Source organism: Muscardinus avellanarius (assembly GCF_963383645.1).
Source record: "Muscardinus avellanarius genome assembly, chromosome: 6".
Taxonomy (NCBI): domain Eukaryota; kingdom Metazoa; phylum Chordata; class Mammalia; order Rodentia; family Gliridae; genus Muscardinus; species Muscardinus avellanarius.
The window spans coordinates 70,569,472-70,630,419 of record NC_137791.1 but is presented as its reverse complement, the minus strand read 5'-3'; the positions used below and the strand labels follow the sequence as shown (position 1 = coordinate 70,630,419).

At 42.6% G+C, this 60,948-nt stretch overlaps 1 protein-coding gene across 1 annotated transcript; it reads right to left on the bottom strand.

Moving 5' to 3' along the window:
* Positions 1-3,002: 3,002 nt before the first annotated feature.
* On the bottom strand, positions 3,003-11,366 carry PLAC8 (placenta associated 8; the record flags this gene model as incomplete). Its single annotated transcript, XM_080697048.1, has 3 exons — positions 3,003-3,107; positions 8,351-8,475; positions 11,255-11,366. The coding sequence occupies 3 exons, from the start codon at positions 11,364-11,366 to the stop codon at positions 3,003-3,005; spliced, it is 342 nt and encodes a 113-aa protein (XP_080553174.1).
* Between the last annotated feature and the right edge of the window lie 49,582 nt (positions 11,367-60,948).

Here is a 60,948-nt window from a genome sequence, read left to right as displayed (position 1 = left end):
CGGCTGATTTTAGTTGCTTCGATAAGAGCGCTTCACCTAAGAGGGATACAAAAAAAGAATAGTTTTGCACGTTCTCAATCTATATTCTTATTTTTAACAAATTTAACTGCAGGATCATTTTAGATTTTCAGAAAAGCTGCAAAGAGAGTACAGATAGCTCCCATATATCCATTATCCTCCCCATCCCCCCTTTAACATCATACATTACTATGGTAGACTTCTCACAACTAAAGAACCAAAAGTAATACATTATTATCAGTCAAACCATATTCAGGTTTTTACCGAATAGTCTTTTATTATGTTCCAGAATCTCATCCAGAACACCATATTGCATTTAATTGTCATATTTCCTTAGGCTTATTTATTTATTTATTTATTTATTTGCAGCACTGGGGATGGAACCCAGGGACAGTCTGCCTCTGAGCTACACCCGCAGTCCTATTTTTTATTCTTTATTTTGAAACAGGATCTCACTGAGTTACAAAGAGCCACACTAAGTAGCTGGGGCTCTCTGGGAACCATGATCTTCCTGTCTCAGCCTCCAAAATGCTGGGATTACAAGCTTGTGCCACCATGCCTGGCTCATCCTTAGGCTCCTTTAAACTGACAGTTTCTGCTGGGAATTGTGCCACATGCCAGTAATCCCAGTATTTGGGAGGCTGAGACAGGAGTGAGGTAAGATAGAAGAAATACAATTTTAGGTAGAAAGGATACAGGTTGGGAAAGAAAGGAAAATATAATTTTAAAATCTAAAACACTTCATACTCTTTAGTTTCATTTTAACAGAGCTCCTTTAGTCTTAAAAAAAAGCCAGGCCCATATTTTTAAATCATAATGGGCTGGCTCCACCTTGACAATTAGGTCCCTGAGAGAGCTTCACCTTTTGTCATAGTTTTGTTTGCCTCATGGAAAAGATACCAGAAAAAAGTCACGCTTTTTTTTTAATTAAAGAGCTTCCTCCAGTCCCCAGAAGACCTAGCTCAAGGGAATCTCCACCTATTGTTACCCTAAAGCTTCACAGAGAAAAGGCCACCATCACAAGTTGCTCCACTTCCTGCCACAGTGCCCCTGGCCACCCCCCTCTAGTAGGCCTTATTAAGAAAAAAAGGGATAAATTAAAGCCGGGCGTGGTGGTGCACGCTTGTAATCCCAGCATTCAGGAGGCTGAGACGGGAGGATGGCACAGGTTCGAAGCCAGCCGCGCTGGCTTAAGAGACCCTGTTTCCAAATAAAAATATAAAATAGGTCTGGGAGTGTAGCCCAAAGGTAGAAGACCCCTGGGTTCCATCCCCAGTACCACCAAAAAAAAAAAAAAAAAAAAAAAATTGTGTGATTATGTATATGTTTTTAGCTGTTCCATCAATAAATACACATGTCTATCTATGTAGGCATTTATCAAAGCCAGTTTTGCTAAGGAGGCCATACAGATACCAGCCTAGTATAAATGCCCTAAGAGACATCTGGAGCCTCCTCGCAAGGCCCTGTGTTGCTGGGCTAGCCTTACCTCACGGGCTCTGCTGCTTTAACAGAACTAATCTGTTTGACTTCACCTCACTACATAGATGCTTTATTCCACAATCAATCTAAATGTTATAGAATCTGTAGTTTCCATTTCTTCTACTATTTTATAACTTTACCAGTTTGTTTTGTCAAGTTATTTGTCATTGGCTGGAATGCATTTTTACTTTTTTGTACTTCATTGTACTCTGGCATTTTACAAGTGTTAAGTGCTTCGTTAATAGACTAATATAAGCAGGTGTGGTGTCATACACCTGTAATCAGTACTTGGGAGGCTGATAAAGGAGAATCACAGGTTCCAGGCCAGCTTCAGCAACTCAGTGAGACCTTGCCAACAAATAAGCTGGGCATGGCAGTGTATGCTTATAATTATAGTACTTTGGAGGCTAAGACAGGAGGATTGCAGGTTTGCAGCTAGCCTCAGCAACTTAGTAAGACTTTGTTTCAAAATAAAAAATAAAACCAGGCCTGGTGGCCCACGTTTGTAATCCCAGGGTTTGGGAAGCTGAGTTAGGAGGATCGCACAGGTTCGAAGCCAGCCTCAGCTACTTGGTGAGGCTCTCAGCAACTTAGTGAGGCCCTGTTTCCAAATAAAGTATAAAATAGGTCTGGGAGTATAGCCCGGAGGGAGTAAAGCCCCTGGGTTCCACGCCCAGTACCACAATAAATAAATAAATAAATAAATAAATAAATAAATAAATAAATAAATAAAATAAGACTGGGGGTGTAGCATTGTAGTAGAATGCCCCTGGGTTCAATCCTTATTAACTAACACACAAACTACATATCTATCTATCTATCTATCTATTTCTGAGAAATTTAGAAAATTCCCCATCCCTTTATTCACTTAAATATGGTTCAAAATATAGAACTATCTTCTTCATAAGAAGATCAGAATTAATCTTTTATTATGACTGCATTTTGGGCTGGGCATAGTGGCACATGCCTGTTATCCTAGTACTTGAGAGGCTGGAACAGGAGGATCACAGGTTCAAGACTAGCCTCAGCAACTTAGTGAGACTGTTTTTTGGGGATTTTTTTGGTGGTACTAGGGGTGGAACCCAGAGGCTTTCTACCTCCGGGCTATACTCCCAGACCTTTTTTTAAAATATCTTATTTGGAAACAGGGTCTCGCTAAGTTGCTGAGGCTGGCTTCAAACCCGTGCGATCCTCCTGTCTCAGCCTCCCAAGTGCGGGGATTATAAGCGTGCGCCACCACGCCCAGCGAGACTCTGTTTTGAAAGAAAAAGTAAAGAAGGCTGGGGTGTAATTCTGAGGCATAATGCTCCTCAGTTTGATCCTGAGTCCCCCCAAAATGCCCTGAATTTTGAGAAACTTAAAGAATTGTTATTATTGAATTATTTATTATTATTATTATTATTATTATTCCAAATAATGAACAATCTACAAAGCCCTTAATCCTGTTTCTAGAAGCCCACAGACTGGGGGGTGGGGATGTCTATGGTGACTCACCACCAGCTCTTTTAGAAAGCATTCATGGCTCTCCTCTTGTTGATGTCTCTCTTGATTTGGCAAAGAGAGCAAACCGGACAGCAGGCGGTCACCAGGTAGTCGTCACAGATAGATCCCTGGGGGAAAACGCACAAGAGATGGAGTGTGAAAGATGTCTGTCTACAATGGACACTCGTGAATGTCCGGCATCTTGAAGAGCGGCAGAAAACACTGATCTTCAGAAATGTTCATTGATATTTCCAGATAACTCATCACTCTTTACAAACTAAAATGTACTTTATATCTTAAAATTCAGAGACTATAAGAAGATACCAGTCCAAACTGTAAGGACATTTTACCACAGCACAGAAATCTAAATAATTCTCAATAATGGGGTAGCCAAATTGTTTTCCAATTGGTATTAATTGAGGTGTGTGTGTGTGTGTGTGTGTGTGTGTGTGTGTGTGTGCGCACGCGCATGTTTTGTGTGTGGTTTGATTTTATTTTTAAATTTTTCTTCTTTTGAACCAGGCATGGTGGCACACGCTTGTAATCCTAGTACTTGGGAAGCTAAAAAAGGAGGATCACAATTTCAGCGCCAGCCTCAAATTTAGTGAGGCTTTCAGCAACTTAGTGAGACCCTGTTTCCATATAAAAAGTAAAATAGGTCTGGGGTGTAGTCTATTTCAATACCAAACGTACAATTTTTTCTTCTTCTTTTGTACAACAGATCTTTCCTGGTTCCTTCTGTTCCCTTTCAGATGTTTCATAACTTATTTTGATCTGAGTAGTGATTCCTCTTAAAATTTTATTCATATCAAACAAGACATTTTTTTTTTCCTAATTTTTTGGTACTGGGGATTGAACCCAGGAGCATTCTATCTCTGAGCTATACCTTCAGTCCTACTTTTTTTTTTGAAACAGAGTCTCTCTAGGTTGCTAGGGTCTTGAACCTTTGATCTTCCTGTTTCAGCCTCCCAAGTACTGGGATTACAGGTGTGTGCCACCATATTCTTCCTAGGTATGCTCTTGAAAATACTTTAATTTTTTTCCTTTCAGTTTCACAAATATCATTAAAACCAGCCAAAGTTATGGTTTCAGATGGTTATTAATTTTTCAAGCCTCTAAGGAGCATTTAAAAATTCATTATGTAATATGTAATGGGCCTTAAAAACTTAACAACCTCCTTATTAAAAATAATAATAGAGCAGAACATGGTGGAACACACTTGTAATCCCAGTACTTGGGAGGCTGAAACAGGAAGATTCAGATTCAAAGATTGAATCTTTGGGGATTGCAGATTCAAAGATAGCCTCAGTAATTTAGCAAGACTCTCAGCAACCTAGTGAGATCTTGTTTCAAAATAAAAATAAAAAAAATAGGGCTGGGGGTGTAGCTTAGAGGAAGAATGCCCCTATATGCAATCCCCAGTACCAAAATAAAAAAAAAAAAAGAGCTTCTCTAACCTCAAACTGTATTTGTCTATATCTATTAGTTTATTGTGGTGGTATTAAAGATTGAACTCAGGGGCATTCTATCTCTGAGCTACATCCCCAGCCCTATTTTACTTTCTTATTTTGAAACAGAGTCTAAGTTTTTGAGGGCCTCTCTAAGGTAGTGAGGCTGGCCCAGGAACTGTGGTCCTCCTGCCTCAGCCTCCCAAGTACAGGGATTGCAGGAGTGGCACACCATACCTGATCTAATTATATCCATCTTTATTTTTTTTATTTTTTATTTTTTTGGTGGTACTGAGGGTGGAACCCAGGGGCCTTATACCTCCAGGCTATACTCCCAGACCTATTTTATATTTTATTTGGAAACAGTCTCACTAAGTTATTGAGAGCCTCACTAAGTAGCTGAGGCTGGCTTCGAACCTGCGCAATCCTCCTGTCTCAGTCTCCCAAGCGCGGGGATTACAAGCGTGCGCCACCCCGCCCGGCTTATATCCATCTTTAAGGTATATTTATGAGTTATAGTAATAGAAAATAATCTGAAAGAGGATGCACATCAAATTTTAGTAGTGTGTACTACTAAAAAAAGTACCCTTTTCATTTCTGTGTTTGAATTTACTACAAAATAAATAAATAAAAATGAATGAATTAATAAATAACCTATGGGATACTAGAGATTGAACCCAGGGTCATTCTACTTCCAAGCTACACCTTCAACCATATTTATTGTTATTATTTTTAAATTTTATAACAGGTAGTTTGTGAAGAGTCTCTACATTGCTGAGACTGGTCTTGAACCTGCAATCCTTTTGTCTCAGCCTTCCAGATACTGGGATTACAGGTGTGCAACAACATACCTGATTTAATAATACTTTTAAATGAAAAAATAAAATAATTTCAATGGAAAAATAATTTCTTTTTTTTTTTTGGTGGTACTGGGGTTCCTGGAAGCCCTTCTACCTCCGGGCTACACTCCCAGACCTATTTTTACATTTTATATTTGGAAACAGGGTTTCCTAAGCCAGCACGCGTGGCTGGCTTCGAACCTGCGCGATCCTCTTGTCTCTGCCTCCCAAGTGCGGGGATTACAAGCGTGCGCCACCACGCCCGGCTGGAAAAATAATTTCTAAAATAATCCTGAATATATTTTTACCACATCAATTGCTGTTTTAGTCCAAATATTATTTATTGGAAAAGAGAAAGAGTTTCTCCTTACTGTGTTTCTGCAACTATACGAGTAATACGATACAAATTTGAGAGAATCACATTCACAAATTAAGTTCTGCTACTTTCAGTGTTTAGAAATTAAAATGACATCTCTTTTTAGTCACAGCAATAAAGTTGAGTTGGAGCCAAGCAAGTGGGAAGTTTCTTAGGCTTCTCTGGGAGGTTTTGATTTTTTTTTTTTTTTTTTCGGTACTGGTGGTTGAACTCAGAGGCATCTACCTCTGAGTTATATCCCCAACCCTATTTTTTATTATTTATTTTGAAACAGAGTCTCACTAAGTTGCACAAGGCCTCACTAAGTTGCTGAGGCTGGCTGAGAACCTGTGATGTTTCTGTCTCAGCTTCCCAAGTACTGGGATTACAAATGTGTGCCACCATGCCTGGCTTGGAGGGGGGACGTTTTGCTGTGGTGTGCAGGGATGGGTGCGGTTTTATTTATAGGTTTAGATGTGTGCACTTTTATATACAGTATGCTGGCTCATCCCCACCTGTCCTCAGATTTATTCACTCCCTTTCTCCTCCCTACAGTGGACTCCAGGCCACTGATTCGTTGGCTGTGGCATCCAGTCCTTTCCCAGAGGTGGAGGCTGTGTCCTCCCAGACTGTAATTGCTGCCTGCTGCCCCTCACCTATGGCTCCAAATCCAAGCTCACCACATTCCTGTGTCCTCCCCTTGCCCCTCAGGCCAGTGCTGGCAAGGTTTCCCACTCTTGCTAGTTCCACGCACCTCCATGGCTCTTGTCAGATCTTCTGACCCTGCTTTTTAATGTTCTTTACTCCTCCTCCTCCTCCTCCTCCTCCTCCTCCTCCTCCTCCTCCTCCTCCTCCTCCTCCTCCTCCTTGTCCTTTTTGGTGGTACTGGGGATGGAACCCAGGGGTCTTCTACCTCCGGGCTACACTCCCAGACCTATTTTATATTTTTTATTTGGAAACAGCGTCTCTTAAGCCAGCTGAGGCTGACTTCGAACCTGCACAATCCTCCTGTCTCAGCCTCTCAAGCGCGGGGATTATAAGCGTGTGCCACCACGCCTGGCTGCTGCTGCTTCTTCTTCTTCTTCTTCTTCTTCTTCTTCTTCTTCTTCTTCTTCTTCTTCTTCTTCTTTTTCTTCTTCTTCTTCTTCTTCTTCTTATTATTATTATTATTGTTATTATTATTATTATTATTATTATTAATGCATTGTAGTCATACATCTTAATGGGGTACAAGATGGTAGAGGCATACATGCTCACATCACTCATTTAGCCCTTCCCCAATTCCCACCCCATTTCTTCTCCACTCCTTCCTTCTTTATTTGTTCCCAGGATGGTTAATTTTATGTGTCAACTTGGCTACACCACAGTACCCAGATATTTGGTTCAACATTATTTGAGATGTTTCTTGAATTTATGCTTTAGAGGAGATTGACATTTAAATGTTAGAGTAGACCCTCCACAGTGTGGGTAGGCTACATCCAATCAACTGACAACCTTAATAGAAAAAGAAAGAGCAAAGGAAGGCCCTCTTCTACCCCAGAACACATCCTTTTAGTGGGCTTGAAGTGCGGCTCTGCCCTGGGTCTCTAGCCTGCGAGCCTTCTCTGTAAGTTCTGGACTTGCCAGCCTCCATAACCTCATGACCCAATTTCTGAAATTAACCTCTCCCTTATTTGTGAGAAATATGTTATAGCTCATATATCTTATATATCTCTCTTATAAAGAGATAAATATGCCTTATAAGGTATATTTTATCTTATATCTCATATATTATATACCTTTATTTCCCTCCATATATACTTATATGGAAAGAGATATATATTATAGATATATATCATATCTATTATATATCTTATATGTCTCTATCTCTTTCCATATATACATACATATAGGGAGGCATATACACATAGACACACATATGTATATATACATATATAACATATATATGAATATATAGAGAGATGAGCATATACACACATGTGTATGTATATGTACATGTCTCTGGAGATTCATTATAGTGGTTGTTTCTCTGAGGAGCCCTGACTGATACACCCTCTACTACATAAAATGAAGTAGGTATCATGGAACTTGACTTCAAGGACAGTTCAAATTGGACTTTGACACTCTCTGCTGCCAGGGCATATCTGTGGGTAAATGATGACATCCCTTAACACTTTTAAAGTCCTATCTTTAAAATGTTGTGGATCTACTCACTTTACAGGGATGTTGTAGAGATTCGGTGATACACTATGCAATGCACTTGGAGTATTGTAGGGTTTAAATGATCCTCTTACCTTGTATATACAATGCAGATATGAGTTACTTGTTTCTAAAGTTTTCAGCATAAACCTAAGATTAGGCCCCCAGAACCAAAGGACCTGTTGCTACAACTGAATACAGGGCTGCACTCGCTTGGGAACTCTTACCAATCAAATTCAGATGGTAGAAACCATCAAATGGCCGGGCGTGGTGGCGCATGCTTGTAATCCCTGCGCTTGGGAGGCAGATACAGGAGGATCATGCAGGTTCGAAGCCAGCCTCGCTGGCTTAAGAAGCTCTGTTTCCAAATAAAAATATAAAATAGGTCTGGGAGTGTAGCCCGGAGGTAGAAGGGTTTCCAGGAACCCCAGTACCACCAAAAAAAAAACCATCAAATGGCCTCCATGTTTACAACAGTGACTCTGAATGTGGTTGAATATCTGAACAATAAGGGATCTTAAGAGACTCACCGGGATGCCGTATCGAGTTCGGTAGAGAGTCCTCATTGCCACGGTTGTTCCACACAGGCAGCATTCATTCATGTCAGCTGCAACTTGACACCCGAGGCACAGGTAACAAAATGTGCCGCAGAGACCTGTACGTGTGGAAGCAGGAGCCCAGGTTACTCCACTCAGCCTCTGCCGCCCTGGGCGTGAGCTCCTCCCATGCACATAAGGCCACATCATGGGGCCTGGGGATGAAAGCCAGGGCCATTCTACCTCTGAGCTATACCCACCCACCAATTTTAAGCTTTATTTTTCAAACAGGGTCTCACTAAATGGCTGACTGTCTTACTACATTGCTGAAGCTGGCCTCAAACCACCCATTTTCCTGATTCACAAGTGGTGATCACTGGTGTGTGCCACCATGCTTTTTTTTTTTTTGGTGGTACTGGGGGTGGAACTCAGAGGCTTTCTACCTCCGGACTATTCTCCCAGACCTATTTTTATATTTTTATTTGGAAACAGGTTCTCACTAAGTTGCTGAGAGCCTCACTAAGTAGCTGAGGCTGGCTTCAAACCTGTGCGATATTCCTGTCTCAGCCTCTCAAGCCCGGGGATTATAAGCATTCACCACCACGCCTGGCGGACGTCATTCTTTTTATAATGGTGCCTTGGGCCATTTAGTCATTGATTCGCTAAAACGTAGGCATGTTCTGGACTTTATCCTCAGAATCAACAATGTCCTTGATTGAGTCAGTAGGTAAATAATAGGAGAAGATTTCCAGCAGAAACCGGCTAAAATGCCAAGGGGTCACCCATAGGCCACAAGGCCCTGAGTAGGAAATGATGCTTGAGCTGAATATTGAAGGGGAATTTTAAAGCTGGACAAATGAAACAAGGTTTTTGTTGAGGTAACCTGGCAAAGGCTAGGGTTCATTCAGTATGGCTGGAGCCCTGAGATGGGGTGGGGATGAACTTGGGGAGCAAGGCAGGTTGGGGACCAGGTGACAAAAAGCTATAAGTGTTCAGATTTTGCTGTGAAAGCCATGAACTATCAACGAAATAATTTAAGAGGGGGGGAATGATTTGGTCCAATCCACACTTAAGAATATCTGGCGGGGCGTGGTGATACATGCCTATTAGTAACTGGGAGAATGAGAGGGAAGATGGAAGGTTGGAGACCAGCTTCAGCAACGTAGTGAGACTACCAGCAACCTAATGAGGCCCTGTTTCTTCAACAACAACAGTGCCACGGAGCAACTTGTATATTCATTTATTGGGGTAATAATACTTGGGGTGGGAGAAGCAAATGTTCCTTAGGGAATGGCACTACTATAGTCTCAATGATCATCTGGACTTGCAGGTGCTGAACGAGTGCCTGAAACATGTAAGTCATCAGTCCCAATTATCTAGAAGGACAGCAAGAGCAAACAAACCCAGCAGGCCCAATTCCTAGGCAATCTTTCCTTTTTATGCTTCTCCATGTAATAATTAACTTGGTTCAGTTTAAAGTTCAATTACACTGATAAGTTAAAGGCTAATGTGTTTTCTTTCCTTGTCTAAGAATACTGTGGAGACTGGAGACAGGTGAATAGGCCTGAGAGCAGATGTTCCATAGATGGGTCTGGCTCTTGGTTGGTGTTGAGAACACAGCATCTTGGGCCGCTCTGCCTCCCATCTCACTCCCAAACAGCCTTTCCTCCAAGTTTACTTAGCACTTGTAAAAGAAAACAAAGCCAAGCTGGAGATATTTTTCCCAATGACAAGTTACTTGCCTTCAGAATTTGTCATTGTAAGGCATGTAAGAATACTAAATGTATAAACTAAAATAGTTCTTCTCTGAGCATCTCCTGAAACTGTGAAAGAAAATGATCCCCTATGTCCTGGAGATAATATAACTAGAGAATAGTGAATTTAATTTATATGTTATCAAGAATAGTTTTTTTTTCTTCTTTTTGGTGGTACTAGGGATTGGACTCAGGGGTATTTTACTTCTGAGCTTGTAGCTGAATGCCCCCCACTCCTATTTAAAAATATATATTTTTTGGTGGTACTGGGGGTGGATCCCAGGGGCATTCTACCTCTGGGCTACACTCCCAGACCTATTTTATACTTTATTTGGAAACAGGGTCTCACTAAGTTGCTGAGAGCCTCACTAAGTAGCTGAGGCTTGCTTTGAACCTGTGCAATGCTCCTGTGTCAGCCTCCCAAGTGCAGGGATTACAAGCGTGCGCCACCACGACTGGATCCTATTTTTTAAAATTTTGAAATGGGTTCACTAGGTTGCTGAGGCTGGTCTTAAGCCTGTGATCGTCCCGATTCAGCCTCCCAAGTACTGGGATTACAAGTGTGCATCACCATGCTTGAAAGAACATTCCTTGTTAACATTAAGTTAAGCTTGGTGTACTGGCACATACCTGGAATCCCAGTACTTGGGAGGCTGAGATAAGAGAATCACAGGTTTGAGACCAGTCTCAGCAATTTAGTTGGGCTCTCAGCAACTCAGCAAAATCCTATTTCCAAATAAAAAATAAAATAGGTCTGGGGGCATAGCTCAGAGGTAGAATATTCCTGGGTTCAAACCCTAGTACTACCACACACACACACAAAATCAAAATCAAATTAGATTTGAAATGTTTCTTCCATTAATGTACAATCTATTTATAATTATTAAGCCAGACCTGTTCATTTTGAGCCAGGAAGCTCTTTCACTGTTACTTTGCCTCTAGGAGTTATTTTAGAGGTAATATCCTTCTCCAACCAGCTGGGGAAGAATGAACTTCTAATCAGTACAGAGCCTTTTCTATTAAACATACTATTGCCTGACAGAGTGCCTCTAATAAGTCAGGGGCTTTACTGCACCATAAAGGAGGAAATGGGGAAGGACCTGGACCTTGGTGACTGACATCTGTCAGTGACAAGGGTACTTACAGACTCCGCAGTCACTGAAGCAATCGCATAGGCTCGTCTGCCAGTTGGAGTTTTGGGGTGCTCGAACAAATCCAGGTTGAGTCACAACGACCACTGGGGCCTGGGGTTGCATCGTCAACGCTGGCTCTTAAAAGCTCTGACCTGCAAAGGCAGATGTTGGCATTAGTAGACTTGCTGCTGTTAGGCTGTCCTTGGAGGCCTTCTGCTTCGCTGGCTACTGAGGCAATTTAGATGAAGTTGCTTGTTGATCTTTGAGGAACATGAAAGTGATCTCCATCCCTGAGGACAGATGCCCTGGGGAAAGGAATTCACTGAACCAGTAAGGTGAACAGGTGCTTCTCAGGGAATAAAGGGTGAATCTACGGTTGTTCATGTACTATTTCTAGCCAGGTAGCTGGTATCCATGCGACAGGGAAACACATGACTGACCTGTGAAAATGGATGGAAGGGGTGAATTGTGGATAGGTTTTCTCTAAAATTACCTCACCTGAACATATATGAACATTCATATGGAACATATATGTTCCCTCTTGTTTTGGCCAGCCTTCTTTCCCGCTTTCTTTCTTTGTGTGGGGCTGAGGATTGAACTCAGAGGAATTCTGTCTTTGAGCTACACTCCAGCCCTATTTATTTATTTATTTATTTATTTATTTATTTATTTTTGCAGCATTGGGATTGAACCCAGGGGCATTCTACCTCTGAGCTATACCCCAGTCATATTTTTGATTTTTTATTTTGAAACGGGATCTCACTAAGTTGCAGAGGGCCTCACTCAGTAGCTGAGGCTGTCCGCGAACTCACGATCCTCCTGTCTCAACCTCCCAAATGCTGGGATTACAAGCGTGCGCCACCACGCCGGGCCATTATGTGTTGTTTTGAAACAGGATCTTGCTAGGTTGCTGAGAGCCTCACTACATTGCTAAGACTGGCCTTGAATCTACGATCCTTCTGTCTCAGCATCCCAAGTACTAGGATTACAGGTATGTGCCACCATGCCCCACCTTGGGCTCATTTCTGATTAGCTCTCGTCTCCAATCTTCCTACATCCAGGGTGGCTCATCATTTCCAGTTTCCTGGGAGTCTGTAGCCCTTTGTCAGTGCCGACTTAACAGATCCTTGCCACATGGTAGGGACCAATTCTGAGTGGCTGTCTCAGCTAAATTTTCTTGTTCTTTTTTCTTTTTGGTGCTGGGGATGGAACCCAGGGCCTCAAGCATGCTAGGAAAACTGTCAGCCACTGAATTATATCCTATACCCCCAACCCTAGCAAAGTTTTAAAAATTAATTAATTAATTACTTTTGGGGGGAATCTAGCAAAGTTTTATAAACTGTATTTTATCAGGTCACTTCTAATTTCTCTCCCTCCCAAGAGACTGTGTGAGGTCATAGGACTTAACTTAGATTTGAAGTGAGAATATCTTTGCTCGAGTCCTGGTTTCTAAAACTATGTGATCTTACTAATCATTTAATCATTTCCATTTATTCATCCATGAAACAGAAATGGTTTCTGACCTTACCACTGCACACACACATTGTGGATGAATCTAATGAATAATAAAGAATGGAGCAAACATATTAAAAAGGGAGTCATAATGTACCAAAATACAGCAGAGAGATTTCTTTTGATGTTTTCCACAGACACCTGTTGGCTGTATCACCTAGTATTCATTAAGATTCTACATTACATCAGACATGAAACTAGACCCACAGTATCTATTTAGTCTTCAAAACATCCTACAAGTAGAAAATTATTGTCTATATTGAGTTGGTAAGGAAGTGGGAGGGCTGAGAGTTTAACCCTTCTGACTCACTCCGCGGTCCTCTTGCTCTGTCTGCCTTTCAGTGCCAGAGCCCGGCTCTCTCCTGGACCTTAGCTCAGTGTGGTGTGGCTGCTGGCTCGCGGCGGCCTCCTGGAGAACAGGCAGCTTCTCTTCATAGTTTCTTCGGTTTTAAGCGTAATGGTAGGCTCACAGTAGGTACTTTTAGTTGCCTTGTTAAATGAAGCCCTTATAACATGTGACTCCCTTGCAGTGGACTAGGTACTGGGATTCAGTGCACTTCCATTATAGAATTCAGCCCATATTTTTAAAAGCACAAAAGAAAAACCACTAAGATTTAAAAATAGAAGCCAGGCTTGGTGGTGCATACCTGAAATTCTAGCACTTGGGAGGCTGAGACAGGAGGAGCGTAGTTTAGAGGACAGCCTCAGGAATGTAACAAGACTCTCAGCAACCCAGAGAGACCCTGTTTCAAAATAAAAAATTAGAGCCAGGCGTGGTGGCGCACGCTTGCAATCCTAGCATTTGGGAGGCTGAGACAGGAGGATCGCCGTTCACAGCCAGCCTCAGCTACTACTTAGTGAGGCCCTTTGCAACTCCGTGAGACCCTGTTTCAAAAGAAAGAAAGAATAAAAAATAGGACTGGGGGTGTAGCTTGGAGATAGAATGCCCCCCCCCCCGGTTCCATCCCCAGTACTGCAAAAACAAACAAACAAACAAACAAACCCAAAACAAAACAAAAAAACAAAAAACAAAACAAAAAGGGCTGGGTATAGTTCAGAGGTAGAATGTCCCTGTGTTTAATCTTCAGCAACCCCTCAAAATAATAAATACAAATATAGTGCTTCTAGATACTTCTAGGAATGTGATTATATAATTTAATCTCTATACTATTTTCCACATAGAGAAACAATTTCAAAAACTGGCAAATTGTCTACATTCTAGTTCTTGAATTCGCTGCCTTGTTTCTAGTTCTCCTTGCTATGGAACACCTGCTAGTTTGGTGGTTCTTTAGAACAAGACAAGAGACTAGAATATAAAACTAAGAATAGTCTTAAAAGCCGGGCACCGTCTCTGATATTTCTACATAAGCCACACGTGAGTCTAGCTGAGACGCCTCAAGCGTGTCTAAATCTGCCCAGGCTTCAGCACGGCTAACTACAAATGCAGCGCTTTGGTCTCATAGACTGTTGCCTGCATCCTAGCTCATGGCCACATGCAAAGGACACTTAGTTATTTTCAAAGAGGATAAAACTGGTTTAGCAGGAAAAAAAAAAAAGAAGAGGCTCAAAGATTTTTAAAATATTTGTATCCAGCCAGGCATGGTGGCACACTCTTGTAATTCCCGGGCTTGGGAGGCGGAGATAGGGGGATCGCCAGGTTTGAAGCCAGCTGTGCTGGTTTAAGAGACCCTGTTTCCAAATTCAAAAAAAAAAAAAAAAATATATATATATATATATATATATATATATATATATGAATTATATATGAATTTCTCTTCCCATTACTGAGTGTAGTATCAAGACATCATTTTGTTTGTTTGTTTTTGTTTTTCCTGGTGCTGGGGATTGAACCCAGGGATCCTCTACCACTGACCGCCCAGCCCTTTGATTCTTTTTTTTTCTTCACTTTGAGACAGGGATTGCTAATTTGCTGAGGCTGGCCTTGAACTTGAGATCCTTCTGAGTTACTAGGATTACAGGTTTGCCGTCAAGCCTGGCAAACATCATGCATTTTTTTAAGATTTAAAAGGGCTTAGCTGGGTGTGGTGGTGCACGCTTGTAATCCTAGTGCTTGGGAGGCTGAGACAGGAGGATGGTGCAGGTTTGAAGCCAGCCTCAGCTACTTAGTGAGGCTCTCAGCAACTTAATGAGACCTTGTTTCCAAATAAAACACAAAAGTGTAGTGTAGTCCAAAGGTAGAAAGCCTCTGGGTTCCATCCCCAGCACCACACACACAAAAAAAGGGCATAAATACAAAAGAAGGTGCAAAACGAGAGAAATTTGAAAGCCAAAGGTTAGAAGAATGGTGAAGAGGCATGAGCAGATAATTCACAAAAAAAGAAATGAAAATGACACTTAAATATATAAAAAGACACTCAAACGCACTCAAAATTAAAGAAATGCAAATCCAACACTTACTTCTCAGGCAAAAATTAAAATGATGGGGCATAAAAACGTACTTCAGAAAAAATTTTAGAATATGGTTCCTGCCATATTAAAGAGATTTTGTAGACAGCTGTGGTGGTACATGTTTGTAATCCCAGTACCTGGGAGGCTGAAATAGGAGGATCACAGATTTGAAGCCAGCCTCACAGCTTAGTGAGGGTCTCAGTAACTTAGTGAGACTCTGTTTCCAAATAAAAAGTAAAATAGGGCTGGGGGTGTGGCTCAGAGGTAGGAGGCTCCTGGGTTCCACCTTCAGTACCACACATAAAAAAAGATTTTATTTACAAGATAGTATTATGAACATTTCTTTTTTTTTTGGTGGTGGTGGTACTGGGGTTCCTGGAAGCCTTTCTTTTTTTTTTTTTTTTTGGTGGTACTGGGATTCCTGGAAGCCCTTCTACCTCCGGGCTACACTCCCAGACCTATTTTTACATTTTCATTTTTGGAAACAGGGTCTCCTAAGCCAGCGCGCGCGGCTGGCTTCGAACCTGCGCGATCCTCCTGTCTCCGCTTCCCAAGCGCGGGGATTACAAGCGTGCGCCACCACGCCCGGCTCCTGGAAGCCTTTCTACCTCCGGGCTACACTCCCAGAACTATTTTATATTTTTGGAACAGGGTCTCTTACGCCTGTAGAGCGGCTGGCTTCGAACCTGCACGATCTTCCTGTCTCCGCCTCCCAAGCACGGGTATTACAAGCGTGCGCCACCACGCCCGGCATGAACATTTTTTTTAATACAGAAAAGTTGAAATAATTTTGCTATAAACTTACCTAAGTATATCTATTACTTAGATTCTGCCTGTGAAATTAAAAAGACTGTTTTTTTGTTTTTTTGTTTTTTTTTTGGTGCTGTGGATTGAACCCAGGGGGATTCTGCCTTTGAATTACACCCTCAGCCCTATTTGCTAAGGGGTCTTGCTAAGTTGCTGAGGCTGGCTATAAACCTGAGATCCTCTTGTGTCAGCCTCCCAAATACTCAGATTACAGGCATGCACACTCAGCAAAGGCCTGCTTCTTAACAGGTGGTTATCATGTTGGACTTGAGCAAAAGAACTGTAGTGTTAATGAGGTTAATATGAATAATGTTTATAGATTGTACTTTATGTTGAACCTAAATTATACATCTCTATGCTTTCTTATTAAGAATTTTTTATTTAAAGTGTGGATTTACTACAGGCAAAGATTTTTTTTTTTTTTTTGAGGGAAGGAGGATACTGGAAATACCGGAGCATTTTACCTCTGAGCTACTTCCTTATTCTTTTTTATTTTTTATTTTAAAACAGGGTTTCACTTAAGTTGCTGAGGCTGGACTTGAATATATGATCCTCCTGTTTCAGCCTCCCAAGCACTAGGTAGGATACAGGTGTGCACACCTTCCTTCCCCATTCCTGTTAGACACAATGTTTATTGTTTCTATGTAGAATAAAACACAAAATAAAGTTGAATTCCTAAATTTTGCTAACAAAAATAATGATAAAAAGTAAATTTTAAATCTAGTTCAAAGATTATAAATGATCAAAATTAACATGAGTTAAGTTATAAAGACTGTGAACCATATGGTATCATTCCAGTTTCGTCCTAGGTCATATGTTTTCAGAATTGTCTGATAACAGGAAAATTTTTGGTAAATTATGAGTCAGTTAAGCAACTGGGAATGCAATGATTGAAAAATTTCCACAGTTCAGGGCTTGAGGGTATAGCTCAGTGGCAGAACACTTGCCCAACGTCAGTTCAATCCCTAGCAAGGCAGAAGAAAGAAAAGGAAGAAAGCTTCCAGAAAAACATCCATGGTTTCTGATATTAACAAAATATATAAAACCTATACATAAAGTGATATTTCAGTAAGTGAGAGCTTTTTGGTTTCTTAGTGGGTTTTATTTTGTTTCCTTTTGTTACATTTTAAGTGAACAATATATACTTTTAGGCCTACTTTGTAAAGAAGAAAAGGAAGAAAGAAAGAAAGAAAAAAAATCCCTCCAAAGAAATAAGGGGATATAAGAAAACACACCTGTTTGGGCACTGAGAATTACAGGATAAGCCAGAAACTAGTAACAGTTGTTATGTTCATATGTTATGTGAAAATAATATATGTTCATAACCTATGTTATGTTCAGAGGAAATGAATAAAATGGAAATATGCTGGGATTGGTGGCATATTACAGGTATAATCACAGGTTCAAGACTAGCCTTGGCTGGCATCTTAGTGAAGCCCTCTGCAACTTAGTGAGACCCTGTTTCAAAATCAAATAGGTCTGGGGGTGTAGTTCAGATGCAGAATGCCCCTGAGTTTGCTCCCCAGTACCACCCCCCACATAAGTAAGTAAATAAATAAATGGACTGGACTAGATGAGTGGGGCAGGGTGGCATATCTCTATACTTTTTGTATAGCTTTAATGCTTCAAACCATGCTAATGTTTCTTATATTGAGTCAACACTTATATAATTAAAATCAATCAAGATTTGGAAAGAGCCCCAAATGAATATAAATAGCAACAAATGGACCTAACTGTTACAATAAATATTATAATATACCAAAGGGGGTATGGAAGAAAAAGGTGACCTCAGTAACTTTCAGTATTTGGACTACAAAACTAAAGAAAAAAAATCCTGAAATAAATAATGCTTTTATTTGTAAGTTTAGTTTTCACAGAGCCATGGATTAGCAATTCTGAATTTTTTTTTTTCCAGTATTGGAGATTGAACTCATGGCTTCGTGCATGCTAGAGCCATTTTTTTTTTTTTTTGTACTGGGAATTGAACTCAGGATCATTCTACTTCTGAGCTACACACCAAGCACTTAAATATATATATATATATATACATATACATATATATATATATATATATATATATATATATATTTTTTTTTTTTTAAATACAAGGTCTAGCTAAGTTGCTAAGGTTCTTGCTAAGTTCTGAGGCTGGCCTCGAACCTGTGATCCTTCTTTTTTCAGCCTCCCAAGTACTGGGATTACAGATGTGTTCTACTATGCCTGGCTTGCTTTTAGACTATATAATTTATAGGCCTGAACAAATAAATGTATTCTAGATAATGAGTTCAAGTTTTTCATTCTAAGAAGAGAAAGAGGTTATAAATAAGAGAAAAGAAGAAGGCTGGAATGAATCCTGTGCTTTTAGATTGGAACCAAGGTGTAAACTCATGGCTGTTCTCACACACACACACACACACACACACACACACACACACACACACACGGTTGTAAAGAGCACAAGTCCCCTTCTGAGGTCTTCCAAGATCACTCCAACATGGTTGTGGAAATTACATTGGAGAGGCATCTGAAATTAAAGGATTTATTATTTTCATAGGTTGAGAGAATGAAGCACAGCAAGGCTTGGAATTTGCACAGTGTCCCTCCAAATCTGAAGTTTGGTCACAGCAGGCAAGGGGAGCACAGATGCAAGCCCTCACGGACAAGCATCTTTAATGAGGACCCTGGTGGGGTAGCTGTGGCACACAGGACATGCTCTTGAGCCCTGAATGTGATTGAGTCAAGGTGGAGAGGGCAGAGTGGTGAAATCTTCATGAAAATTATGAGTCACATCTTGGGGACCCAGAGATTGACAATAATTAGGTAAAAGTTCAAGCCAGGGGTGATGGCATGCACATGACTTTCCAGCTATTCAGAAGGCTGAGACATAAAGATTGTTTTAGCTCAGGTGTTCAAGACCAGCCTGAGCAACACAGTGAGAACCTGTCTCAGAAAACAAAACAATAAAAAAAGCTTAAACATGGTGGGTACAAGCATTTAGGGGAGCCATTGAGGCAACAAATAGCAGTTTTATTTTACATATACACCCATAGTTACACAGATATGAATGTGTGTGTATGTGTGTATACATAAATACACACTGAGAGGGCTTAGAAAGAAAAAACTCAGTACCGATGAGCATTCTTTGTGCCCAAATCTTGACTACCAAATGCTGTTTTTCAATAAAAAAGATTAAAAATTCATTGGAAAAATGATTGATTCCATTTTTCCTAGGACAGGAAAAGTATAAAATCAGCCTGAAACATCTTGTGGTACCAGATGTAAAAGATGACTCTAAAACAGAGTAGAGATAAGTCAAAAGGACCCCTGAGTGGTCAACTTTAGGTCAAATCTAGTACACTTTGAGCAACAAGTCAATGTTAGTAATGGGTCATAACTCATAGAATAAATTATAATCACATACTGCTATAAATAAATTAATCAGTTTAAAATGGGGAAAAGGTATTGTGCTTTCCTTATGGTGGAATTCCAGTTAGTGAAGGTAGAAGGAATGAAAGAAACATAAACCCACCATTGGCCTACACCACAGCAATCACAGTTGTGGGCGAGGATGATGGCTGAGTCTGTGAGATGGTAAAATGTAGTCACTGGTTTTCATCCACGGTTCCTGTAGTGGCTCAAAACTCGCTCCTGAAGGCAGGCCACAGAAGCCAGAATTTCCCTTCCCCAAGGGAAATGACAATCTTCTCTGGTCTTTCTGTCTGGGAGCTGGCCATAAAAAACACTCCTATTTACCTTGTTTGATAGCAAATTATAGGCCCCTATTTGAGAAGGAGTCTGGGCCCGTACTCCTAACAAAGGAAGGTTGAAGGATCTGACCAAATAGGCCTCGCCGAGTCTCCCTGCCAGGTCTATGAACAATCATAGCAACGCAATGAAGTTTCCATAAAACCTCCAAGGGACGTCATTCAGAGAGTTTCTGGATAGCTGAACGTGTGTAAATACCTGAAAAGTAGTGTCCCTGAAGAGGAAGCAGAGCTCAGCACCCCTTGCTCATGCACCTTTTCATCCATTATCTTTTATAATAAACTGGCAAATGTTAAATGTTTCCCTGAGTTCTGTGACAGGCTCTATCTAGCAAGGTAAACTCCAGGAGGGGGTTGTTGTAACCCTGATGTCAGTCAGTGGAAGCACAAGCAAAATGCTCAGGGCTTGCAGATGGGTGTCTGAAGTGGGGTGGCAGTGGTCTTGGGGACCGAGCCCTCCACCTGTGGGATTTGCTGCTCTCTCCAGGTAGACAGTGTCTCACTAAATAGCTGAGGCTGGCTTTGAACCTGTGCGATCCCCCTGTCTCAGCCTCCCAAGCACTGGGATTACAAGCGTGCTCCACCATGCCGGGCTCCAATTCTTTTTATTTTGAGACCGAGTCTTGCTAGGTTGCTGAGGGTTTTGCTAAGTTGCTGACACTGGCTTTGAACCTGCTATCCTCCTGTTTCAGTTTCCCAAGGACTGGTATTGTAGGCATGCAGCACTGTCCTGGCTCAATGGATCAAATTAATGAATAGTATTCTATCAACATTATATCCTGATTTCATCAGGTGATGAGATTAAGTGAACGGGTGTCTGGCTGTGCTCTGGGCCTCCTCCAGGGAGGACGGTCCCATAACAGGTTTCCCTGTCTCGGGAAATGTCCGCGGGGCACCAAAAAGGGGCTGCTGGGTCCAGTCGGACGCTCCGCGGGGGCTTGGTGGACCCTCCCAGGGGGTCCCGCGGTCTAACGCTAGGGCCGGGCCACCTGCGTTCTGGCACCTGTCCTCTGCCGGCTCTCAGTCTCCACAGCTTTTTTTTTTTTTTTCTCCCCCGGTACTGGGGATGGATCCCAGGGACATTCTACCTCTCAGCTACACTTCCAGCCCTATTTTTTTATTCTTTATTTTGAAACAGAGTCTCACTGAGTTGCAAGGGGCCTCACTAAGTATTATCTGAGGCTGTCCTCGAACCTCTGTTCTCCTATTTCAGCTTCCCAAATACTGGGATCACAAGCTTGAGCCACCACACCCAACTCAGCAGCTTTTACACATTTAAGACTCGTCAGTAGGTGGCGCAGCTGAGCAACGCTCTGATGGGGAAGTAGGGCCGAGAGGCATTGGATTTGAACTCTCACTGGGTGGGCCCCGGACTCTCTCTGGTGCACATGCGCTCTTCCCATCCAATTAGGACTCAAGCACAACTGTCTAAACGTATCCCGCCGGTCTCAGAAGCTAGGAAGCAAGGAAACTGCCACAATTCAGTTTTCCTTGCTCACCCCTTTCTCAATAATTAGCTCTGCTTCGGGGAAATGTAAGCAACACAAGGTCCGGGAATTTTGATGAAAGGTTTTAAAAATTTTTTTATTATTTAAAAAAATTTTATTGTGGTACTGGGGTTCCTGGAAGCCCTTCTACCTCCGGGCTACACTCCCAGATCTATTTTTTATATTTTTATTTGGAAACAGGGTCTCTTAAGCCAGCGCGGCTGGCTTCGAACCTGCGCGATCCTCCTGTCTCTGCCTCCCAAGCACGGGGATTACAAGCGTGCCCGGCTTGATGTAAGCTTTTAAATGCCAGCAGACTCTTGGCACCCTGGAGGTGCTCACTAGTGTCCCCACCACCACATTCTCTTCTTTCCACCCTGCTGAAGCTGTGCGTGATGCCAGAGAAGGTGCCTTTCAAAAACTGCGGAGTAGTCAGCATGGTGGCGCACGCCTATAATCCTAATACCTGGGAGGCTGAGACCAGAGGATGCAGTTTGGAGGACAGCCTCAGCAGGTAGTGAGACTCTCATCAACTTAGCCAGACCCTGTTTCAAAATAAAAATACAAATAGGGCTGTATATGTACCTTGGAGGTAGAATGCCTCTGGATTCAATCCCCAGCACCACAAAATCAAAACAAAACCAAAAACACGGCAGAATGCCCTGTGCAGGGAAACCACCAGCAGCGGGCGAGGCAGAGCTTCACGCGGCCCCTCACTTCTCCACATGTGCCGGCGTCCAGATCTTTCCTGCCCCCACACTCCAGGGCTAAAATGATAGAAATCATATTTGGGTAGTGGCTTTTCATAGTGGCCTGAAGCAAAAGACATTACAGGACATGTTTAAGCAAGTGAGTCCAAAGTCCTTTGTATTCCCTTTTAAAAGTCAAGTACAGAAAAACCATGAAAGGTGTTTGGTGGTTATCTCTTCAGAGACTAACTCATAGGTTTTTAAAAAATTTTACTTCTATCTTAATGATTTTCTGTTTTGTCTGAAAAAAGAATTCGGATTGATGGTATATATAGTTCAGTTACAGAGCACTTGCCTGATATAAATGAGACCCTGGGTTCAAGCCCCAGCACTGAAAAAAAATTTATTTACACGTGTTTGTACACTTGTGCGTGCACACACACACACACAAACACACACACACACACACACACACATCAACCTATTTCTTTTAGAAGTGAAAATGAAAATAGCTTTTATTGGGGGGAAAAAAAGCAAATCTGGTGACCCAAAGAAATTTAAAGGGCTCATATCAGTGATCTAATAGCTGTATACTTTTCCTTTAGATCTTATCTAAGCCTGGCACATTGCTGACATTTGATAAGTAGAGGTTGCATGGGTAAATGAAGGAATATCCTTTCCACAATCTGTTATCAGAGAAAAAACATGTTTCTTTTCTTCTCTTTTCTTTCTTTTCTTTTTTTCCTGTGGGTCTGGGGATGGAACCCATGGGCATTTGACCTCTAAGCTATACCCCCTGCTCTATTTTTTATTCTTTATTTTGAAACCAGGTCTCACTGAGTTGCAGAGGGCCTCACTTAAGTAGCTGAGGCTGTCCGCGAACTGCGATCCTCCCGTTTCAGCCCCCAAATGCTGGGATTACAAGCATCCGCCACCACGCCCGGCCAAAAACATGTTTCTTTAACTCACTTATTTTTCAAGAAACCTACAGCATGATTTTCTAATGTAATAGTAGCAATCTAAAGATTTCTGAATAAACCAGGTATAATGGTGCACAGCTATAATCCCAGAATTTGGGAGGCAGAGACAGGAGAACTGCAGGTTCAAGGCCAGCCTCAGCAACTTAGTAAGACCCTTTACATCTTAGCAAGACCTTTTGAAATAAAAAATAAAAAATGGCTAGAGGTGTAGCTCAGAGGTGGAATTATCCTGGGTTAAATCCTTAGTACCAACAAAGCAAAACAAAAATTCAGAATAAAAACTGGCCTGGAATGATCTAATTGTCCTTTCCTTTACCTTACTGTCCCCGGTCTGTCTGAAGCATATGTGTTTTTGTCTACAAATTGGCGAGTGCAAGACTGTATTGCAGTTCACCACCTGAGCTTCTGCAAAGTGCCTTCGAAGGCCAGTGAGTGGGAATCTGATGTTGTGTAGCAAGCAGCTGCTCTCAAAACAGCCACAGGCGGACAGCCGTTGGGTGTAGGAAAGCTCATTTCCGCTATAGTGGCCTGAACAGTCGTCTGCCCAACAATCGAAGCTCCATGTTCTATTTATTTTACTACTGCCACTTCCTCTTTTGAATGTGGGAAACTGTGGGAACCAAGGTGCTTCCGGGAACCTCTTAGCACCAGGAACCAAAGTGAAGCGCGGGGTCCCAGGAGGTTTCAAATGCTGTGAGAAGTTCCTCTCCAGTGAAGGTTACTACAGGAGTGAGAAGGCTGCCCAGCCCTGCTCAGAAGCGCAGCCCTGGAGGGAACTGGCACCCAGGTTCGCCATTTGTCACCTTTGGCTTATTCTGCAGAGTCTTGTCATTTCTCTTGCTGGTGGAGAAACCTCCCGGATAGTTTATACACCTGAGAAGCGCCGGGAGCGTAGCACCGTGGTAGAGTGCACTCTAGCATGGGTAAAGCCCTGTGTTTTATCCCCAGCATTGCAATTTTTGTTAATTTAAAAAAATTGAGAAAACAAATAAGCTCATTCAGCACACTCACTCTTAGGTAGCTCTGTGATTATCTCAACATTCTAGGTATTGTTAAGTTGCAAAACATATGAAGCAGAAATAAATGCCAAAATCCTAAGCAACTGCAGTTCTGTTTGCTTTATCATTAAGTATCAAATAGTCTGTAATCTTAGTCAGTCCAGGAGTGGAGGGGGGAAAAAACTTCCTGGAGATGTCTTTACTGTTAGGCAGTGTTTCTTAAAATAAATTTGTTTTATGTGTGGTACTAGGGATCGAACTCAAGTGCATTCTCCAGCCTGATTTTATTTTATTTTTGTGGTACTAGGGATGGAACTCAGGGGGATTCTACCTCCAGGTTACACCCACCCCTAAACCTGTTTTATTTTTTATTTGGAAACAGGATCTCACTAAAGGTACCTGTCTCCTTTGCCTTTGAAACAGGATCTCACTAAGGATTGCCAAGAGCCTCATGAAGTTGTTGAGGCTAACTTTGGATGTCTGGGGTTACAAGTGTGCACCACCATGTCTGCCTGATTTTATTTTTAATTTTAATTTTTTCACATCACACAGAGATATATACATGTTTTATTCTAGAAAAGAGAAAAGGATTTACAACATATAGGTTAGGTACCATCTCTCTGATGGGCATGAGGAAAGAGGGCAATCTTTATTTTCTAGGACTCAGGATGGAGCATATTTCTCACGGGTACTTGGGGACTGAATGCTCTTGGGTTCAATCCTAAGCCATGAGAATTTTCCCTGAGCACCTGCAGGGCTATAGCCCCTGCTCCATAGGCTAAAGTTGTATAAAATTACAAAAGGTGTCCCTGAGTGTGTGACTGCTTTGGTGACAATATGAAAAAGGGTGTCTCTTTCTCCAGCAGACACAGCGAATGCCAAGGCCTCCCATGTGCCCAAGGTGGACGTGCTAAACAAGCTTCCGGACCCTCAGCTGCCCACTGATGAAGGCGCCCTGATGCTGGAGAAGATTCCAGTGCCAGAGGCCTTGCAGAGCGGTCTTCATTATGCCTGGCCATTGGCTTTCTAATTTCTCTCATTACTAATAATTACAAGTCCAATTCAAATTAGAAAAAATGCACTGGGCACCCAATGTCTGTAAGTCTTGTTCTATTTGGGTGAGAGCTGAGGTGTCCGCCAGTCCCTACCAGGGGCCTGTCCTCCCCCATCACTGTGCGGCCCCACTGCTGCTGTGTTTTGTGACAGCTTGATCCCATGAGAGAAAAGTGATAAAGTTGGAAAACAGAGGCAGGCGAAGCAGGAGTGGAGACCGCAGTGGACAAGCTTTGAAGAGTGAAAGAGCAAGCGTTTCTTCAGAAGGTTCTGTGTATGGAATGGTCATCTTGATGCCAGGAAACCTTGCAGGATCTTACATTTTGAACATCTTCATTTTCTCTACCGGTCTTTTTTAGGATCAATCATGTACCTGTCTCCTTTGCCTTTGAATACCTCACTCTTGAGTAGGGCAGCTCACAATTTTAATAAAATTACAGCCACATTAATATTAATAGTCATTATTAATATGCATTAATACAGATACATTACTTAAATTTTCCTCTTCTTTCTACTGTATGTTTGATTTTTTTTGCTTTGATTGAAACAATCCCATTACACAATCTCTCATCTCATAAAGTATCAAATGTGAAGTATGAAGGATGGCATCTCTCTTTGTACATCAGTGGGCACCAGAATTAAGTTTTGTTACTAGTCTTTCTTTTGGTACTGGCATTCTACCTCCAAGCTACAATCCCAGTCCAATATTTTTTTCCTTATTTTGAAACAGGGTCTTACTAAGTTGTGGAGGACCTCACTAAATAGCTGACGCTGGCTTTGAACCTGCAATCCTCCTATCTCAGCCTCCCAAGTGCTGGGATTACAAGTGTGCGCCACCATGCCTGGCCTAGTCTATTTTAATATAATTTTGATACTAGTCTGCAATGAGAATTCAAGTCTTCTTATAATAATTCGTTAGCTAAATCTTCAAAAAGTCCACCACTTTTTACTAAGTATATTAAATAGATTAAATAAAATATTTTAACACAAAAAATTAGACAGCCCAAGTAAACATGCATGTATGTTGAAATACATCGTGAAATTAAAGATCAAGTTAGTAAATACAATCCTGTATTTCCTGCTGAACACAGTATTTGAGGCACATTCGAGGCTGAGGTCTTACACCACTTTGAAAAGCACGGTATGTGGCAAAATGCTTATTACAACTCAATTCTTGAATTTGGTTAAATTTACTAAATTTAACACACTTAGAGAAGAAAACAGTGGTCTTTCAGCTGAACTTCTAAATAAAGACCATGAGGAACAAAAGTAAAAAATCAAATCACTGTTAAAGAAAACATTTTTTTTAGTGCAAAGATAGGTTTTAAAGAAGTTTTTAATTTTGAAATACTTACAATTAAGGAATGGGTTTAGAGCAGGAAGTGTCTTGTGGCCTGGGAGAGAATCTTCCTAGTGGTGGATGACCGGTGAGAGTGGAGGGCTGATGGTCCTTCTACTGCAGTATGTAGCACAAAGAACAGACTCGGCGATTCTGATTGGCCAGTGCAACCAGGGCCAAGCGCTTTTCAAGCTGTGTTTGAAAGTGAAAATATCTGTTGCCAAAAGAGGTGTGTTTCTTTTCTTGCTTTGTGCTAAGTACACTCATATATCTTTTCAGGGAAGAAAAGATCTGATTCATTGTGGTTTTATTAGTATTGCATGCTGGATAGCGCTTACTTAACTTTACATTTTTCTTTCTTTCTTTTTATTTTTTTAGTACCGGGGATCGAACCCAGGGGCATTTTATCACCAAGCCACACCCCCAGCCCTTTATTAATTTTTTAAAAAATTTTAATTAATTAATTAATTAATTTATTTACTTACTTATTGGTGGTACTGGGGTTTCTGGAAACCCTTCTACCTCTGGGATACACTCCCAGACCCACTTTTATATTTTTATTTGGAAACAGGGTCTCTTTAAAATTTTTTTTTTAATTTTTTTTTTTTTTTTTTTTGGTGGTACTAGGGTTCCTGGAAGCCCTCTGCCTCTGGGCTACACTCCCAGACCTATTTTTTTTTAATATTTTTATTTGGAAACAGGGTCTCCCAAGCAGCGCGGCTGGCTCCGAACCAGCGCGATCCTCCTGTCTCCGCCTCCCAAGCGCGGGATTACAAGCGTGCGCCACCACGCCCGGCTTAATTTTTTATTTTTTATTTTTGGTGGTACTGGGGTTCCTGGAAACCCTTCTACCTCCGGGCTACACTCCCAGACCTATTTTTATACTTTTTAAATTTGGAAACAAGGTCTCTTAAGCCAGCGCAGCTGGCTTCGAACCTGTGCGACCCTCCTGTCTCCGCCTCCCAAGCGCGGGGATTACAAGCGTGCGCCATCACGCCCGGCTAATTTTTTTTATTTTGAAACAGGGTTTTGCCAAGTTGCTGAGGGGCTCCCTAAGTTGCTAAGGCTGGCCTTGAGCCAGAGATCCTTCCATCTCAGCTTCCTAAGTACTGGAATTACAGATATGCCTCACCATTTCCTTCTACTTTCCTCTTTTAACTCAATAAATATCCAGTATTTAGTGCATATACTTATTGCCAGTTTTCTTTTTCTTTTGGGGGGGGGGTGATGTGGATTGAACCCAGGGGCATTGTACTTCTGAGCTACAGTCCTCCCCCCTCCTTTTATGAAACAGGGTCTCCCTAAGTTGCTGAGGCTGGCCTGGAGCCTGCGATCCTCCTTTCTCAGCTCCCCAGGTGCTGGGATGGCAGATCTGAACCACCGTGCCTGGCCATTGTCAGTTGTTCACTGTAGAGCTTGCAGAGAGCAAATGAGAGAAAATAGGCTGCTTGGAATTCTCTACCTGGCCAGACATTGCTCTTTCTGTTTTGCATTGCTTTGTTTTCTCTAGTACAGATTGAACACTTGCTAGGGGTTAGGCATGGTTTTAAGTCTTTTTGAATTCTCCCCACAATTCTGTGGCATGCTATGGTTATTACACCCCATTGGACTAAAAAGGAAACTGAGACATAGAAATGTTAAGTGGCCAATAGTGGCAGCTAGGAAGTGGCTGCGGGGGGATGCCGATGCGCGCTCACGTCTGGGCCAATTCCTGCCACGCGTCCTCACTGTACTAACATGCTGGCCTTGTTTTAGTGGGCAGGACTTCCAGACAACCTCAGAGTGAGTGATAGGAAGGATGGCCTCTCTTGTTTCCCAGAGGTTTTATTAAGTAAGACAGGGAGGCCATTGTTTTGCACTAGCCTCATGTAGTAGTCTCAGCAGAGCACAGCAAACCAGGATGCGGCCTCGGGGTTGAGTGCCACACAGCCAAAGAGAACTCTGAGGAGGCCAGTCTTCCAAAAATAGGAGGCAGTCAACTGGAGGTAGTGTAATAAGGAAGATCTCTCCACTTTCTGTTAAACCTGCCAGGAAAGAAATTTTGAAATGACCTATCTGGTTTTTGTTCCTGTTTCTCTTTCAGCTCTGCATGTAGAGCCAACCTCCTGCAGTGGCTTTTTTTTTTTTTTTAATTAAAAAACATTTTTTTTTGGTGGTACTGGTACTGGGGCACTGGAAACCCTTCTACCTCCGGGCTACACTCCCAGACATATTTTATATTTTTAAAAATTTGGACACAGGGTCTCTTAGGCTGGCTTCAAACCTGCGTGATTCTCCTATCTCCGCCTCCCAAGCACGGGGATTACAAGCGTGCGCCACCACGCCTGGCCTATTTTATACTTTATTTGGAAACAGGGTCTCACTAAGTTGCTGAAAGCCTCACTAAGTAGCTGAGGCTGGCTTTGAACCTGTGCGACCCTCCTGTCTCAGCCTCCCAAGCTCTGGGATTACAAGCGTGTGCCAGCACACCCGGCGAGTAAAATTTTTTTAGTTTTTTTGTGATACTGGGGATTGAAATCAGGGGCACTCTACTACCCCCAGCACTTTTATTTTTTTTATTTTGAAATAGAGTTTCACTAAATTGCTGAGACTGGCTTTGAACCTGTGATCCTCCTATCTCAACCTTCCAGGAACTGTGAGTATAGGCATGTGCAGCCATACGTGGCTATCTAACATGTAATTTTATGTCACTACAGATAAAGCAGAATGTTCTGGGTAAAACTCCATATTTAAAAAGGACCTGCTTTATTGTGCCAGTATTGGGAAGAGGCATCATAATGTATTAAGATGCTGGTATTGGAAAATTGCTTTGATAATTTACAATGTGTAAAATCTAGTCAGAGCCTGGGTGCTGTGTAAGCACTTAGGCAGCGAGGGGGCTGCAGCAATGACAATGCAGAGTTCCTCTCTGTCTTTGCCCTTCATTCTAATCACTAACCTATAGTAAAAGCCTTAGAGTCAACTGAAGCCTTTAGCCCTAAAATTACAATGGAGGCAACCGGTGCCTCTGTTTACCTCCTCTTCTCTGGGATCCGGCTTGGGCATAGGAAAGGTAAACTTTGTGTGCGGCTTCAAAGCACCCTAGTTGATGAGCAACCAATACTGCCCAGTACAATAGAGACAAGGGCCAGGTAGATTCTTGACCCTTGCACTTAGGAAGTGCGCTGTCCAGAGACAAAGAGGCACCACCTGGCTAAGGAATAAGTAACTAGCCCATTGCCTTGGTAACACTGATGAGGAAGATACCAATACAAAATCTATTTAAGGGTTGGGGTCCCCAAAAGGGGCCGGAGTTCCATTTTCGGGCTCTCTAGCATGCAGGTCAGCATGCTGCTTTTTCTTTTTCTTTTCTGTTTCCTACTGATCTATTTCCTACTAATTTTGTGATAAAGATAAAGCTGCACTGAGATGCCTGTTAGTTTTAATTTTTCTATTTAACCAACCTTAGTTGAATAAGAAAAAGAACCCCCACCATTTCAAACCATAACATTAGTGGCGCCCAATGGTGGGTCACGGGACTTTTTGTCCAGTGAGTCAGTGGGCAACAGCGGCTTCAGCTCCAGCTGCCGAGCTGTTGAGCTTTAAAGCAACTATAGAGCAGTCTTTGCGTCACTGGGTCTCTGAAAGTGACTTGCAGGGCATCTCTCCGGTGGTCCTAGTACCACTGTACTCCAAAAGGTATGTACCTTCCTGGAGTGACAAGGAGTTCCCCCAGAATGACCGTGACTGCCCAGCATCTGGGAGGCAATTCTGGTTTGTGGGGAACTCCCGGCCAAGGAACCAGCCCGCGGTCAAATCACCTCTAGGAAGAAACTCCTTTAAATAGTGTAGGGGACAAGAAGGGACTTTGAACCTCCTCCTGGCTTACTCAAAGGCTTAGTGGTGGCCAGTATGCAATATGGGATCTGCACCCTTCGGGGGTAAGATCCTCACCACCTATGCCCATGTAAGGGGAGCAGGGCCAGTGCTTGGTCCTTATTGAGGTTTCAAGGAAACCCACTATTGTCTTGTTAGGCCCAATGAGTGCCCGTCCATTCTGCCCCCATCAAGATGGGACACTCTTTTTAAAGCCCTATACAAAATTAAATCTAAAAAGAAATACCCATTACATAGCCCACCTCCAGAAAATTCCCCAAAATGGGTGCCAGCCAGCACCCATTTCTAAACAGCAGTGAGCTTTTTTTTCCTTTTCCTCCCTCTACAGCTGCAGCTAGGAACCAGCAGTAGGGAGATAAGCCTGTTAGATAAGCCAGGCAAGCCTGCTAGCCTCTAGAGCCACACCCTGCAAGTTGCATTCAGTAGACAGACACAGCTCCCAACCATTCGTGGGGTGGCCCATGTGCACCCATTGGTCTGTAAACTCTGGCAGTTTATGAGCCCCAGCAGCCCCAAACTCCCAGAAGCTGTTAGAAGCCTGAATGGCTAAGTACCTCTGAGAGCTCAAGAAAAAGAGGGGAAAAAATCCAGCTAGTCAATCTCAGTTAGATAACAGCCAGCCATGCCTGTTCAGTGAACGGCCGCACCCTGGAGGCATTGTCTGGTTGCAGGTAGCTGGCAGATACAGCTCTGTTGGCATAAGAAAGCCCTCAGGGAAGGAAGCCAAAGAGAGAGAGAGAGCTACTCCCGACTTTTGTTAGCTAGGGACAAAGTTGGAGAACATTTTCAGAGAGGCAAATTAATAAGATTTTTGAGAACAGCAATATTTTCATCTTGGAAACCTTCTCCAGAGAAATAGAAAGGATTCAAAGGGAAGAAGGTTCACAGGTACGGGAGGAGGAAGAGTGGCAAAACTCCAAGCCTACCCTGTCCTTCTGGTGGACTCCAGCAACACAGGCAACCCAGCCAGACACCCCTGGCTGGGACACTCAGCTTTTGAGGAGTGCAAGGGAGGAGGGCGAGCTTCCGTGCACTCTCCAATCACACCCTCTCTCTTTCTCAGATGGGGTCGGTCCCAGCACTCCAAAGTGGAAGTCAGATCTCCACTAGCATGGGTCCTCCAAAATTGGGGAAAAAATTGACACCAAAATGCTAAGGAAGAAAGATCTCATATTTCTCTGCACCCAAATATGGCCACAGTATGTGCTGGGGGATGGAGAAATCTGGCCCTTTTAGGGAAGTTTAAATTATAACACTATTTGGCAACTAGATCTATTTTGTAAAGAGGAGAAAAGATGGGTAGAAGTAGCTTATCTTCAGCTGTTCTTTAACTTCCAAGACCACTCAGATTTCTTTAACAATTGCAGGGTTAAAACAATTGTGCCAGCCTTGGCTAAAACAAGATCTAAAGACCCATTAGAACCAAAACAACACGATGCCAAACTGGTCCATGGAGATTTAAAAAGAAAAACAGAAGGGAAAACGCCATGAGGAAATCTCGGTGACCATATGTCTAAATGCCAATTCCACCGGAACCCAGGTACAGATGCATGCTGACCCCATAAAAACCAGGGCTCAAATCTGCTTCAGATGTGGAAAGCCAGGACATTTCAAAAGCCATTGCCCTTGCTCAAAAGGCTACGAATGCCCACCAGCACCCTGCCCGAGGTGCAGAGGGGACCACTGGAAGTCTGATTGCCCCCAGATCCGAAGGGATTGGAGGGCCTCAGCACCAGACCCCCAATGATGGGCCCCAGGGCTGCCTTTCCAGGCTTCCACCACCTGGATAAAAAAAGAGGAACCTTGGTAACTTTAATGGGGGCTCACAGACTGTCTGGTTCCTAGTGGAGACAGGCGCCAGGTTCTCTGCCTCACGATATTCTCTTGGTCCAAGATCCTCTCTTAAAGTAACAGTCCAGGGCATCTCCAGCAAGCCCTTAGAACATTTTTCCTTAATATTTCCACCTGCTTCTAGATTCCAGCTCCTATGTTAAAAAGGGAGAGTTTAGAGTTTGATCTTTCCACACAATCTGTCCATACACAGTTTTCTTTTAAGGACTGAGTTTAAAGCTATATTACTAACTCAAACAATACGTGCTAGCATTCTTAGTTAATTCTTTATCCGGTAAAAGGGAAGGCCATCCTCAGACTGCAGGCTGCCAATTCGGTTTAACAGGGACTTGAAAAGGGAAAGACAGACTGGCAGAAGCCATGAAAGAACTCTGGCCGAGCACAAAAGCCTAGGCTCAAGTCTTTAGGGATGGAGAGTAAGGGCATCTCTGGAGTAAATGCTCTCAACCAGGAGGCCAAAAAAGCCCTCCAAGGCCCGGCTCATGGTGCAAAGGGGGACCATTAAACAGCTGAACTCCCTCAGTTCTGGAGGGAACTGGGATCCCCAGACCTAGGTTCCCAGTGAGTCCTCCCAACTCCCACCACCTGAATTAAGACTAAGAAAGCTTTAAGCAATCACAGTGAGAGCTCGGAGGCCAGGTCTAAGGTATTGTCCTTCTTTCCCGGCCAAAGGTCCAAAAGCTTAACCAGGGTGCGGGGCATATCAGGCCAGCCCCCACACTTTTTTACCCAATATTCAGCCTGCTGCGTCCAGGGTGACCTTCCATTCTCCCATTCTTAGTTAAACTAGAGATTTCAGCTCCTCTCGGGAAACCCAACTTTTTTCCCTTTTTGCTGGCTGCACTAAAGTTATTGCTCAAATTTTTTTATTTACACCAGTCTTAGCTAAAATGGTAACTTCTAAAAAGCTGTCCAATTAGACCTGTATGAGATGTGATTAAATACAATATACATTGCTTTTAAAGTTCTTTTTCCTTTGACAAAATTAATGTTTTAGACACTAGTGATGTTTATCTGATGTCTTGGTTTTCTGTGATAGTTTATAATACAGTTATTAAGGGGTGTGATCAAATATGATATGCATTGTCTTTAATTTTATTCCTCTTACAAAATTAAGGTTTGAAGGTGCTAGTGGTATTTACCTAATGTATTAATTTTCCATGGTGATCTATAGTTCAATTATTAAGTTAGGAAAATGTAAAATGGTATTCTTTAAAGTGCTCTTAACTTCATAAGGCTTAAAATAACACTTCAGTCTTTTAAATGGGGTTTTAAATTGCTGGTAGATAAACAACATTATAAAAAAATTTTTTTTTGGTTAGCTTGTATGTCAGAACAAAAGACAGAGGTAACAAGTGTGCAGGTGTAAAGTTTTGATGGATACAAAGAAAGGAAATTTTGTGAGAATAAGAAAGCATTTTGTATGAAGTAAGGTTTATTCTAAGATTGTCCCAAATGGGAAAGAAAGAACCAGGATAAAAATCAGAGGGTTAAAGCTAGTTGTAAAGGGTTTGTGGTGTTTGTTTGCATATGTGATAAATATGGATTATTAAAAGAGGAGTAGGTTTCTAATAAGCCTACCACTTGTGTATTCCCAAGAGGAAGTGCTAGAGCTCAGCAGCAGGAGTGTACTATGGATAGTAGGGGCTAGAGGAGTACTTCTGACAATTAAATCTAGAGACCTCAAAGTCTGCAATAAAAAAAATGCTTAAAACTCTCCATCAGATACATTGGGGAGAGATAATTCTTTAAAACTGGCTTCAAGGTTATTTATCAGAGAACAGTTACAGGAATCAACTCACCTGTGTCTCCTTGTCATGTTGCTTTTTTGGCCCTGTCTGCTAAAATGTATTATGAGTGTTGTCTCATAGGCTTGAAGCTTTCAGACATCAGATGATGTTACAAACAGGGGGAACATCTATCGAAGCCCTTTGGACGGCCATAGAGACATACCCACCTATCTGACTCCCTTACCACCAACCTGCATGCATGTTACCCTAAAGCCGGGGCCCCCAACTTCATCCCTGTTCAGCTCAAAGCAGTTTATGACTGGTTCAGCATCCTTATTCCTTTGCTAAGGGATACATCCATGTGGTAAGAATAGGGAGAAATTAATAGAAATTGAGCTCGTGATTGTTAACAAAGATTGTAAATATCAAAATATATTTTCTATGTTTACCTTTGGCCTGATAGGTGTCAGGAAGTTACTAGACAGAGGGGGGAATGTGCCAGTATTGGGAAGAGGCATCAAAATGTATTAATGTGCCAGTATTGGAAAATTGCTTTGATAATTTCCAAAGTGTAAAATTTAGTCAGAGCTTAGGTGCTGTGCAAGCACTCAGGCAGGGAGGGGGCTGCAGCGATTACAATGCAGAGTCCCTCTCTGTCTTTGCCCTTCATTCTAATCACTAACCTATAGTAAAAGCCTTAGAGTCCACTGAAGCTTTTAGCCCTAAAATTACAATAGAGGCAACCGGTGCCTCTGTTTACCTCCTCTCCTCTGGGATCCGGTCTGGGCATAGAAAAGGTAAACTTTGTGTGGGGCTTCAAAGCACCCTATTTGATGAGCAACCAATACTGCCCAATACAATAGACCCAAGGGCCAGGTAGATTCTTGACCCTTGCACTTAGGAAGTGCACTGTCTGGAGACAAAGAGGCACCACCTGGCTAAGGAATAAGTAACTAGCCCATTGCCTTGGTAACGCTGATGAGAAAGATACCAATACAAAATCTATTTAAGGGTTGGGGTCCCCAAAAGGGGCTGGAGTTCCATTTTCGGGCTCTCCATCATGCAGGTTAGCATGCTGCTTTTTCTTTCTCTTCTCTGTTTCCTACTGATCTATTTCCTACTAATTTTGTAATAAAGATTTGTTAAAGATGCACTGAGCTGCCTGTTAATTTTAAATTTTCTATTCAATCAACCTTAGTTGAATAAGAAAAAGAATCCCCACCACTTCAAACTGTAACATTTTTGTGTGCATATTTAGTGCAGTTAAAAAGTACGATAGTCGGGCGTGGTGGCGCATGCTTATAATCCCAGCACTTGGGAGGATGAGACAGAGGATTGCGCAGGTTGGAAGGCAGCCTCAGCTACTCAGTGAGGCTCTCAGCAACTTAGTGAGACTCTGTTTCCAAATAAAATATAAAATAGGTCTGGGAGTGTAGCCCAGAGATAGAAAGCCCTTGTGTTACATCCCTAGTACTGTTAAAAAAAAAAAAAATACTGTAAACTGGGAGTCATGGCGCATGCCTGTAATCCAAGTACTTTGGAAGGCTGTGAAAGGAGGATCACAGGTTCAAGGCTAGTCTCAGGTTCTTAGTGGGGTCCTCCACAATTTAGTGATATCCTGTTTCAAAATAAAAAATAAAATAGGCTGGGGGTGTAGCTCAAAGGTAGAATGCCCCAGGGTTCGTGCCCTAGTACCCCCCCCCCCAACGGTAATGATAATTTCAGAACTTCATAATTTGAATAGATGCCAGTCTTTTCTCCTTTTTTGTTTCAGATGGGAAAAAAAAAAACATTTCCTTGAAAATCATTTAAAGCTTGGACAAAAATTATTTATCAACAGTCCTCAGGCCCATTTGGTGAAATCTTTGAAATTCAGGTGATACTAGAAAAACTTGAGTTTGACCACTTAGTAAGGATGTTTCACAGATCTCCTCAACTAGGAGAATCCTGGAGGTACTTAGGATGAAGGAGTGTTGAAACTGTCTATACAGCAGTCATACTCTCTGCCTATTTCTGCTGCTGTTCCTGGGTGTAAGTCCACACTCTTGAGTTGAGCTGAGTGTCTGCTTAAATTTTAATGAATCTTTCCTGGAGATCAAAACTAGAGTTCTGGACGCCAGACCCCTGGAGAAACCACGCCCAGTAAGATGCTGGGTTCTGGGCAGGGGTCGCACGCGGGGCACGCCAGCTGGGGCCCGGGTCGCAGGACTCTGGGCCCCGGGCCGAACTGCAAGTAGCACGCCAGACCCCTGGAGAAACCTGGCCCAGAACAGAAAAAGATAAAGAAAAATATCGGTTAGGCCGGTGCTGGGGCCAGCGAGGCCAGCATCGGAGCCTGCCGTGAGGCAAGGCTGGTACTGGGGCTTCTGAGGCCAGGATAACAACCTGCCGAAGGGCTAGACCGGTGCTGGGGCCAGCAAGGCCGGCATCGGAGCCTGACGTGAGGCGAGGCCAGCATTGGAGCCTGCCGTGAGACATGGCCAGTGCTGGGGCCTCCTAACCCGGGAACGGAACCTGCCGAGGGGTTAGGCCGGTGCTGGGGCCAATGGCCAGCATCGGAGCCTGGCGTGAGGCAAGTTCACTCCTGCAGCCTCCAAGGCCGGGACCAAAGCCAGCTTAGGGGTTAGACTGGTGCAGGGGCCAGCGAGACCAGAACTGGGTCCTCCCATGAGGCAAGGCCGCTGCTTGAGCCAGCGAGGTCTGGATCAGTCCACTGAGTAGCCAGGCCACTACTGGGACCATCAAGAGTGGGATCGGTACTTGCAACACAGCATGCACAGAGAAATATCGCAGAAAATATAAATCAGACGCTTCTCTTAATCAGCAATAACTAGGAGGAAAAGGGCAACAGGAAGAGGTTGAGCTATAGAAAGGGCCCTATAGTGAAGCAACTAATGTGACCAATCAGAGGGTATGTAATACTGGAGAATGGAGCCTCTTTAAAACGCAGGAGGTACATAAACAAATGTATCAAAGCAAATCACCAAAGAAGCATGGGATGGAGGGAGGGGAAGGGAATGGGATGGGGGCTGGAGGAGGGCTAATTGGATGATGTGTGCTTGTATATCCTCTCAAGTCTTGTACTCCAATGTGATTGATATATGACTACAATGCACCAATTTAAAAAATAAATTAATAATAAAAAAAAAACTAGAGTTCTGGGCAAAAAAAAAAAAAAACATGCATAAATGAATGCTCAGTCCCAAGTTGGTCCCTATCCTTTGTGTGTGTGTGGCACTGAGGATTGAATACAGGGGCATTCTCCCTCTGAGTTATACCTCCCGCCCTATTTTATTTATTTTTTAAATTTTAAAACAGAGTCTGTCTAAATTCCTGAGGGTCTTGCTAAGTTGCTGAGTGTGGCTTTGAGTCTGTGATCTTTCTTTCTCAGCCTCCTTCAGGTGTGCACCGCCACACCCAGCTTGGGCCCTGCCCTTTACACTGGATTTAAATTTAATCAGAGCCCTCCATTGCCACTTCTATTGTGCCAGTACCTGAAACCACACAGCCACCATCAGTAGCCTTTTTTGACAGCCTTCAAGTCATCTCTATTTGCATCTTTGACTTGAGTGAATGTGTTTATTTGATCCTTTAGCCAATAATACAATAGAGTAAGGACGGTTAACATTTCTCAGTAAAGGTGAACTTCTTTTCTCCCAATGTATACGCATAGACAAGTTCTGCATGTCCCAGATGGTAAAAATTTAGCTCTTCCAATGACTCACTACTCCGTCGCTAGCAAGATCAATTCCTTTTTGGTTAACAAGAATAAATCTTTATCTGAATTACCATAGGCTCTCTTTTTTCAGTTTAATTATTTTTAACTCTGTTTTCAATGAAATTTCCTTCAGCTTTTTACCAGTTTCTCTCTTCTGTCCTCTTGTGCAAAAAAAGAAATCCAGAACTCACTTCTGTTCTTCATATTCTAGTGGCACGATGCACTTGAGAATGTACACATCTTCTACTCTTCTTCATACCAGGAGGCCAAGGCACTAGCCTGAATCTGAACCCAGCCAGCTGACTCAGCTTGTATCTGTTGCAGGTTTATGTTTCGTGTCCATGAACTCAATCATGCAGAGGTCAGTAGGTTCATCGTTGTTTTTTTTTTTTTTTTTGGTGGTACTGGGGTGGAACCCAGAGGCTTTCTACCTCCAGGCTATACTCCCAGACCTACTTTATATTTTATTTTGAAACAGGGTCTCACTAAGTTGCTGAGAGCCTCACTAGTAGCTGAGGCTGGCTTTGAACCTGTGTGATCCTCCTGTCTCAGCCTCCCAAGCGCGGGGATTACAAGTGTGCGCCACCATGCCCGGTGTTCATTGTTGTTGTTGTTTTAAGGCCCAGATAGGGTCCACGGTAGCCCCTGTTAAGACATCTGCAAATTCACTTAGTATGAAGAGACCTTCTGGCCACATCTATAAATATTTCCCTGTCCATCTCTCTGCTTACTTTGATTTGTTCCCGAAGCTGAATGGCTTCTTTTAGTGATTATTTTGGAAGAGCCACCGGTTCCAGCAGCGCTAATGATAAGGACATTGGCAATACCACTGTGGCTAGTTAGTCCAGCCTGGGCACTGCCCTGTGTGCCATTCAATAGGCTGTTGGGTATTGAATTTGCATTTCATGAAACAATGCAGTTTTTAGTAAGCTTGATGTCTCCAACTCTGGAAAGAAGCATGCTCATGTGCCCTTAGGCCTCAAGTAAGTCTTCAGCACCTCTCACAGCCCCTGTGCCATCTGATGCTGGCCATGCTTGGTCCATTTTAGTGCTAAATATATAAGCTGATATTGTTAAAGGATGTGTGAGAAGCTGAGCGTGGTGGCGCATGCTTGTAATCCCAGCATTTGGGAGGCTGAGACTGGAGGATCGGGGTTCGCGGACAGCCTCAGCTGCTGCTGCTTCTTCTTCTTCTTCTTCTTCTTCTTCTTCTTCTTCTTCTTCTTCTTCTTCTTCTTCTTCTCCTTCTTCTCCTCCTCCTTCTCCTCCTCCTCCTCCTCCTCCTCCTCCTTCTCCTCCTCCTCCTCCTCCTCCTCCTCCTCCTCCTCCTCCTCCTCCTCCTCCTCCTCCTTTTCCTCCTCCTCCTCCCTCTCCCTCTCCTCCTCCTTCTTCTTTTTGGTTCCTCGAAGCCCTTCTACCTCCGGGCTACACTCTCAGACCTATTATATAAAAATATTTTTTGGAAAAAGGGTCTCTTAAGTCAGCGAGGCTGGCTCCAAACCTGCGTGATCCTCCTGTCTCTGCCTCCCAAGCGCAGGGATTACCAGCGTGCGCCACCATGCCTGGCTGCTCCCACCCATTCTTAAACTACTTCTGAGAATTCTGGAAGAATCTTCAAGTCTGTCCTGGGTGCGGGGGTGGGGGAGAGAATTCAGAGCCAGCTCTTCAGCTCCAGACCACCTTACTGCACGGGACCCTCATTCACATCCACTTGAGAAATGCTCAAGCTCTTTTTTTTCCTTTGGTGGTGCTGGAGATCGAACCCCAAACTTTATTCTGGACTGAGTTATCACTATAGTGATGGTAGACAGCTGCTCAAGACAAAGAATCTTAGCAGTTGCTTGTAAATAATGATTAAGCACTAAGTACCATTCATAAGGAACACCATTCCTTTCTTTGGGGAGCCTGTCCACCCACGTTGCATATGGTTCTGGTGGCTTGATGCAGAATCCTATCCTGGTCCCAGGAAGGATGTGGCCCCGGGTTGATTCTAAGCAAAGCAGAGAGGTGGAATTAAGCTTGTGAAAGTTTTTTGGAGGGTAAAATCTGTGAAAAAGAAAGAGGAAGAAGGATTGGGTGGGGAAGCCAGGAGAACACCTGCGGAAATAACCTGTCAATTACCCACACCCTTACAGCTGGGCAGATAATCTTGCCCATCCTCCCTCCCTTCCTTTCTCCCTCCCTTCCTTCCTTCTTCCTTTCTTTCTCTCTTTTTGGGGGGGGGTTATTGGGGGTTGAACCCAGGGACATTCTACCTTTGAGCCACACCCCCAGCCCTATTTTATTTTTTATTTTGAAACAGGGTCTCACTAAATTGCTAAGGATCTAGCTAAGTTGCTGAGGCTGGCCTTGAAACTGTGATCCTCCCGTCTCAGCCTCCCAAGTACTGGGATTACAGGCCAGGCCCATAATGCACCACAACGCCTGGCCTAATAATTTCTTTAAATCATTTCCATTTCAAAGCCAGCAATAGCATGAATGAACCTGAATGAATCAAAAGCCTGAGAATGTGGCCTAAATGAGGCCAATTAAACTTATTTGTGAAGATTGCTATTAGGAGATTGGAAGGAAAAAGCTGGCTTTTTTGCTGTGGGAATCGCTAACCTGGCCTGAGAAGCTGGTATTGTTGGGGCCCTCTTCTCCTCCTGGAGGGAGTCTGCATCAGGACAGAAGGTTACAATGTTCTTAAAGAAGCTTAAACTGAATTTAATTCCTCTCTCTCATACTGGGGATTCAACCCAGGGTTATTCTACCTCTGACATACTCCCAGCCCTTCTCTACAATGTGTGTGTGTGTGTGTGTGTGTGTGTGTGTGTGTGTGTGTGTGTGTGTGTTTGTTGGAGATTAAACCAGGGGCATTGTACCTCCAAGCTATACCTCTAGCCCTATTTTTAAATTTTCTTTTCTAGAAAGAGGGTCTTGCTTGGTGGCTGAAAGCCTCACCAAGTTTTAGAGGCTGGTTTTGAACCTGTGATTCTTCTGTCTTAGCCTCCCACACACAGGGATTACAAGCGTGCGCCACCACGCCCGGTTTAGCTGAAAAACTCTTGAAAACTCCTTAAAATTCTGTTCCAGCCGGGTGTGGTGTCTTGTAATCCCAGTACTTGGGAGGATGAGACAAGAGGATTGCAGCTTCCCGACCACTGTAATGCTCTCCACAATTTACTGAGACCCTGTTTCAAAATAAAGAATAAAAAATTCGGCTAAAACGCCAGGCGTGGTGGCACACGCTTGTAATCCCCGCGCTTGGGAGGCGGAGACAGGAGGATCGCGCTGGTTTGGAGCCAGCCTCGCTGGTTTAAGAGACGCTGTTTCCAAATAAAAGAAATATAAAATAGGTCTGGGAGTGTAGCCCGGAGATAGAAGGGCTTCCAGGAACCCCAGTACCATTAAAAAAAATTTTTTTTTGGGGGGGGCTAAAGATGTAGTTAGGAAGTAGAATACCCCTGGGTTCAATCCCCAGTAAAACACACACACACACACACACACACACACACACACACACATTATACTGTCCCAGCAGTGGAAAAAAATCAGAGATCAACAAAGATAAATTCTTATCTGGTTTGAACTTCCAAGTAAACTATAAAAGCCTCACTGAGGAGAGATTTTTTTTTTTTGTGGTACTGGGGTTCTTGGAATCCCTTCTACCTCCGGGCTGCACTCCCAGACCTATTTTCTCTTAAGCCAGCGCGGGGAACCAGCGCGATCCTCCTGTCTCCGCCTCCCAAGCGCGGGGATTACAAGCATGCACCACCACGCCCGCCCGAAAAGATTGTTTTTAAGTGTTCCACTTACAAAGTCTTTGTGGTTACTGGCGGTTGACTGATGTACCCACATGTAGATAGATGTTGGAAAGATGAGAGAAGATGTTTTTTCCTCTTTAAATGCTTTAATTTTCTTTTTCCTTTTCTCTTTCCTTTGGTGCTGGGGATTGAACCCAGGGCCCATGCATTTCAGGCAAGTGCTCTACCACTGACCACCCCCGAGACCCCTAATCATATTTAAAAATCTTAAACAATTTTAGACTTAATAGAAAAGTTGCAAAAATAAAATAGCGTTTCCATATATCCATCATGCCATTGCCCCTAAAATCACCATGTCGTTTAACCATAGTACAATGGTTGAAAACAAGGAACTAACATCGGTACACTAATATTAACTAAGTTGCAAGTGCTCTTTGTGTCTTGGATTTTCCCTGCTTACGCCCCTTTCTGTTTGGGTATCTAATTTAGGATTTCACTCTGCATTTACCTGCCATCTTGTTTAGTATTTTCCTTTGTCTTTCGTGGCTTCGGCGTGTTGGGAGAGCACTGGTCTGCTACTTTGCAGGACCTGTCTCAATCCGAGTTCCTCTGACATTTCCTCAGTGACCACATCCGGGTGCACAGATGTCAATACATCCTATCACTGATGGTGTTGATCTTGACCACTACCAAAGGTGGTATCTGTCTCACTCCACTGTAAAGTTACTATTTTACCCTTGGTAATACATATATTTCTTGGAGAAGCTACTTTAGACTATGAAACTATCTGGTCTCTCCTTTTTCATCTACTAATTTTAGTTTTCAGTGGTAAATCTTGCCTATAAAGTCTTCATTTTTAATTTTTTGGTACTAGAGATTGAACCCAGGGGCATTCTACCTCCAAGCTATGCTCCCTAAGTTCTTTCTCATTTGAAACAGGGTCTCCCTAAGTTTCTGAGGGTCTTGATGACTTACTGAGGCTATCCTCAAACCTGTGATCCTTCTGGGATCACAGGTGTGCACCACGACATCTGGCAAGATCTTCATTCTTTGTTCATTCATTAATCAGAATTCCTCTGTAAGGAAAAGCTATCTCTGTCCCCATTTACTTCTTTATTAAATTATTTATATCAGTAGAGACTCACAGATATTTATTTTAGCCAATAGTCATAATCTGGTACTATCATTATTTATTTTGTTTCTCAAGTTGGTTCAGCTTTGGCCAGTGAGAGTCCAGACCCTCCCCAGTGGCCCCATGTCCTTTTCTCACCCCTCCCCATCCTTTAGGAGCACTTTCTTACTCTCTGGCATCACAAAACAAGTTCAAATTTTAATTTCCCTGCCCTAAAACCAGAGTTACCTTCTCTGCCAAGGATCCCTGATTCCTTTAATTGCATAATGGTATTTAGAAAAAAAAGGTCTGGTTGCTATCCGGGCTCACTGCTGTCGGGTTATCATTGCTTTTAGATGCTTTCAGTACAGCTAGGCTATATATGTATATTTACATATAAGTATGAGTATGTATATGTTCATATAAATACAGATTATGCATACATATATTTCTATGTATCTGTATTTATCTAATTCATGACTCTATACTGGAACCTCCAATATGAATCCAACACCACAAGGACTAATTTTATTTTTCTTTGCCTCATCTATAACTTTTTTCTCAGGCAGTGAAAAACCTACTTCTCATTATCTACAAAATATTTGCTTACTTGTGCAATCCAAAAATGCACATGTTTTTGGAGTAGATAGCTTATGGTTCTACCTGAAACAAATTTACAAATTTACTAATTAGATTACAGTGTTTGCATATAGTTCCGTGGTGTGTGTGTGTGTGTGTGTGTGTGTGTGTGTGTGTGTGACAGAGGACTGACCCCAGGGATATTCTACCTCTGAGCTACATCCCAGCACAGTTTTCTTTTTATTTCAAAACAGGGTCTTGCTAGATGACGAGAGAGAGTCGCACTACTCGCTGAGGCTGTCCTTGAACCTGCAATCCTCCTGTCTTGGCTTCTCAAATACGGCAATTACAGGCATGCTCCACCTTGTACAGAATTAGTTCCCTGTGTTTTTAGCCTTATGGTATCCATTCAAAATATTGTTTGGTTCTAAAGTTACTTAGACTAGTTATTTTCCTTGCACTCTCTTTAGTATGGCCCCATACACTATACTTAGAAAAGTAACACTCCCCCCTCTTCTCTGCTGCCCTTTTCTCATTCCTCCCTTCTTCCCACCCTTTTCCTACACATTTCTTAAAGGTAACCAATCTCTTTAGTTTCTAGTTTATGTTCTTTTATTTTCTTTGTACAAATGAGAAGATACGTTTTTTCCTTTCCTTCCTCCTTCCCTCTCTCCTTCTTTCCCTCCCTTTCCTCTTTCCTTCCTTTTTCTTTTAGAACTGGGATTTGAACCCAGAGGAGAACCAAGATGGCAGTGGGGGCAGTGGCGGTGGCCAGTATTTGGGAGAAGCAGCCAGATTCAATCTAATTTACTCTGAACTTTTGAGGAAATCTCCCCGAAAGCAGACCGCACCTGCCCCACATGCTCAGGAACTCTGGACAACATACTATGTAAGAAAAAGGTTTGGGGCACGTCAGAGGGAGCTCCACGTAGCTGGACCGGCCAGCGGGCCGCACATCCCAGTAGACAAAGGCACTCTTGGCCGTCATGCTCCTCTGCACAGTACTGGGGACCAGGGTGCACTTGGAGCAGCAGAACCCGTTCTTCGTGGTGAAGCTGTGGGCCTCCGCTCTTGGCGGGAGACAAAACCCATTGCTGCTAAGTACTTGGGCTCCCAACTTCTGCAAAACACATGTACTGTTTCCTTTCATTAAAAAGTATTAAAGAGGGAGAAAATGGCGGTGGCTGCAGCCGCAGTGGTGACAAGTGGCAGCGGCTGAATAGGACATGCATCCCTCTGAGAAACCCTGGACAACAGATTTTGTTTTAATAGCTGATTGGGACAACATACAGAGACATTTCCAGTCATGACGTCCTATCTAAAATATAGGAGAGAGAGTGGAAAATGGTGGAATTAGAGGCAAGACGGCAGCGTGGCACCTGCACTGCAAGAAAAGTGATTTTTGGAGGGACATCCCAGAAAAGATCAGAAAGCAGACTGCTCTTGCTGCACATGCACAGGAATACTTAACAACATACTCTAGGAGAGCCCAAGAAGGCAGCAGTGGCGGTGGCCAGTATTCAGGAGAGGCAGACAGATCCAATCCAATCCACCTTGAATTTTTGAAGAAATCTCCCCAAAAGAAGACTGTGCCTGCTGCACATGCTCAGGAATTCTGGACAACATACTATGTAAAAAAAATGTCCAGGGAGAGTTGGAGGGAGCTCCGCCCATATGGCCCAGCCAGCTCCCTGTGCTGGGCGTCCCAGGAGACCTCAGCGCTCATGGCCGCTGCATTCCTCTGTGCTGTGCTGGGGGCCAAGGTGTGCTTGGAGCAGCGGATCCCACTCTTAATGGTGAGGCTGTAAGCCTCCACTTTCAGTGGGGAGATAAAATTCATTGCTGCTAGGAAATTGGGCTTCCAGCTTCTGCAAACGACACGTGCTATTTTCTCCTACTTAAAAAAAGAAAATATGGAAGGAAAAATGGGAACCTCTGTAGATGTCCTGCCAATGCTGACGGGAACCGGAGCCAGCGAGGTCAGGCCTGGAAGCCTGCCGCGCGGTGAGGCCGAGTCTGGAGCCAGCAAGGCCAGGCCCAGAGACTGCCATGGGGCGAGGCTGGGCCCAGAGCCTGCTGCATGTCGAGACCTGGTCTTGAGCCAGCGTGGACAGGCCCGGAGCCTGCCGTGCTGTGAGGCCGGGTCTGGAGCCAGCGACGGCGGGCCTGGAGCCTGTCACGTGGCAGGCCTGGGACTGGGGCCTGCTCCACAGCAAAGGACCAGCGGGTCCCTGCAACCATGTGGCCAGGAAGCACTAGAAGCTGCCACTGCCTCACCTCAGCTCTCAGCAGATTCCCAGACCCAAGTGATCTCTATTAAAAAAAACTGGTTGTGAGTGGATCATCTTGTCAAAGTTACTCACCTTCTGGCTTTCAGCATTTCAGTAAGTGGGAATCAGTGTGGAAATTAAAAGAAGGACTTCCAAGGATGAAAGAAACTATAATTGATCAGATGTGGAGAAATAGAAGCTCTAATACATTGTTGGTGGGAATGCAAGTTAGTGCAACCACTTTGGCGAACAGTATGGAGGATCCTCAGAAGAGGAAAACGAACTTACCATATGATCCAGTAATAGCACCTCTGGGTATCTACCAAAAAGAATGAAAACCAAAATACCAAACTAATGCATGAGCAACCTTGTTCATAGCTGCACAGTTGACCATTGTCAAACTGTGGAACCAGCCAAGATGTCCTTCAACGGATGAGTGGATTACAAAACTATGGGATATGTACACAATGGAATTTTGCCCAGCTATAAGGGAGAACAAAATTATGGCATTTACAGTGAAATGTCACAAAAAATAAGAAATCAGATGCTTCTCCTAATGTACAAAAACTAGGGAGAAATGGGTAACAGGAGGAACTCTAGATGAAGAAGGGACCCTATAGAGGAGCAATTAAGGTGACCTAACTGAGAGGATGGGAGGGAGGAAGAGGGAAACTCTTTAAAGCACATGATGTACTTAAACATATCAAAGTCAATCAGGAAGCCAAGCATGGGAAGGAGGGAAGGGGAGGGAAGAGGTTAGAGATTGGGTAGAGCTGATTGGGTGATGTGTACATGTATATCTCCACGAGATTTTTATCCCATTAAGATGTATGACTACAATGCACCAATAAAAATTATTAAAAAAAGAAACAATGGCATATTCTGTTTCTATCTTCTCTAATCTGTGATCTATATTTATATAAACCATAACAAACAAAATTTACTTTGTTTCTTCCTTTGATTCTTTCTTTCCTTCTTTCTTTTCCTTCCTCCCTCCCTTCCTTCTTTCCTTCCTTCCTTTCTTCCTTCCTTCCTTCCTTTCGTAGTGGGGCTTGAACCCATGGCATTCTACCTTCAAGCTACACTCCTAGCTCTAATTTTTTTTTGAAACTGGGTCTTGCAAGGTTGCTGAGACTCTTGCTACTTGCTGAGGCTGTCCTTGAACCTGTAATCCTCCTGTCTCAGCCTCCTAAGTATTAGGATTACATGTGTGTGCCATTATGCCTGGCAAAATTTACCTTTTTTGTTTTTTGGGTTTTTTTTTTTTTTTTTTTTTGCAGTACTGGGGATGGAACCAAGGGGCATTCTACCTCTGAGCCACGCCCTCAGCCCTACTTTTAATTCTTTTTATTTTTGAAATAGGGTCTCACTGAGTTGCAAATGTCTTTGCTAAGTAGCTGAGGCTGTCCACCAACCGTGATCCTCCGGTCTCAGCCGAGGATTATAAGTATGTGCCACCATGCCCAGCTTTAAAATTCACCTTTTTTTACTCTGGGATTAACATGATGAATTTGGTAGATGGCTGTTATATTCATATGTTCATTCATATAATACATTAATTTCATGGCTTATTTCCTTATATCTAGCAAACTCATAGCGATAAAAGGTCATCAGTAAATTATTGTTAAATGATGAATGAATAACAAAGCAAACATTATGAATGGATGCTATATTTAATCAGCTATATTTAATCAGTAAAAGCAAACATTGTAGCCAAGCCACGTGGTACATGCCTGTAATCTGAGTACTTGGGAGGTTGAGACAGAAGGATCCCAGGTTCAAGGACAGCCTCAGCAACTGAGCGAGACTGTGTTCAAAATTAAAAAATTTAAACAGGGCTAGGGGTACAGCTTAGATGTAGAATATTCCTAGGTTCAATCACTAGTACCAAAAGAAAGAGAAAAGGAAAGTAAACATTGTGAACCAATGCTATATTTAATCAGCAATTTATTTAATACTTTGGTTTATAATTTACTGTTCCTTTACACACATAAAATATATAATATTTTGTTGGACATGGATTAAGAGAAAATTTGAACAAAAAGCTGTGAGTTGACACAGATTATTGGTTTCCAATGGTTGGGGGTAAGAGGGAATGAAAGTGACCATTAACAAATATAATGTTTCTTAAAAAGGAGAATATTTTAGAATTAGATCATGGTAATGGTGCATGACTTTGTAACCATACCAAATCCCAATAAATTATACTTAAAAGGGGTGAATTAATTAATTAATTAATTGGTACTGGAGATTGAACACAGAGGTATTCTATCTCTGAGCTACATACCAGCTCAATTTTTTTTTTTTTTAAAACAGGGTATTGTTATGTGGCTGAAAGTCTCACTACTTGCTGAGGCTGTCCTTGCACTCTCCATTCAGCTGACTCCCATGTGAGCCTCCCAAATACAGAGATTACAGGTGTGTGCCACCATACCTGGCTAAATGGATGAATTTTATGGTATGCAAATTATGTCTCAGTTTTAAAAAATCTATGAGTTAGAAATCCTTTTCTTAAAAATATTAAGAGCTAGGCAGAGACAGGAAAATCCCAGGTTTGTGGCCAGCCTTGGCTACTTAGTGAGGCCCTCTGCAAACCAGTGAGACTCTGTTTCAAAATAAAGAATAAAAATAGGGCTGGGATGTAGCTCAGAGGTAGAAGGGCCCTGGGTTCAATCCCTAGCACTGAAAAAAAAAATATTAAGAGCTTAGCTCTAATGCATTTGTGTGTGTGTGTGTGTGTGTGTGTGTGTGTGTGTGTGTGTGTGTGTTATTAGGGGGTGAAACTCAGGGGACTTGTACCCCCAATCCTATTTTTATTTTTTATTTGGGAATAGGTGTCGCGGCCCGCTCGGCTAGACCGGGATGGGGCGGTGGCTCAAGATGGCGCCTAGGCATGTTGCCAAGTCACAAGGTTCACGAGGCTAGTGGTGCCCTGAGCCTGCGCAGTGAGCCCCATCAGGCGCCCTACGGATGATCAGTGACGCAGCGCCTCGTGCTACCACCAGCCCGCCTATGAGAGGGTTAGAAACGCGCATGTCCTAGCTGTGGGAAGCTTGGGGTTGGTGGAGTGATGAGGGAGGGGTTATGAGACTGATATATATTTGCCTGCTGTGTGCATTGAGGGGGAAGCATTAAAGAGGAAGCATCATCAGCAGACTCGGCGTTTGTGTGTTCTTTCCCGGGGCTCTGCAGGACGGAACCTTAGGGACACGACAAATAGGGTCTCACCTAGTTGCTGAGGCTGTCCTCAAACCTTTGATCTTCCTGTCTCAGCCTCCCAAGTACTGGGATTACAGGCATGTGCCACCACACCTGGCCTTCAATGCATTTTTAAAATCAGCATCTAGAATAACGAGATTGTTTCTCTGGGCACCATGCTGGGCACCATGGTGCTGTACTCTTGCCTACTCAAGAGGCTGAGGCAGGAGAGTCACAAGTGTGAGGCAACTCCCCAAGCCTGGGCAGCTTGGAAAGATCCTGTCCCAAAATAAAACAAAAAGGGCTGGAGATGTACCTCATTGGTACAATTCTTGCTTAGTATGCGAGGGGCTCTGCATTTGATTCCCAGCACTGTGAAGGAGGCGGAAGAGGAGGAGGAGGAGGAGAAGGAGGAAGAGGAGGAGGAGGAGGAGGAAGAAATGGGAAGAAAAAAAGAGAAGAAGCCATGCGTGGTGGCACATGCTTGTAATCCCAGCGTTTGGGAGGATGAAATAGGAGGATGGCTGTTCGCACACAGCCTCAGCTACTTAGTTAAGGCCCTTTGCAACTCTGTGAGACCTTGTTTCAAAATAAAGAATAAAAATTAGGGGTGGGGTGTAGCTTGGAGGTAGAATGCCCCTGGGTTCCATTCCCAGTACTACCAAAAAAAAAAAAAAAAAAAAAAAAAAAAGAAAGAAAGAAAGAAAGAAAAGAAGAAGAAAAGAAAAGAGAAAATAAAAAACTCAGTTCTAGTGAAATTATGTACCAAATAATATTTTTCCAACCAGAAAATTAGCCATTATGTAAGTATTCTCATAGAAAAGTTATATGCTTCCTGCTGCAAGTGTGGGCAAACATTTAAATTCCTCAACAGGCTTTTATCAGGCCGGGTGTAAATGAATCTTAATTTCCTTTGCTTATACTCTTAGGCCCATTGCTCTGGACATGATTTTCTCCAGATGAACTAATAACCTCTCTTAAAAGAGCTGGCAAAGTTCATTTTGGTTCATCATTCTCTGTTTTTTAGTTAAATCATGCAAACATTAATACAAATCATTAAGCTTAATGGGAACAAAAGAATGAAGAGTCTGTGTTCTCCAACTACTGAAGAGCCAGCACAGTGGGGAGACATAGTACAGGTCGCATAGTTCTCCAACTGAATACTCTCTCTGTTGTTTCTCAGAAAACAGAAACAACAACAAAAAACCATATGACTTACAACCCACTTGGTAAGGTACAAGATAAATACTGTAAAAGAAGTATGGGTGGAAACTTGTGGTCAGGTCTATATTGACTTCAAGGTCATGCCAGTGACCAGTCAGTTTATAGCTGATGCAAATATATTCCCAGAAGGTTACAATATGTCCATCAACAGATGAATGGGTTACAAAACTATGGGATATGTGCACAACGGAATTTTACTAGGCCGTAAAGAACAAAACTATGTCATTTACAAGGAAATGGGTGGAACTGGAGAATATTATGCTCAATGAGATTAGTCAGTCACAAAAGCTGAAAAGTCAGATTATTCTCCCTAATATGCAGAAACTAGGGAGAAAATGGGACATAGGTGGGACTCCAGACAAAAGAGGAGGACCCTTAGGTGAGGGAAGGCGGTGACCTGAGGGGTGGGGGAGGGAAGCACCTCAAAGACATGATATTCATACACAAACCTATCAAAGCCACTCACTGTGCTGAGCACGGGAAGGAGGGCAGGGAGCGGAAACAGGGTGGGAACGGGTGGGGGTTAAAGAGTGCTGTGTGATGTCTGCCTCTACCACCCTGAACCTCATCAAGATGTGTGACTACAATGCACCAATAAAATAAAAGGATAGTTGGGAGCAAGGGTAGGAGAGGAAGAAGGCTGAGGTTGATGAAAGGCTGAGGTTGATGAATGGAGGAGCTACATTCGATATGTGTAAAAGTATGAATGTAGCTGGTCAGCCTGGACACTCATTGTTGGGAGGGGGAAGGAGTGGGGGGTGGGAGAGGGCACCAAGCACAGTCTGAATGTATGCCATTTTCAGTATGATCCACATAAAAATAAAAAAATTAAAACACATCAAACTATAGGTTTTATAATCACAGGCGGTAGTCTCCTGCTCTAGTTTTCCACATTCTTACTTTGGCTCCAGAAAGGGAACTAATTTCACCTTATTTATTTATTTATTTGGTATTCAGGATTAAAACCAGGGGTATCTTACCCCTGAGCTACACCCCCAGTCCCTTTTCATTTTGAAACAGAGTCTTGCTAAGTTGCTGAGGTTGGCTTCAAACCTGCAATCCTCCTGTATCAGCCTCCCGAGCACTAGGATTATAGACCTGTGCCACTGCGCTCAGCTTAATTTTAACTCTTCTAATTGTTTATATTAAGGTTTTTAACTTCTCTGGGGCTTATCATAAATCTCTTGAGTCATTTCTTGATTGATACTTTTAGATATCATCTATGACTTATGGCACAATAAAGGCGGATTTAGCTTAAGTTTTCCCTGTCTCTCCCATTTCAATACAGCCGTAGTATTGATTCCTTTTAACTCCTTTGTAACTTAAGTATACTTATACTTTGTTTTTGGTTCTTTCTACTTTGAAAATATACCTTGACTTTTTGATTTGTGAGATGAGGAAAACACCTCTACTATTTTCTTCTCGTTTCTATAGACCAACTTCTATTGTCTGTGTTTTTAGTATTTTATTTAAGTTTAAAGTTTTTATATGTTTTTGAAGTTAATGAGACACCCATCCTGTTTGTAGCTATGATTATGTAATTTGTACTTTGTCTAATGGTCGAATTTAAGTAGTTAAAAAGCAGTATTAGCATTAGACTGTCTATGAGACTATTGTTGCAGGGATAGGCGGCTTTATCTATTTATAAACACTTAGATAACCCTAACTAGTTGCTGACCACTTTTATAACCACTCTACAATTATTAACTAACTGAATCCTCATAACTACTCATAAAGTAAGGTTAATAATAAAGTTAACTGATGAAGTCTGGAATTTTTTTCCTCTAGAGTTTCTAATCGTTTTTCTTTATCTTCTCACCTACTTTAGTCATCTCCTCAACACCAGTTCCAAACCTTTGGAATTCTGATTTCCCAGAGAGCTCCTTCCTGAAGCTTCCACCCTTTTGCTCCACTTTGGTCCATTCCTCTCTCCACCGGCTGCCCTTCCAGCCCACTGAGACCTTCTTTATGCCTCCCCAGAGTGTCCTAGATTCCAGGCCATCCTCCTTCATGGTTTATCCCTTCATTTAACTAGAGCACATTTAAATGGGACTTTGTAAGATGAAGTGGGGTGTTTTTGTGTTTGTGTGTGTGTGTGTGTGTGTGTGTGTGTGTGTCCTTTCATGTCTGAAAATATTTTGGTTTTCCCTCTCACTTTTATAGTTTGATTAGATTTATAATTCAGGTTTAAAAAATTTTCCCTATGGGAGGAATGAAATAGAAAGGAACACTCAACCAGTTTCTAAAGAAAATAAGAACAAAGAGGGGGAAAAGAGGAATAGAAAAAGAAATAAGTAGAAAGCAGGAAATGAAGTGGTAAATTTTCCACCCAGATATATCAACAGTCACATCAAACACCTCAGTTCAAACATAAACATTGCAAGATTGGATTCTGGAAACAAGCATATAAATCTGGCTGTATGTTCTTATACATATATAGAGTTTTTATACATAATACACAGAACTTTTATAAGTAGATAAACAAAGATCTACTGATTAAGCTAGTCTAGCTATATTGAGGCAGGAGCCTGGCTGCATCCTCAAAGAAGGCTCTTGGCTAAAAGCCTAGGGACAAGATAGAAGAATAAAGCTCTCTTTGCAGGCCTCCCTCTGAGGTGAATAAAGCAGGTCTTCTCCTGGCAGGTAAGACCACAAAATAAGGCAGCTAAGTTTAGCAAGATGGCGCCACCCATTCCCAGCCATGTGGGGCCCAAGATGGCATCACCTGGTTCTTGCCATAAGGAGCCCAAGATGGCGCCACCCAGTCCTGGCCACACACATGGAGGCTAATACAGGAAATCTATCCCAGGAAGCAGAAATAAAACCTGACCCGAATCTCCCGATTGGTACCCCTGCCTGTTATTGGTCCAATCAAAACCTGACTCTCTGGGGCTATATAATCTGTATGGTGATGCCATTCAGGGCTCAGACCCAGAGCTTTGCTCACTGATCCTCACCAGTGAATAAAAAGACCTGCTTCATCCTATTTCAGTCTCTGTCTCTTGTTATTTGTGGACTATGCCTTCTGCAACAATATTAATATCGGGCAGAATATTATAATGCAGGAAAAGTGAAGGCAGCTTAGCCATATACACCACCCTGGGTGAGCTAAAAAATACAAGTGAAGCCGGGCGTGGTGGCGCACGCTTGTAATCCCTGCACTTGGGAGGCAGAGACAGGAGGATCGCGCAGGTTCGAAGCCAGCCGTGTGCGCTGGCTTAGGAGACCCTGTTTCCAAATAAAAATGTAAAAATAGGTCTGGGAGTGTAGCCCGGAGGTAGAAGGGCTTCCAGGAACCCCAGTACCACAGAAAGAAAAAGAAAGAAAGAAAGAAAGAAAGAAAGAAAGAAAGAAAGAAAGAAAATAGGTCAGGGGTTGTAGCTCAGAGGTCGAATGCCCCTGGGTTCCATCCCAAGACCTGAAAAAAAAAAAAAAAAAAAAAAAAAAAAAAACCCAAGTGAAAAAGTGAAAGTCAGAGAAAAACACATAGCATGATGATACTTATAGACATTTTATATGATGAATGCATGTTATGTGATAATATATTTTAAGCCCAAATTATATTGATCATTGATTACATGCACATATAGTCAAACTGAAAGAAAATTAAAAAAAATTACTAGTCCAAAATTCAGAATGCTGCTGCCGGGGAAAGAAAGAGAAATTGACTTCAGGCCTAAGTGTGTCACAAGTGCTGGTAATAGGAGAGAGCTTTAGCAGTGTGGTGCGTTCATGCATGGTCATTTTATTATTATTTTAAAGCCAGGCTTTGCATGTTATATGTACTTTCATCTATAGATTTCCCTTAGAATTTGGAGGGTATTATTTTATTCTACCCTCTGATGTGGCTGATGAGAAGTCAGTTAAATTCTTGCTCCTTAGAAGTCATCACGTTTTGGAAGCCTTTAAGAATTTCCTTCTTATGTTTTTGCTTCTGAAACTGCATAGTGCAGTGTCTAGTTGCAGATTCCCCTTTCATTGTGTTGGGCCCTTTGTGGAGCCTTACGTGCCAAACATTCATGAAAGACTCATGCCCTACAGTGCAAGAAGAAAGGCTTTTTTTTTCCCTTCAGTATTGCTTCTGATTCCAGTGCATGTTTTAATTCCTTTTCCCATGGTTTTCTTTCTTTTTAAAATTTTTATTTTATTATGTAGTGCTGGGGATTGAACTTAGGGCCACACACTAGGCACAGGCTCTACCACCAAGCTACACACCCAGCCCTTTCACTGTTAGTAGAGTTTTTCAAACTCTTGTTTTGCAATAAGAGTGTCTCCCCACTTTTTTCCTTCTCTACCCATGCTCTGGAACACAGCCTCCTCTGGGTTGTTTTGTTTTCATTTGCCATTCCATCACCCACTTTATGTCTTCTGGACATTAATTGAACTCTCCCACTTGCTACCAACCTTCTTCTCGGTGTCTTGGTTTGAATTAGAAGTCTTCAGGAGGACTTCAGGAATGCAAACGACCAAGTTCTCTGTCTGCTGGATCTTTTGCTTACAGCTTCTCCATCAGTTTCTCTGAATAGATAGATAGATAGATAGATAGATAGATAGATAGATAGATAGATAGAGGGGAAGATGGCGACCGAGAAAAGCGGGGCTTAAGAGCCCCGCTAACAACAAATATCCATTACCACAAAATCAGCGCCTTTCAAAGCCAGAAAACAACATCACCAGAGAAACAAAAAATCAACAGGCTCCAGAGAGGAAGCGGACTGAGAACAGAGCCACAGAGGATATCCTCACGCCCGAGGACGCGGCAGACGCGGCAGCAGCGCCATACTGCCGGCGAATTCACGGGACGGCCACAGCAAGCCGAGGGGAGCCGCTGCGGAACAGCCAGGCGGGATTTCTCGGCGCAGAGGACATCTAAAGCTCCCAGTGTCTGAGCTCAGCACACGCTGCAGGGATTCAGAGTGGAAATCAAAACCAGGGGAAAAAAAAAAAAAAACGCCAGCCCAACAGCCGAGGGCGTAGCAGCGGCGCCATATTGCCACCGGCGGCAGCAGCACGGAACTCACTACAGCTACATCTGCGTACTCAAGAACAGTGAGTCAAATTGCGGGCCACAGCGGAGAAATCCCAGTACTGTACTCACTGGGACTTGACCCAGTGGGAGAGGGGCGGTGGCAGTGATATCACACCATAGGAGAACGTGCAACCTGGCACCCCCCACAGTCTAAAGCAGCCTCTATCGACTCTCTGGGTCGAAGACTCTGTGATAAAACCCAGTAAAGGAGTAGTGGGGTCTGAGATACTACTGACTTGAGATCCAGAGCACCTTAAGTGAAGTCATAGTGACCCAAGGGAAGAACCCAGAGAAGGCACAAACTTCCGAAATCATGGGAAAGAGGAATAATACTGGAGCAATAAATGCCCACAACCCCACAACATCAGAACCCGATAAAACAGAAAATCAGAGATTTCTAGAAGATCAAATCAGGAAAATAACTGTAGAAATAATAGAGGTGCTTCGAAAAGAACTCAGAGAGAGCCAAAAAGAGATAAAGGATGCAATTAATGAAGTAAAGGCCTCAATTCAAAGCACAAACAACCGATTAGAACACATGGAGAACAGAATCTCGCTCTTAGAAGATGATCATTTCAAAAATGAACACATAGTTTCTAATCTAGGAAAAAATATCCGACAGCAGGAATCTGATATTGAAGAAATATGGGCCCATTTTAAGAGAGCTAACCTAAGAATAATTGGAATAGAGGAGGGAAAAGAAAGTGAAACTAAAGGGATCAACAATCTCTTCAAGGAAGTAATAGCAGAAAATTTTCCAGACATAGAGCAAGAGGTCGATACGCAGGTCCAGGAAACTTATAGAACTCCCTTTAGACAGGATCGGAGAAGAGGATCCCCACGCCACATAATTGTCAAAATGACCAATGTGGAAGCCAAGCAGAGAATCTTAAAGGCAACAAAAGCAAAGGGCCAAGTGACATTCAGAGGCAAACCAATTAGAATCACTCCAGACTTCCCAAACCAAGTTATGAGAGCCAGAAGGGCTTGGAGTAACATATTCCCAATTTTGAAAGAAAACAACTTCCAGCCAAAAATTTTCTACCCAGCAAAACTTTCTATCAAATTAGATGGAGAAATAAGAAGCTTCCATGACAAACAGAAACTGAAGGAATTTATGTCTTCAAAACCAGCACTAGAGAAAATACTCAAAGAGATTAACTACAAAGAAGAAATAGGTAACACACACCAGAACCAGAGAAACAAGATTTTCCATCCAACAGACAACTAAGACTGGTTATCTGTGGAGATTCATTATTTATGTTAGTCTGTTACCTATCTCTAAAGGGTATTGTTTGCCTTTATTGTTGTTAATTTTTAGGATTTCTAGTTGGAATATTAATATACCTTCAGATATAGCATTTGGAAATATTTTATCCCATTCTATTAGTAACTCTTAACTCTGTTTACATTGTCTTTGGATATACAATATGTTTTTTATTTTTTAGGGAGTTTGTATACTCTTCTGTTGCCTGTGCCATTGAAATCATAACCAAGAAATCACTGCCAATTTCAATGTTGTGAGGTTTTATGACCCAGATTTTCTCCTAAAAGTTTATAGTCTTAAGATTTATATTTAGGTCTTTTATCTATTTTGAGTTAATACTTGTATATGGGATTAGGTAAGGGTCCAATTTTATTCTTTTCCATGTAATTATTATGTTTCAACAATATTTAGTTAAAAAATTATTATTTCCACCACCAAATGTTCGTGGAAACCTTGTCAAAAATAACTTGACAATATAGGGAAGAATTTAGGTCTAGGCTTTTATTTAACTCCAATGGTTTATATATCTGCCTTTAGAATAGTACTACACTGTTTCAATTATTGTAGCTTTATATGGTTTGAAATCAGAAAATATATATCTTCTAGCTTTGTTCTTTTTCAAGATCGATGTGGGTACCTAGAGTCCATATTCCATATTAGGATAGATTTTTTTTTCTGAAAAATAAATATATAAATATATGATAGTTTCACCTAAAAAATAGAAAAAAATAGATTCTCTGGTAAGAAAGAAAGCAAAAAGAAATATTGAAATGTTATCTTTAAGTCATCAAAAGCTTGGTATCAGACAAATAAAACTGTTCTGTGAGATTATCATTTTTAATTTTGGATAAATTGCTATAATACTAGATGTCAACTACTAAGCCAAGCATAGGAGGGGGGGATAGGGAGAGAACGGGGTGGGGATCGGGTGGGGGCTGACTGGGCAATGTGTGCATGTATGTCTACAAAAGTATGTATCCCACTATGATGTATGAATACAGTGCACCAATTAAAAATAAATATGAAAAAAAAAAAAGAGATAGAATGTCCCTAGGTTCAAGCCCCATTACCAAAAGCATCAAAACAAGCCAGGGGTGGTGGCACGCGCTTGTAATCCCCGCGCTTGGGAGGCGGAGACAGGAGAATGGTGTAGGTTCGAAGCCAGCTGTGCTGGTTTAAGAGACACTGTTTCCAAAAATAAAAACGTATAAAATAGGTCTGGGAGTGTAGCCCAGAGGTAGAAGGGCTTCCAGGAACCCCAGTACCACACACACACACACACACACAAATCAAAACAAAGCAGAAAAAATAAAAATACAAAAATCAAAAATTAAAATTCTCTTTGATTTAATATTGCCCTCCTATCTCCTGTTTTCTCCCCTCTGAGGCAAGGCACAGAAACTAGAATTATTTTCCCCAAAGTGGGTCATAGAAAACAGAACCCTGCCCTCCTCAAAGCAAACCATATTGCCTAAAAATGTTACTGTGATCTTCCCTTCCTTTCTGTGTTGGAGCCGTTCATGAAGAGATTCTCTGACCTATCTTGTCTAATGGTAGATCATAAGACCCCATTTCAGAAGGTGTCCTGCCCCATACCCAGAAGGCAGTACTGCAGCTCAAAATGGTCAAAGAATCTGAGTAGACTGGGCGTGGTGGCACATGACTATAAAAAAAAATAGATAGATAGATAGATAGATAGATAGATAGATAGATGATAGATAGATAGGGAGGCAGGCAGTGGGAAAGGGCAGAGAAGAGGCCCAGGGAATCAGAGTCAGGGCCAGAGGAAGCAAGTACACCAAATACCACAATGCCTCCTTGCTCGCTAATTCTGTAATTCCAGATGCTGACCCATTCACTGGTTGATTCTTTTATCTCTATTTCAGATTCCTGTAAAATGGAGGTGATAATGGTAGATACACTAGCAAGTGAGATAGAGAAAATCCCACCTTTCAGGCAACTTACATCAAATGTCTTGCTCCAATAAACAGGTGGACACCCCCTCACCTGGTGGTTTAGTACAAAGGGGGGTTAATTTTGCACAGGGCCACTCTGGTCATTAAATTGAAGTGCTGACCCTGAATGGGCATGTCTGTGTGTCCTGGGGTGGGTTGAGAGAGGAGGAAAACACAGCTACGTAATCCGTGGTTGTGGCTTCCGATTTCTGGACCCAGGCATCTCCTTTGGATTCTGCTTCCACGAGTTAACACTGGGAGATCTCAATAAAGCAATGAGCTTTACTTATGACTTTGTTAGTTCTCAGATGAAAAGATTCTGAGGTCATCTGGGGAATACCAGGGAGTTAAACCTCTCAGTTATTTTAGTTGGTTTTGGGCCTCTGATTAATCATAATTTCCCAGTGTGGGGCCTGACTACAGGGATCTAAGATGGAGGGGCACTACATTCTTTCCGGGGGGGTAACACCTCTCCGTTCCCTCTCTTCTGTGCCTTGGCTGGCAGATGTGAAAACCACAGAGCCATTAAAGTGTTAGAGGGTAAGGCACTGTTTACTGAATAGACATGCTCTCACACCTGGTAAATTTTCACTTCAGCTGCTTCCATAGGCCAGTGTCAGTCACATCCTCCCTTAACGGGACCTTCCGAGCTCTTGGGTTGGCATCTGCACCCCTCCCCACCCCCTGTGCCACTTGGCTGGTTAATCCCTCCAGATCCATAAAACTGCTCAATCATGATTACCCAGAAAGCTTTCCCAAGCCTTTTTATGTTACCCTAGGACTCTTGGCTCTCACAACTCTTCTGTCAATACCAGTGTCTGTCCCTAGATCACCGCCCTCATCTGCATTGATTGATTGATTGATTGATTCTGGGGATTGAACCCAGAGGCATTCTACCTCCAAGCTACACACTGAGCCCTTTTGATTTTTTGTTTGTTTGTTTTGAAGCAGGGCCTTGCTAGGTTGCTGAGAGTCTTACTAAGTAGCTGAGGCTGTCCTCAAACCTGCGATCCTCCTGTCTCAGCTTCCCAGCTACTAGGATTCCAGGTGTGTTCCACTATGCTGTTTCATAGGCTTTATTATATAACTGCTCAGATTCCTTCTGAATTTTACTCTTCCTCCTCCTGTGTTCCTTCTCCTCTCTCTCTCTCTCTCTCTCTCATGAAAGTTGTCAAAAAAAAAAACCATGTTAAACCCTAACAATCCATCCATCCATCAAGCAAGCAAGCTGGGAGACTATGACGGAGGAAAATGCATGTGTGCCTTTTTGCTAATGAGAACTACCACACGAAACTCTTTACAACCACAACCTGTACGTAGGCCGCCACAATCTTACACAAAAAAATATTTCCATGAGAATATCTATCCAGCAACTGTTTGTCCATACTTGGACTGATGCCACCCTGGTAGCCAAGGATAATCGTTTTAAATCAGCTTCCGTAGCCAGGTGTGGTGGCACACACCTGTAATCCCAGTACTTGGGAGGCTGAGACAGGAGGATCACAGGTTTGAGAACAGCCTCAGAAAGTAGTGAGACTCTCATCAACCTAGTGAAGCCCTATTTCAAACGACAAAACTAAAAATAGGGATGGGGGTGCAGCTCAGAGGTAGAATGTACCTGGGGTCAATCCCCACTACTACAAAACAAACAAACAAACCCAAATAGACAACAAAACACCCCCTAACTGCTATTTACTATGGGTATATGCTCCCACAACAGTTCTCATTCATTTAATCTGGTACTTGAACAGACAATTTCTACCCATATAAAATAATAACTTTCTAGCTAGATCAAGGGTTCAAAAGACTCCTTATTTATGCTAGCTTTTATGAACATATATTTTTAAAAAGTATGTTGCAGTTGTTTTACTTAGCCCCAACATAACTTTCTTTTCCTTTTCTTTTTTCTTTCCTTTTTTCTTCTCTTTTTTTTTCTCTGCGTGATACCCCCAGCCCTATTTTTTATTCTTTATTTTTTGAAACAGAGCCTCACTGGGTTGCAAAGAGCCTCACTAAGTAGCTGAGGCTGTCTGCAAACCATGATCCTCCTGTCTCTGCCTCCCAAATGCTGGGATTACAAGCGTGCGCCACCACACCCGGCTCCCAACATAACTTTCCAAAAGCTGTATGGAATAAATATTGCTTAATAGCCGAGTTCCACCACATCCCTCCTCCCGTTTACTCCCCACAGTGAAATGAACTTCAGAGTCTGTGTATCCATCACCTTTGGAGATGTAATTATGAGGAGTGAAAGACTGGCATGGAGCCAAATTGTTCTATAAAATAAAGAGAAGCAAGCTGGGAGTGGTGGCACTTGCCTATAATCCCAGTACTTGGGAGGCTGAGACAGGAGAATTGCAGGTTCAAGGACAGCCTTAGAAACTTTAGCAAGATTCTCAGCAACCTAGGGAAACTCTGTTTCAAACAAAAATTTAAAACAGAACAAAAATTAAAAAAAGACCGGGGTGTATAGCTTGGAGGTAGAATCCTCTGGGTTCAATCCTGAGTATGAGAGAAAGAGAGAGAGAGAGGAGAGAGAGAGAGAGAGAGAGAGAGAGAGAGAGAGAGAGAGAGAGAGGGAAAAGAAGAAGAAGAAGAAGAAGAAGAAGAAGAAGAAGAAGAAGAAGAAGAAGAAGAAGAGGAGGAGGAGGAGGAGGAGGAGAGAAGAGAGGAGAGAGAGGAGAGAGAGGAGAGAGAGAAGAGAGAAGAGAGAAGAGAGAAGAGAGAAGAGAGAAGAGAGGAGAGAGGAGAGAGAGGAGAGAAGAGAGAGAAAATGAACTGAAGATGCCAGCCAGGGCATATTGTGGACCTAGGGAAGATAGAAATCCCTAATTGGAATTCTACTTAGGTTTATGATATAAGTTCTCTCTCGTGTCCATGCTATCCTCAATAAAATCTATGTTTTCTCAGGCTATCTCTGAGTGTTTGTGTCCTCAAACTCCTAGGTTGGCATCCTCACCCCTAGTGTGATGGTATTTGGAGAGCAAGCCTGTGAACAGTGGTTAGAGAACTGGGTATGGGATTAGTATCCTTAGAAGACACCCCAGAAAGTTTGCTTGCTCCGTGTACTCCTGTGAAGATACAACAAGAAAGCCTCATTCATGAACCGCCGC